Below are 72,089 nucleotides of genomic sequence, written 5' to 3' on the forward strand. Positions count from 1 at the left end.
ACTGACCGAGTTGCCCTCCACTTTTTCCAGATAAATCTGCGAGTGGAGAATCCCGTGAGGGAGCCAGAGGTGTTGGATTTGGGAGGGGAGAAAATGACTCTATTAGAGGTGGCTGAGAGTCAGATTTTCCCTCTGAAGCATGTGACTGCTCTTCTGCCATAACTATGGCAGGCACTGTAACAGACTCAATATGCACTCCTCTCTCTGTGTCCCGAGTGTCATCTATTGGTATGTTTACTTCCATTGTGAGTAATGGAAGGGTGTTTGACTCAGTACAAGATGTAATGGCCCGATGGCGAATTTCAATAGATTCATCCTGTTGAGAGGATGTCTCTAGTAACTGTTCAGTGGCCATTTCAAAGTCCATGTCTTGTTGGGAGGACAAGGATGGGCTTTCAGATGCCTCATTATATGTTCTTCTCTTCTTGGGAGGAGGCAGAGCTGAGGGTTCATCCACATCTAAAAACACACTACTTCCAACTAACCTTATCGGTAACATTTTTGACAGTGGGGGAGAGTTTGAGATAGGTTGTGACTCTGTGTTTGGCTCTATGACCTGGGATTGAAGCTGTGGTTCTACAACTTTATGGTCAGCCCTATCAACCACTGGGGGTCTTACATCAGAAGTAGGAATAGTTTGAGATTCAGGAAGTATTACATGCAGTGGAAGAGCATCTGAAGTCTGTGCCTGGGTGGCTTGTACCACTGGAGGTTGAGGTTGTTGTTCATGACCGAGAAGAGCAAAAACTGGTAAAGGAATGAAGTCGGCCATGAAAGCAGATACAAGTACTGGAACTTACATGAATTTAAAGGTTGTGTCTTGTCTTGTGTAGATCTTTTTTTTACAGGAGGTGGTTCAGCTACTGATGAGTTTGCAAAAAGAGCCTTATGCTCAGGGGTCGGAAGATGTTCTGCTATAAGCATAAGAAATCGAGCGTAGTAGCAAGAAACCCTACGATTCGTAGAATGATCGCGCTTGGCTGAAGTGAGATGTCTCAGAATAATGGGTAAAAGTAATTTGCCAAAATTGATCCTTTGATTGAAAACAACCGCAAGACCAATATACTGCAAAGTGGAAGTGATGTTGTGAAAATTGGATTTAGTGCAGTTGGCAAACACTTTGGAAAATGTATCGAAGAAAATATCCCATTCAGAGACCAAATTGGACTTAGACAACTTAGTCAAATTAATCACCCCCTGATAGTGAATAGCATTGAAAATGTTTGAAATCTCATTATCAGTGGGTAAATTAACAAAATTGTCCATTGGAAAATTTAAAGCTCTATTGATAACTGTTTCATCAACTACATACTGTGTATTTGCCACGGTGAATGAAAAAGAGTTAGAATCAGCGGCCACAGTAGAGGTTGTGCAAATCAGTCTAAGCAAGTCGATATTTAATAGAACATTTGATTTAATAGCGGAGCTAACAATCGAATGATCGTTTAAAAATCGAATCCATGGCTTAAATTTCTCAACATTATAATTTTCTGGATTAAAAAACCCAACATGATTATACGAGATAATATGGAAATTGAGAGCCATTTTAAAACATTCAATAAGACACACACTTTCAGAATTTTAAGAATTAAATTAAGAAAATTCGAATTAAAAAATAATTAATTTGAATTAATTCAATTATATCCAAAAAAAATTTTAAAAAAATGTATCTTGTTGATTTTTATCCCACAAACTCAGTAGAAGAACATATTTTGCAAATCCAAGACACAATATCAGATGGAGTACCAAAAACGAATTGGGGTTTTGAATATAAGAACAAAATGAAAAACACACCCAATTTCAAATGAAAGAACTGATTTATTTATTTTTAAAACAAAATGGGCAGCACTTCTGTATGTATACACGTGTATGTATATACTCAGAAGTAACGATTAAGAGTGCTGAGTAAGAACTCGAGCAAAACAGAGAAAGGAAATGGCGATTTGGTTTTGATACAAGGAAGCAGATGACGGTTTGAGAGAGAAAGATAGAAAAAAAATGAAAGAACAAAACTAAATAGAAAAAAGTTTAAGTAATATAACTGGTATGACAATCCTGGATTGTCATACCGATAGTCATACCAGGAAAAAAGGAATGAATAAGCTAGAAAGACAATCAATAGTCATACCGATTGTCATTCTAGTACAAAATAAAAATAGAAGTATATATAATATAAGTTTTATAACTGGCAAGACAATTGATTGTCATACCGATTGTCTTGCCAGTATAAAACTATACTGAACATTAAAATAAATAAAGTTAAACTGGAATGACTTTCAGCAAGACAATTTCAATAGTCTTGCTGATTGTCATTGCAGTTATATATATAACAAACACAAAAACGCTTAAAAAAATAGAAATGCAAAAAAAACTTTATACAATATAGCATAAATACAGACAATATATACAAATTAAAATATTCAGAAATAACTATATTTTAGTCCAAAAAAAATTCTTTTGAATTTTAGCAAATAAAATTCATAGAAAAATATTTTTAGAGAAAATAAAACATTCTGAGATATTAAAATTGACAAGTTGAATAAATAAATAAGATAAGATAAAAAAAATTACATAGAATAAGCAAGTAATATGGTATAAATGATAAAATAAATTTGCGAATGAATTTTTCAACCATGAAAAAATTCATTTGTAAATTCATTCAAGAACAGATCTCAGATATTAACTAGATTAGTCACTAAAACTATTCAACATACCCAATTTACCAACTAATCTGGTAAATGTGGATTCATCAAGAGATTTAGTGAAAATATCTGCTATTTATTCTTCTGTTGGAACAAAAAATAGTTCAACAGTGCCATTCATAACGTGCTCTCTAATAAAATGATACCTGATGTCGATGTGCTTGGTCCTCGTATGCTGCACAGGGTTGTTGGTGATGGCTATTGCACTTGTATTGTCACATAGAATAAGAATTTTATTTAATACAGAGCCATAGTCCCGTACCTGGTTCCTAATCCACAAGATCTGAGCACAGCAGCTTCCAGCAGCAATATATTCAGCCTCGGCCGTTGAGTTGGAAACTGTTTGTTGTTTCTTGCTGTACCATGAGACTAGCCTGCTACCTAGGAATTGACAACTCCCTGAGGTGCTTTTCCTATCAACAACACTTTCTGCGTAATCTGAATCTGTATATCCAACAAGGTTAAAACCATATTCTTTAGGGTACCAAATACCTAGATTTGGTGTTCCCCTAAGATATCTCAAGATTCGTTTTACAGCAACGAGATGAATATCTCTAGGATCCGCTTGGAACCTTGCACATAAGCATGTAGCATACATAATATCTGGTCTACTTGCAGTAAGATAGAGTAATGAGCCAATCATACCTCTGTAGCTTATGACATCTACCTTAATGGAGTTTTCACATGGTCCAAGCTTGACAGCTGTAGATGACGGAGTCCTTGCTGATGCAGAATCCTCTAGATTGTACTTTTCTAGGAGTTCCTTGAGATACTTGGATTGGCAAATAAATATTCCATCTAACCTTTGATTTACTTGTAATCCGAGAAAGAACTTCAGCTCTCCCATCATGCTCATTTCAAATATGCTGTGCATTAACTTAAAAAATCTCTTACAGAGACTATCATTAGTAGAACCAAATATTATATCATCCACATAGACTTGGACTAATATAGTATCATTCTTATGCTTTTTAGAAAAGAGAGTTTTGTCTATGACACCTCTAGTAAAGTCATTTTCAATAAGAAATTCAGAAAGAGTGTCATACCATTTTCTCGGAGACTGTTTGAGACCATAGATAGCCTTGAAAAGAAAGTAGACAAAATCCAAATGATCTGGATCTTCAAAATCAGGAGGTTGCTCTACATATACCTCTTCATCGAACTTTCCATTCAGAAAGGCACTCTTGACATCCATTTGATAAACTTTAAAGTTCGAGAATGTTGCGAATGCCAGAAATATCCTGATGGCCTCAAGTCTAGCCACCGGAGCATAGGTTTCATCATAATCAATGCCTTCAGCTTGAGAATACCCTTTAGCTACCAGTCTTGCTTTGTTCCTTGTAACCACACCATCTTCATCTAGTTTATTCCTAAATACCCACCAAGTACTAACAACTTTCTTGTGTGTATGTCTAGGTACCAGTTTCCAGACTTGTTGATGTTCAAACTGATTGAGTTCATCTTGCATGGAAATTACCCAATCTGGATCAGTTAGTGCTTCCTCAATCTTCTTAGGTTCCATCTCAGAAAGAAATCCTGAGAACAGACATTCATTTTAAGTAGCACGTCTAGTTCTGACTCCAACATCTGGATCTCCAATAATTAACTCAAAAGGATGAGCTTTATTCCAGACAGTCTGTCTTGGAAGATTTGATCTTGATGATTCGCCTTGAAATATATTGGGATGTTATGTCCTATTAGTTGATCCTTCAGCATCTCCCCCTGAGTTGTTGCCAGGTTGACTTGATGATTCTCCGTCAGTAGCAGTGGTATCTCCATTATTGCCAATATTTCCATCACCGTTACCTTGAGTATCATCATGATTAAAAGGTTCTTCACCTGCAGCAACCTCAGGTTCTTGATCATTTTCTGATTCTGAATCTGACATATCATCAAACTTCAGTTTCTCAGAAGGATCTTCAGTTTGGATACTTGGGAGTTTAGTGTCATCAAATGTAACATTGACACTTTCAGTTACTTTGTGTTGATCAATGATATACACCCTGTATGATCTTCTTCCATAACCAACAAAAATACTCTCATATACCTTTGCCTCGAATTTTCCACGACGATCATCTCCATCCTTGAGCACGAAGCATCTAGCACCAAATACATGAAAGTATTTGATAGAAGGCTTCTGTTCATTCATAATCTCATAAGGAGTCTTCATGAGGTCCTTGTTGATTAGAGTTCGATTCTGAGTATAACATGCAGTATTGACAGCTTCAGCCCAAAAGTACATTGGAAGACCTGATTCACTTAACATAGTTCTTGCAGCTTCAATCAATGTACGATTCTTCATTTCTACCACTCCATTCTGCTGAGGGGTTCTAGGAGCTGAAAATTGTTTGGTAATCCCTTTGTCTGTACAGAAGCCATTGAGAAATGAATTCTTGAATTATGTTCCATTATCTGACCTTATTGCTCTAACAGAGACATTAGAATCTAACTCGATCAACTTGATATGATCAATCACAACTTGTGGTGTTTCATCCTTAGAGTGAAGGAATAAAACCCACGTATACTTGGAATAGTCATCAACTATCACAAGACAGTAACACTTCTTTGACATCGAAAGAACATTAACTGGTCCAAACAAATTCATGTGCAATAACTGAAGAACACCAGTTATGGAGGATGTGTCAGTGCCTTTGTGACTTGCTTTCTTTGACTTTCCTTTCTGGCATGCCTCACACAGTCCTTCTGGGGAGAATTCCAGTTGAGGCAGACCTCTGACCAATTCTCTCTTGATAAGACAATTCATTGGTTTGAAATTGAGATGGGAAAGTCTCTTGTGCCATAGCCAACTCTCATTTGACGATGCCTTTGCATAGAAACAATTGACTTCAGGATTGCTTCCAAAGTTCATGTCAGCTATGAACAGATTTCCTTTCCGGATTCCCATCAAGGTGGGTTGTTCACTTTTCTTATACAGGATTTGACACTTTAGCTTGTCGAATAAAACATAGTAGCCCTTATCACAGAACTGACTGATACTAAGCAGACTGTGTTCAAGTCCTTGCACAATATACACATTATCAATGATAATATTTCCAGCTTGCAAACAGCCATATTCCTCAGTTAAACCTTTGCTGTTATCTCCAAAAGTAACCACTGGGCCAGCTTTCTCAACCATATTTGATAGAAGGGCTCTATCTCCGATCATATGTCTTGACGATCCGCTGTCAAGAATCTACACTACCGGTTCCACCTGTTTAATACCCTGCAATACAAATGGATTAGACCTTTTTCGAAACCCAAACTTGGTTGGGTCCAACATACTTGTAGAATTGGCCTTTATCAGGTAAAACAACATTCTTAACTTTTATGTTCTCAACTTTCTCAACGACTGGACATTTGACCTTGTAAACAGCCTTAACAAATTTCTGTTTAGGCTTAGGCACAAATGTCTCCTTTCTAGCTTTAGGAGAACTACCAGTCTTAGACCTATTATGCTTCCTATTATTCACATGCTGACGAGGAGTAGTCTTATCACTAGAAACATGCTTACCATTAAAATAAGCATACATCAAATTAAAAGTACAAGACATGCAATTAGGAACACCACATACTTTATGAGAGGGATTAACAACAGGCAAATTATGCATGATAGACATGGCATTTTTGTTATCCAGCTCATGTATGTCTGAGTTAGTCTCAGTTGCTTTCACAACTTTGACTGGAACTTTCGACACACTTGGCTTGGAAACAACCTTCTCATTAGCAAGATCTTCAACACGTATTTCTTCTTGAATAATAAAGAAGGTCTCATCAAATGGTTCAACAATTGATTCTTTATAGAGGGATTTATCAACACCCTTAAGCACATGTGGTACTTCCCTACCTTTAGCACATACATGAGGAGGGGAGTTTATGCCTAATTCTCCAATAGCAATATTGTAATCAAAGCCTATTCCAGATGTTTGATTAATAGCTTGCTTATTATAGAACTCTTTAGCCTTCGAACAAGAATTAAAGTAAGGTTTAACCTTACTCTCAAGACCGGTGATCTTGTCTTTGAGAATAGTTTCGAGTTGTCTATAACAGTTAACTCTATTCTCTAGAAAAGATACTTGTTCTTTTAAATTGTCTTGATTAATGTGCACAAGTTTTAATTCATTGACCTCTTTCTCAAGGTCTTTGACCTGTTGAATTAATATTTCATTATCACGACGAGCACAATCTAAGGAACCTTCTAGATGATAAACTAATTCAGCATCAGTAAATTTTACCTCTTTTCTTGATGATGAAGTATTTCCATCAATAGCCATAAGAGCAAGATTCCCAACTTCTTCATCTTCACTATCAGTATCATCCCAGCTTCTTCCCTTTGCCAGGTAAGCCCTTTCAGATTTACTCTTCTGATTTGAATCATAAGAGTTCTTCCTTACTTGCTTTGGCTTCCTGCATTCTGTGGCAAAGTGTCCCAACTCATTGCAGTTAAAGCATCGAATGGTGCTCCAATCAACCATCCCTGTTTTGTATCCACCACTGCTGGTGTTAGAGGATGAAGATCCACCTTTCTGGAATCTATTGTAGTTGGACTTGTACTTGAACTTGGGATTCCTCTTGAATCTGCATTGGAGAATCTCTTGACAATCAGGGCCATTGACTCATCTTCCAATTGCTCCAGCTCTTCCAAGGAGTAAAAATCATCACCGGATTGATTTGTAGTAGGAGGATCAAATTTTGCTACTATCATATTTTCCTCAGCCTTGGAAGACTGTACCATTCTCTCTGACTGTTGAGATTGTTGTTGTTGTTGTGGTTGTTGTTGTTGTTGTTCTTCAGCTACTAGAGCAGTAGACGTGCTAACCACTCTACCTTTCCCGTAGACTTCCTTCTGCTGAATCTGCTCCAACTCATAGGTTTTTAACACACCATAGAGCCTTTCCAAAGAAATCTCACTCAGATCTCTCGCTTCTCTTATGACAGTGATTCTATGTTCAAGATGAGTTGGCAGTGTTAAAAGGAACTTTTTGTTGACCTCCCTGATTGAATAATATTTTCCATTTATGCTCAGGTTGTTGATCAATGCGTTATACCTCTCAAACACTTCAGTAATTCCTTCTCCTGGATTGGATTTAAAATGTTCATACTCGGAGGTTAGGATCTCTAACTTGTTCTCCCTAACTTCCTTTGTGCCTTAATTAATCACCTCAATAGTTTCCCAGATGTGTTTGGAATTTTTACAGTTCATCACATGTCTGTTCATCAAGGGATCAAGGGAATCAACTAAAATTAATTGAAGGCTGGCATCCAAGGAGGCTTCTTCCTTTTCAGCAGGAGAAAAATCATTAGGATCTTTTACATAGTTTCTAGCTTTGGTAATTACAACATCATCTTCTATTACCTCTGGTTCAATAACCATCGGAATTTTTGGACCCTTCTTTAACACGTCCAGATATTTGGGATTTGCAACTTGTAAGAACAAGAGCATCTTCTTCTTCCACATAATATAATTTTCTTTATCGAACAGTGGAATTTTAACGGTTCCAACTTTTTGTGAAGTCATTATGAATTTTTGAATAAATAAAAATTCAAGGAGTTGAAAAATCACAAAAGTCTAGGATCTTGATTTGTTCGTTAATCAGAAAGCTCTGATACCAATTGTTAGGTCCCAATATGTTTGTAGAAGGGGGGGTTGAATACAAACTTTACCGTTTAATCGAATTTAATGCGGAATAAAAAGGTGAAACAAAATTCAAGTTAAATAAAACTATTATTAAACTTGAAAGGTGTTACAACAACGGTATCGTTTACAAGGGATTAATCTCAAATAAATTATCACAAATCTAGAATAAATTCGACATGAACTTTTTCTATTTTTACAATAAAAAGATCAAATGCTAGAAGCAATTTGAGATTAAGTTCTAGGGATTTTGATCCGCTAGATAGTTACACAAGAACAAGAGAATGATTCCTAGTGGTTTGGATTTAACTTTAATGACTAGAAATTAATGAACTTGAAATGCAGTTGAGAGATAAAATATTTTTGCAGCTGCTGCTTCTTTTGTTCTTGAGTTGGTTGAAATGTATTGAATGATGTCTGTTAATGATCTGCTGCTGTTGTCATTTATAATTCACTCAATAGAACTGAATTGAGCTGGCAAGACAATCTGTGAATTGGAAAGACAATCGGTGAGACAATCCGTTGATCTAGCATGACAATCGGCATGATAATTGATTATACTGGTAAGACAATCGACATGACTATTGAATGAACTGGCAAGACAATCGGCATGACAATTGATTAAACTGACATGACTTTCGGTATGACAATTGATTGTCATACCAGTTCAAATGATGGTCTTGTTGAATTAATATTGAATATAAATTCAAAATCAATTCTGAAAATTCATAATATTAATTCAGAATTAATTAATCAATTAATTCAATTAATCAATAAATTAATCTTTGTAGATATAATTTATTTTTTAATTAAATTATATGACTTAATTAATTAATAGAGAATTAATACTACTCTTGAACAACAACCATTCTTCTGAAAATCTTCTGAAAATTATGAATCAATTCCACCACTTCAATATTGACACTCGATGTACTGTCTGGTTCATGAGTGACTAACTTCCGTGACGTTTCTTCATGTCTTGACTTTGATAACTTGATTTTCTTCAGATTAACCCTGTAATTATTTGATACCCTGACAAGATCTCTGACACTTGATTAAATCCACAATCTTGATTTATATCACTGAGGCTTGATCAATTTCTTGAACTTCTTCCAGTGACTTAATTCCTCAAGTCTGTAGATGAACATTGTTTCTGAATCCTTTGACAGATGTTACTTTGTGAGATCTCTTTGACAGTAGATCCACTATTTACTTGTTACATTCTTATTTGAGTTGAGTTAAATCCTCGAATAAACAAATAGGCTATGACATATGCCTTTCAGTTAAGTAAATATGTCAGCTAATTGTTTTTTTGTTGGAACAAAAATGAGCTCAGTGGTACCATTTGCATCATGTTCTCTGATAAAATGATACCTTACATCAATGTGCTTTGTTCTAGAATGATTAAGTGGATTAGCCATAATAGATATAGCACTAGTATTGTCACACATAATTGGGATTCTGTGTAACACTAGGCCATAATCTATTAGCTGATTTCTAATCCAAAGTACTTGAGCACAACAACTTCCAGCAGCTATGTATTCAGCCTCAACTGTGGAAATTGACACTGATTGTTGTTTCTTGCTATATTAGGATACAAGTCTTTATCCAAGAAACTAACAGCTTCCACTAGTTCTTTTCCTGTCAACCCTACATCCAGCAAAATCTACATCTGTGTATCCAACAGCTTCAAAACCAGTTCTCTTAGGATACCATAATCCCAAGTTTGGAGTCCCCTTCAAGTATATGAAAATTCTCTTCACAGCCATCAAATGTGATTCCTTTGGATTGGCTTAAAAACTTGCACACAGACATGTAGCAAAAATGATATCTGGTCTACTAGCAGTTAAGTACAACAAAGATCCAATCATTCCTCTATAGCTTGATATGTCTATACTCTTGCCCTTTTTATCTTTATCCAACTTTGTAGCTGTAGACATAGGTGTAGATGCAGGTGAACAATCAATCATACCAAACTTTTTCAATAGATCTTTGACATACTTAGTTTGGCTGATAAAGATTCCATCACTTCTTTGACTGACTTGAAGTCCAAGATAGTAACTCAAATTCCCCATCATACTCATTTCATATTCACTCTGCATAAGCCTGGAAAATCTTTGACACGACTTTTCATTTGTAGAACCAAAGATAATATCATCCACATAAATCTGAACTAGGATTATATCATCACCATTGTAACGACCGAGGAATTACGCTTGTATTATGTTATAATAATAATAAATTATGTGTATTATTATGTGATTAAATGTGTTAAGTCGTTGAACCCTAACTGCTATGTGTTATGTGTTGGTTGTTTTGATCCAGACGTGTTTTGGATATTTATTGAGCGTTTTATCGTCAATTATATATATTATATCAAAACCCGTACAGCTCAAACAGTATTTTAAAAGCCCATATTTCAAACAAAATCATTGGCTCTGTTTTATTAAAAATGCCCTGTACCGTATTGCTAATTTGAACCCCTAGACGTTTTACCAATTGACCTTTTTCGCGAAAAACGAATTTTTCCGGACCCCTTCGGGTACCAAAAGCCCCACAAAAATCACATTTTTATTTTTATATGATCATGAAATTATTATATATCATTTTTCTTTGTATTTTTGTATTTTTCACAATTTTTGGGAATTTTTAGTATTTATTTTGTAATTATTGGATATTTAAAAATTCAATATTAATACCCAAAAATTATAAAAATTGGGGCCAAATATTTTTATTAGGAGTGTAATTAGCCCCTTAAATTTTATTTAGGGGTATTATTTTCAGTACTATAAATAGCTGTTTTATTATTAATTAATTAGTTATTTATTATTAAAAATCAGAAAATAAAAAAAAAAAAAGAAGAAAATCAGAAAAGGGGGAATTAGGGTTAGGGTTTGTGAAGAACAGCAGGAGGAATCAAAGCCAAGTTTGATCGTGATTCTGTTAACCAAATCAGTCGTGTAAGTATCCGTTGTGAAGCTCTTTCGATTCTCTATCTGATTATGTAACCGTTTTTGTTGTTTGATTTCTGGATTTTTGATTTGTATTTTCGGGTTTAATTCTCAAATTCGGGTTTTGATTTCTGGTAATTGTTTGATGATTTCGTTGTCATGAGGATGTAGATCGTCGAATAGGGAGTCGTTTGGCACCGGTTTCACTCGATTTGGTGTCCGTTTTAGCATCGCCGGAGCTTAGCCGCCGCCGCCGCGTTTCTTCGTTTTCCGGCTGCTGTGTCGATGAACGACGAAGGAGGATTAGAAGGGAACGACGTGTGATTGCTGTGGAACAAGAACGGGGAAGAACGCGCCTGGAATCGAACGTTTTGGCCATGTTTTTCGTCTCGCCAGAATCAGTCCGCCGGCGTCGGATTCTGGGGAAGGGGCCGGTGTTCTTCGTGACCCGATTGGGTCGAAGACGACCCGGTTTCCAACCCGGTTTCGATCCAAAAATCCCCAATTTGATTTCCTGATTTCTGTTTCTGAATTCTTATTATTTAATTATATTTTATAAATCAGAAAATCATTTTAAAAATTCTAATAATTAATTAAAAATTAGTTTTATATTCTGAAAAATAGTATTATTAATTTCTAAATTATTTTATTGATTTATAAATTCGAATTTAATTATTTAATTAATTATTTAATTATTTATCTAATTATTTATTAGTTATCTAATTAATTAATAATTAGGTAATTAATTAATAATTAGGTAATTAATTAATAAATAAAGATTAGAAATAATTAAATAATATGGTTAATAATTCGATAATTAGTTATTATTACGAGTAATGATTCGATAATTGAATTATTATTCGAGCGTTAGTTATTTGAATAATATTGTAATAATTATTCGTATCGTAGTTATCGGTAATTATCTGTTTAACGAATCGTACGAGTGATTAATCGTTAAATGATCTATAATTCGAATAATTCGTATCTATCCGATAAATAGCGTATCAGTTAATTAAGTTGATTGATTATTTGTAAATAATCGATCTAATCGAATAAATACCGATAAGTTATAAATATTTGTAATAAATTGTGATTAATCCTAATAATTAGGGATTAATTATTTTAAATTAGCAAATAATTATCTATTAATTATTTATTAGTTATTTATTTATTAAGTGATTAATTATTTCAATAATTAATCACATAATCTTCAATAAATCGTAACTTCTTCGTTTTAACTCCAAAAATTATAAAAAAATTATTTTTGACTTTGATTTTTCTTAAATAATTATTTAAAAATTATTTTAGGATTTAAAAGGTTGTAATAATTATCTATATTGAATAATAAATTGAATTATCAGTGTTTAATTCATAACAATTTAACCGTTAGTCCGATTTGAGTGAAACGAAGACCCCTAGACTCAGAAAAATGAGACGAATCTAATAAAAATAATTGTAGGTTATAATTTCTTCTGAAAAAGAGTGGTTGGTGATAATTGATAGTTCGAAGGTCCTAGTAGGGATATAATTGAGCCGAATAAATCCCGAAAAATTATAATAAAATCAGATACAACTAGTAATGCAGATATAAGCCTAGAATTGATTCTAAAAATAATTATAAATCTAGAAATTAATTGTGTGCTTTACGTGTTACGTGTTATATGTGATTATGTGTATAAATGTGTTGTGTAAATATATGTAAATATATATGCGAGTCAGATAGAAACGCATGGGTAGACTGATAAGGTTGCGTGATATCAATTCAAGATACACGTATGTAGTAAATTACCTAAACACCTATCTTTCTATAATTTGTTCAGTGTTAGCAAGGCAGAGCAAGCTAGGGTCAGAAGGCAGTAAGTTAAACCAGGTTAAGTACGCGCAAGGCAAGTTTTTCCTCTATTCTAAATTCAGAATAGTGATTTATATTTCCTTTCTATCGTATCAATTCTCTTTGATATTCATTGTTCATATACACTGTTACCCATTTATATCACTTGTTCCATTTCATTTAAATTCCTGATTTACCCAATTTATGGAATTCTTGTTCATATTTCAATTCCTTTACCCTTGTTACATATAGTCTGGTATATCCTGGTGTTAGGATATATCAATAGCATTCCGATTATTCCGGATGCTAAGCCTTGGACTGGATGGTTACTTTTCGAGCTGGGTTTTACCCAGGTCATTAATTAATAGGCCATAGTTGCCTGAGTACTCCTAATGTTGGTTGGGTCTATGCAGTTGGGTATAGATCCGCACCATATTCTGACTGATCAGCAGATTATAGTGCATATGTTGGTTCTTGTTTCCAGTCTTATTCATTTGGTACTCGCCAGTGTTGGCAAATTATTATCATATACAGATACAGATGGTTGTTCAAACCAACAGCTTATTGGTTCATTTATTTCTCTCTTTATATATATATATATTGTTGCAGGCTTGTTGAGCAATTTTGGCTCATCCCTTTTTATTGTTACTCCTATTGTTTTACAGTTAAGGTAGAGAATGAAACCCATCAGGACCCGCGTAGTCAAGAAGCGAGTCAAGCAGCGGGACCCTCTTATACCAAGAGTGTTCCTTCCTATTCCCGAAGAGAGTTTTGAAGTGCCAAATCAGGTGTAGCAGGATAAGTAGTAATGTTGGGTTGAATAAAAGTTTTGTGTAGTTTGAATAAAAGATTGTGTAGGGAAACTGTAGATAGAATAAAGTTTTGTAATAAAGAGAGTTCTTGAGACAGGTTTTATTTAGTTGGGTTTGTAATAAAGTGTAGTGCATGATTCTTGTTTTTCAAACTCAAACCTTAAAAGATCCTGAGTAGTGATAGTTCGGGGTAATTATTATATTTATATTCCGCTTGTGCAGGTATAGTTGGTAATTGTTGTTAATAATGCCCCAAATCTATACCCCGGATTTGGAGGGTGTTATAGTTGGTATCCGAGCTTAGGATTGACCTTGGAAAACAAGAATGTTAGGGTTAAGATAAGATAGGAAAATAAGATAGGATGAGAGTGAGAGTGTTAGGACTGTTTGTCTATGTGATTAGAAGTATGAGTTATAGGATTGTGATTTGATTGTTTTTGTGTTATTATTTTTATGTATATTAGATGGCTTCTTTATCATCATCTACGGAGAGGACCGAGACAGATCCAGTGGATGCACAGGTAGTAGCCCCAGTGTCAGAGCAGATCTTACCTCCATTGCCACCTGAGCCAGCACCAGAGATACCACTTTTCCCGGAGGTACCAGGTTTTGCAGATTATTTTCCATACGTTGAGCCAGAAATACCAGATATTCCACCATTAGAGTTTCCGATGTTCGATATTCCTGATATGGTTGATCTTCCGCAGTGGGAGAATGTAGAGCCTCAGATTCCTATGCCACCAGTCGAGATTCCAGAGCTGCCACATATGGAGCCAGAGGCAGAGCCGCCAGGGTATGTGCCTATGGAGCAGCCTGTCTTATTTCCTGCCCCATTAGCCATTTATGCACCTGTTCCAGGAGTGTATCAGTTTCCTCAGCCGGAGTTTATGGATGAGATCGTGGTAGATGGACCATTACCTTCTCGAGGTTCCAGCACTGATCTTCAGGAGCATCATACCGTGACTTACCAGCGCTTTCAGGCAGAGAGGGAGGAGAGGATTAGATGGCAGAACCAGTGTAGAGAGATTCTTGGATTGTATGAGACACAGACGGATGGTCCTGTCAGAGCATTACGACCGGATTATATACTGAGAGAGAGACTACATCATATTCACCGGGTTAGTTCGCAGCAGCTTACTGAGTTGAGACAGCAGGATCTTAGTGCGGAGACCGCATATCGCAGAGCATTGGGACTTACCGAGGCAGTGCTAGAGGTAGTGCAGGAGGAGTTGAGCCACGTACCACCAGGATTTTGAGACCAGCAGATCGATGAGAGTTGTATTATGTATATTTTGTAGATAGAGGCAGCATAGTATTGTATATTAGTTTGTATGAGTGTAGCTACTGACTCTGACTGATAGTAGTAGCGGTACGACTGTTATATCATAGGGTTTTGTATCAAGCACTGACACCTGTAGCTGGTGTTCTACCTATATATATATATATATGAGATAATCTTTTGCACGTTTTCTTTATTTTATTTCCAGTCATTTAAGCATTTACATTTATTTCAGTACCATTGCATATTTACAAATGTAATTTTATTCATGATCATGTGTTATTAAATAAGATCCATTATTTATTTATCAGAAAAATGGCACCTAAGAGAAAAGCGCAGCCCGACTCATCGAATGAAAACACCGATGGCCAAAACAATAATAGACAGATGGATCAGATGTTTAATCTCATGCAACAGCAGATGTTGATGATGCAACAACAAATGCAGCAGCAGCAACAGCAATTCCAGCAACAGATGTTACAGCAAGCCGCTCATCCAGGACATCAAATACCACCAGCAGCACCTACGACTACTTTCAAGCAATTTCAGTCGGTGAAGCCACCGGAATTTATGGGTTCCACAGATCCTACAAAAGCGAGAGCTTGGCTGAAAGAGATGGAAAAGGCTTTTTCGTTGGCAAAGGTCGAGGAAGAACAGAAGACAGATTTCGCTAGCTATTTCCTAAAAGGCGAAGCTAATTATTGGTGGGAATCAAAGAAAGCTTTGGAAGAAGGTGTGGTGAACTGGAACAGATTCACTGATCTTTTCTTGGAGAAATATTTTCCTCGTTTTATGAAAAACCAGATGGAGATCAAGTTCCTGGAGCTGAAACAAGACAACTTATCGGTTACGGATTATGAAACCAAGTTTACTGAATTGGCAAGGTTTGTTCCAGAGCAGGTGGATACGGACGAGAAGCGGGCCAAGAGATTTCAGCAAGGACTGAAACCATGGATTCGTAGCAGGGTAGCTGTGTTTGAATTGACAACTTATACGGCTGTTGTTCAGAAGGCTATGATTATTGAAGGAGAAAGCGAAGCAGCTCAGAGAGAGAAAGGACCAGGGAATTTTCAGAATCGTTTCAACAAAAGGCCGGGATTTCAAGCTCGGGGAAAAGTAAATTTCAAAAGGCCAGAGCAGAACAATCAGAGGATGGGAAATCGACTACCTGCCCCAACTCAGCAAAGACTTATTCGACTGCCTATACCTGATTGCAGAACGTGTGGTAGAAAGCATACAGGAGTTTGCAACAAGCTAAATGTTACGTGTTTCAAGTGCAAGCAAAGGGGACACTATTCTGGAGAATGTCCAATGGGAAAGGCAGAAGTTACTTGTTTTCAATGTGGGAGAAAAGGGCATATCGCCAAAGACTGCAGAGGAGTTGCAATGGCTGCCAGTATTCCAAGAATTTTAGCATTACCTCCACCTCCACTACCACAGCAAAATCAGCCCAGAGCAAGGACTTTCAACATGTCAATGAAGGAAGCGGTACAGAGTCCGAATGTGGTTGCAGGTACACTTCCTGTAAATTCCATAAATGCTTTGGTATTGATTGATTCAGGAGCTACTAGATCTTTTATTTCTGAAGCCTTTATCTCTAAAATAGATTGTGAGATTCAGTGGTTGGATGAAGTGTTAGTTATAAAATTAGCAAATAATGATCAGGTTGCAGTAGATCGAGTATGTCCAAGCTGTGATATTGAGATAGGGAGATGTCATTTTTCAGTTGATTTGATACCTTTTAGGTTAGGGGAGTTTGATATTATTTTAGGAATGGATTGGCTGTCTAGTAATAATGCTCAAATTGACTGTGCGAATAAGAGAGTGAAATTGCAAACTGAAGAAAATGAAACGGTAATATTTAAAGGTGAGAAGCAAAAACAGAAATTCCTATCAATAATGCAGACGAGAAGATTGCTACGTCAAGGATGTCAAGCTTATTTAGCCTATGTACGAGATGTTGATAAGGGAAATTTGAAGATTGAAGATATTCCTGTAGTTTGTGAATTTCTTGATGTTTTTCCGGACGAATTACCAGGACTTCCACCAGATCGAGAAATTGAGTTTACTATTGACTTGACGCCAGGGACTGAACCAATTTCGAAAACTCCATATCGAATGGCACCTGTTGAAATGAGGGAATTAGCAAAACAGTTGCAAGAACTTCTTGACAAAGGAATTATAAGGCCAAGTGTATCCCCATGGGGTGCGCCAGTATTGTTCGTGAAAAAGAAGGATGGTAGTATGCGACTGTGTATCGATTATCGTGAGTTGAACAAGTTAACTATCAAGAATAAATATCCTTTACCTCGCATTGATGATTTATTTGATCAACTAAAAGGAGCAGCATGGTTTTCGAAAATCGACTTACGATCAGGCTATCATCAGTTAAAGATCAAGGCCGAAGATATTCCAAAGACAGCGTTTAGAACAAGGTACGGACACTATGAATTTCTTGTAATGGCTTTTGGATTGACGAATGCACCTGCAGCGTTTATGGATTTGATGAATCGAATATTCAAGAAGTATTTGGATAAGTTTATCATTATATTTATTGATGACATCTTGATCTATTCAAAGACGGAAGAAGAGCATGCAGAGCATTTAATAACGACATTGGAGATATTACGGAAGGAGCAGCTTTATGCAAAATTTTCCAAATGCGAATTTTGGTTGAAAGAAGTGCAGTTTTTAGGGCACATCATCAGCAGAGAAGGCATTCAAGTTGATCCAACAAAGATTGAAGCTGTGTTGAATTGGGAAAGACCAAAGACGCCGACAGAGGTTCGAAGTTTCTTAGGTTTGGCAGGATATTATCGAAGATTTGTCAAAGATTTTGCGAAGATAGCTACACCGCTGACCAAGTTAACTCGACAAAGTGAAAAGTTCGAATGGAATAGTAAGTGTGAAGAAAGTTTTCAAGAGTTGAAGAATCGGTTGGTGACGGCACCAGTATTAGTATTGCCAGACGAGCAAGGAAATTTTGTTATCTACAGTGACGCTTCATATCGTGGTTTAGGATGTGTATTGATGCAACATGGTAATGTCATTGCATATGCGTCGAGACAACTTAAACCCCATGAACAGAAATATCCTACGCATGATCTGGAACTAGCAGCAATTGTTTTTGCATTGAAGCTTTGGAGACATTATCTGTACGGTGAAAAATGTGAAATCTACACGGATCATAAAAGTCTGAAGTATATTTTCACGCAAAAGGAACTGAACATGCGACAACGTCGATGGCTGGAATTGATTAAAGATTACGATGTTACAATTAGTTATCATCCAGGAAAAGCAAATGTTGTAGCAGATGCGCTAAGCAGAAAAGAAAGATTGAATTGGTTGACTTCGTACGAAGAATTGGTCAAGGAATTCGACAAATTGGAAATCGAAATCCGTATTCCCGATGAATCTGCAGAAACTATCTACGCTATGACTTTTCAACCAGAATTGCTGGAAAAGATTCGCCGTTGTCAAGAAGAAGTGATGAGCCAAGACGACAACTTAACAGGAGAAGAGATTACAACTCAGAAAGATAATGAGGGAATTTTACGTTTTGCGTCAAGAATCTGGATCCCTAACGTGGCAGAATTAAAAGAAGAAGTTATGCGAGATGCGCACAATTCGAAGTATTCCATTCATCCAGGAAGCACGAAAATGTATCGCGATTTGAAGGAAAACTTTTGGTGGCCGAATATGAAGAAGGAGATAGCAGAATGGGTGAGTAAATGCTACACATGCCAGCGAGTTAAAGCAGAACACCAACGTCCGAGTGGGTTATTGCAACCATTAGACATTCCAGAATGGAAATGGGAACATCTAGCGATGGATTTTGTGGTAGGTCTACCGAAGACTAGGGCAAATCATGATGCGATATGGGTAATCATTGACAGACTTACGAAGTCGGCACATTTTCTACCAATTAATGAAAGATTTTCGCTCGACAAATTAGTGCACGTGTATCTCAAAGAAATTGTGATGCGTCATGGAGTACCAGTATCAATTGTATCGGATCGAGATCCTCGTTTCAATTCAAGATTTTGGAGGCAATTTCAAGAATGTCTAGGAACGAAGTTGAATATGAGTACAGCTTATCATCCGCAAACTGACGGTCAAAGTGAAAGGACAATTCAAACGATTGAAGACATGCTACGAGTTTGTGCGATCGATTTTGAAGGCAGTTGGGATGAACATTTACCCCTAGTGGAATTTTCTTATAATAACAGCTATCACGCCAGTATTGGAATGCCACCGTATGAAGCATTATATGGAAGGAAATGCAGATCACCCGTGCACTGGGATGAAGTTGGAGAACGCAAGATTTTGGGTCCAGAATTAATTCAGCAGACAAAAGAAAAGATTGATCTTATTCGAAAACGAATCGAGGCAGCACAAAACAGACAAAGCAGATATGCAAACCAAGCCAGGAAGGATATGGATTATCAGGAAGGAGAACACGTATTGCTCAAAATATCGCCATGGAAAGGATTGACCAGATTTGGCAATAAAGGGAAATTGAAGCCACGATACGTTGGACCATTTGAGATTTTGAAGAAAGTTGGGAAGGTTGCGTACGAGTTAGCTCTACCACCCCATATGCAGCACATTCACAACGTATTTCATGTATCTATGCTTAAGAGGTATAATCCTGATACAAGGCATGTAATAGAGTATGAACCAGTAGAACTTCAGGCAGATTTGTCATATGTAGAACAGCCAATAAGAATTCTAGATAGGCAAGAGAGAGTATTAAGAAATAAGTCTGTGTCATTAGTGAGAGTTTTATGGAGAAACCCAGTGGTTGAAGAATCAACCTGGGAGCTTGAGAGTGAAATGTTAGAAAAGTATCCTCAGTTATTTGTATAATTAGATTCTGAGGACAGAATCTTGTTAAGGGGGGGAGAATGTAACGACCGAGGAATTACGCTTGTATTATGTTATAATAATAATAAATTATGTGTATTATTATGTGATTAAATGTGTTAAGTCGTTGAACCCTAACTGCTATGTGTTATGTGTTGGTTGTTTTGATCCAGACGTGTTTTGGATATTTATTGAGCGTTTTATCGTCAATTATATATATTATATCAAAACCCGTACAGCTCAAACAGTATTTTAAAAGCCCATATTTCAAACAAAATCATTGGCTCTGTTTTATTAAAAATGCCCTGTACCGTATTGCTAATTTGAACCCCTAGACGTTTTACCAATTGACCTTTTTCGCGAAAAACGAATTTTTCCGGACCCCTTCGGGTACCAAAAGCCCCACAAAAATCACATTTTTATTTTTATATGATCATGAAATTATTATATATCATTTTTCTTTGTATTTTTGTATTTTTCACAATTTTTGGGAATTTTTAGTATTTATTTTGTAATTATTGGATATTTAAAAATTCAATATTAATACCCAAAAATTATAAAAATTGGGGCCAAATATTTTTATTAGGAGTGTAATTAGCCCCTTAAATTTTATTTAGGGGTATTATTTTCAGTACTATAAATAGCTGTTTTATTATTAATTAATTAGTTATTTATTATTAAAAATCAGAAAATAAAAAAAAAAAGAAGAAAATCAGAAAAGGGGGAATTAGGGTTAGGGTTTGTGAAGAACAGCAGGAGGAATCAAAGCCAAGTTTGATCGTGATTCTGTTAACCAAATCAGTCGTGTAAGTATCCGTTGTGAAGCTCTTTCGATTCTCTATCTGATTATGTAACCGTTTTTGTTGTTTGATTTCTGGATTTTTGATTTGTATTTTCGGGTTTAATTCTCAAATTCGGGTTTTGATTTCTGGTAATTGTTTGATGATTTCGTTGTCATGAGGATGTAGATCGTCGAATAGGGAGTCGTTTGGCACCGGTTTCACTCGATTTGGTGTCCGTTTTAGCATCGCCGGAGCTTAGCCGCCGCCGCCGCGTTTCTTCGTTTTCCGGCTGCTGTGTCGATGAACGACGAAGGAGGATTAGAAGGGAACGACGTGTGATTGCTGTGGAACAAGAACGGGGAAGAACGCGCCTGGAATCGAACGTTTTGGCCATGTTTTTCGTCTCGCCGGAATCAGTCCGCCGGCGTCGGATTCTGGGGAAGGGGCCGGTGTTCTTCGTGACCCGATTGGGTCGAAGACGACCCGGTTTCCAACCCGGTTTCGATCCAAAAATCCCCAATTTGATTTCCTGATTTCTGTTTCTGAATTCTTATTATTTAATTATATTTTATAAATCAGAAAATCATTTTAAAAATTCTAATAATTAATTAAAAATTAGTTTTATATTCTGAAAAATAGTATTATTAATTTCTAAATTATTTTATTGATTTATAAATTCGAATTTAATTATTTAATTAATTATTTAATTATTTATCTAATTATTTATTAGTTATCTAATTAATTAATAATTAGGTAATTAATTAATAATTAGGTAATTAATTAATAAATAAAGATTAGAAATAATTAAATAATATGGTTAATAATTCGATAATTAGTTATTATTACGAGTAATGATTCGATAATTGAATTATTATTCGAGCGTTAGTTATTTGAATAATATTGTAATAATTATTCGTATCGTAGTTATCGGTAATTATCTGTTTAACGAATCGTACGAGTGATTAATCGTTAAATGATCTATAATTCGAATAATTCGTATCTATCCGATAAATAGCGTATCAGTTAATTAAGTTGATTGATTATTTGTAAATAATCGATCTAATCGAATAAATACCGATAAGTTATAAATATTTGTAATAAATTGTGATTAATCCTAATAATTAGGGATTAATTATTTTAAATTAGCAAATAATTATCTATTAATTATTTATTAGTTATTTATTTATTAAGTGATTAATTATTTCAATAATTAATCACATAATCTTCAATAAATCGTAACTTCTTCGTTTTAACTCCAAAAATTATAAAAAAATTATTTTTGACTTTGATTTTTCTTAAATAATTATTTAAAAATTATTTTAGGATTTAAAAGGTTGTAATAATTATCTATATTGAATAATAAATTGAATTATCAGTGTTTAATTCATAACAATTTAACCGTTAGTCCGATTTGAGTGAAACGAAGACCCCTAGACTCAGAAAAATGAGACGAATCTAATAAAAATAATTGTAGGTTATAATTTCTTCTGAAAAAGAGTGGTTGGTGATAATTGATAGTTCTAAGGTCCTAGTAGGGATATAATTGAGCCGAATAAATCCCGAAAAATTATAATAAAATCAGATACAACTAGTAATGCAGATATAAGCCTAGAATTGATTCTAAAAATAATTATAAATCTAGAAATTAATTGTGTGCTTTACGTGTTACGTGTTATATGTGATTATGTGTATAAATGTGTTGTGTAAATATATGTAAATATATATGCGAGTCAGATAGAAACGCATGGGTAGACTGATAAGGTTGCGTGATATCAATTCAAGATACACGTATGTAGTAAATTACCTAAACACCTATCTTTCTATAATTTGTTCAGTGTTAGCAAGGCAGAGCAAGCTAGGGTCAGAAGGCAGTAAGTTAAACCAGGTTAAGTACGCGCAAGGCAAGTTTTTCCTCTATTCTAAATTCAGAATAGTGATTTATATTTCCTTTCTATCGTATCAATTCTCTTTGATATTCATTGTTCATATACACTGTTACCCATTTATATCACTTGTTCCATTTCATTTAAATTCCTGATTTACCCAATTTATGGAATTCTTGTTCATATTTCAATTCCTTTACCCTTGTTACATATAGTCTGGTATATCCTGGTGTTAGGATATATCAATAGCATTCCGATTATTCCGGATGCTAAGCCTTGGACTGGATGGTTACTTTTCGAGCTGGGTTTTACCCAGGTCATTAATTAATAGGCCATAGTTGCCTGAGTACTCCTAATGTTGGTTGGGTCTATGCAGTTGGGTATAGATCCGCACCATATTCTGACTGATCAGCAGATTATAGTGCATATGTTGGTTCTTGTTTCCAGTCTTATTCATTTGGTACTCGCCAGTGTTGGCAAATTATTATCATATACAGATACAGATGGTTGTTCAAACCAACAGCTTATTGGTTCATTTATTTCTCTCTTTATATATATATATATATTGTTGCAGGCTTGTTGAGCAATTTTGGCTCATCCCTTTTTATTGTTACTCCTATTGTTTTACAGTTAAGGTAGAGAATGAAACCCATCAGGACCCGCGTAGTCAAGAAGCGAGTCAAGCAGCGGGACCCTCTTATACCAAGAGTGTTCCTTCCTATTCCCGAAGAGAGTTTTGAAGTGCCAAATCAGGTGTAGCAGGATAAGTAGTAATGTTGGGTTGAATAAAAGTTTTGTGTAGTTTGAATAAAAGATTGTGTAGGGAAACTGTAGATAGAATAAAGTTTTGTAATAAAGAGAGTTCTTGAGACAGGTTTTATTTAGTTGGGTTTGTAATAAAGTGTAGTGCATGATTCTTGTTTTTCAAACTCAAACCTTAAAAGATCCTGAGTAGTGATAGTTCGGGGTAATTATTATATTTATATTCCGCTTGTGCAGGTATAGTTGGTAATTGTTGTTAATAATGCCCCAAATCTATACCCCGGATTTGGAGGGTGTTATAACCATGCTTCTTGTAGAAGAGAGTCTTGTCTATTGTTCCTCTAGTGAATCCATATTTGATTAAAAATTCTGACAATATTTCATGCCAAGCTCTAGGTGCTTGTTTTAGTCCATAGAGAGCCTTGAGTAACTTGTATACAAAATTTGGAAATTCTGGATCTTCAAAACCAGGTGGCTGTTGCACATAAAATTCTTCTTCCAACTCACCATTAAGGAATGCACTCTTTACATCTATTTAATACACCTTGAAGTTGGAGTGTGCAGCAAATGCAAGAAAGATCCTTATTGCTTCAAGTCTTGCAATTGGAGCAAAGGTCTCATCATAATCAATTCCTTCCTCCTATGAGTAGCCTTTTGCAACCAACCTTGCTTTATTTCTGGTAACAATTCAATTTTCATCCATTTTGTTCCTGAACACCAACTTTGTTCCAATTATACTCTTCTTCCTTGGTGCAGGAACTAATTTCCAAACTTTGTTCCTTTTAAACTGATTTAGCTCTTCTTGCATAGTAGATATCCAATTAGGATCAAGTAGAGCTTCTTCAGTTTTCTTTGGCTCAACTTGTGAAAGAAAACATGCATGAAGACATTCATTTGCAATTGCACTTCTAGTCCTCACTCCAGCATTAGGATGACCAATAATTGCATATGCATTATAACTTCTATCCCATTCCTTGTGTGAGTTTGTTGACTTGTGTTTTCTGCTTCTTCTTCATTATTGGTATGATTTCCAGTGTTTTCTTCTCTTTTTCCCCCCTGAGTTTGTGTTATCAAATTCAGGTGTTTGAGATGAGCTTCCATTCTCATGATTCACTTGATCAGTAGACTCTTCATCAATTCTGTGGTTTGTGTTGACTTCAGTTTCATCATCAGAATCACTATCAATGTTGAGATTTTCAAATTTTAGGGCTTCACCTTCATTTTCACTAAGGCATTCCAAGCCTGGACATTTGTCATCATCAAAAGTAACATTTGTGCTTTCCATAATCTTCTTCTGTTCAATCACATAGACTTTGTATGCAGTTCTTTCCAATGAATATCCCAGAAAAATTGCTTCAAAAACTTTAAAGTCAAATTTTCCCACATATTCAGAGTTGTCCTTCAAAACATAGCACTTGCTTTTAAACACATGAAGATGCTTCACAGTAGGCTTCCTTTTAGACAAGATTGAGTAGGGTGACTCGCCAAGATTCTTGTTAATGAGATATCTATTTTGAGTGTAGCATGCAGTGTTCACAACTTCTTCCCAAAAACTTGTTGGCAACTTTGCATCTTGCAGCATTGTTCAGCAGCCTCTACTAGTGTTCTATTATTTCTCTCAACTACCCCATTTTGCTGAGGTTTTCTAGCAGCTGAGAATTCTTGAACAATGCCCTTGTCTTTGCAGAATTTATTTAAGGTTACATTTCTGAATTTTGTTCCATTATCACTCCTCAATCTTTTCACATAATTATGATCTTCAGTCTGCTTCTCAATCTTCTTGATATGCTCAATTATGATGCGTGAAGTCTCATCTTTGGAGTGTATAAATTCTACCCATGTGTATCTTGAGTAGTCATCCACCATCACAAGTGCATATCTCTTTCTTGAAATTGACAGGACATTAACTGGTCCAAACAAGTCTATGTGAATACGTTGCAAAGGTGCACTTATAGAAATCGCAGTTTTACTCTTGTGACTTGATCTTTTTATTTTTCCTTTTTGACAAGCATCACAGACTTCATCTTGAGCAAACTCCAGATTAGGCATGTCTCTCACTAACTCCTTTTTTACTAGTGTATTAATTGCCTTGAAATTCAAGTGAGATAGCTTCTTATGCCATAACTTGCTTTGATCTACAGATGCCTTGGTGTAGAAGCAACATATTCCATCCTCATGCCTTGGTGGAGTCCAAGTATGCAACAAATAAGCTTCCATTCCTTGCTCCTTTCAGAGCAACTTCACCAGTCTTTTTGCTGATAAAAATGCATTCTCCTTTATCAAATGAGATATTGAATCCCTTGTCTGCAAATTGACTAACACTAAGGAGATTCACTTCAAGACCAGCTACCAGTACTACATCTTCAATGATAATATTTCCAGAAATCAATTTGCCATATCCCATTGTGAACCCTTTGTTGTTGTCTCCAAAAGTCACTAATAAGCCATCCTTCTCCTCAAACTGTGATAGCAAGGCCATATTACCTGTCATATGTCTTGAGCATCCACTGTCTATGATCCATAGGACTCTCTTCTCTTTGCCCTGCACACAATGAGGATTAAGTGTGTTTAGAAACCCATGCAGTGTTGGGTACTTTCTTCTTGTTAACAGAATGAGTAGAACTAGAATGAGTTATTTCGGAAAGAATAGTATTCATTGACTGTTGTGCATTTTCCCTTTTTGATGTAGACCCAATTTTTACTTCTTTGAGATCTACCCTCAGCTTGTGGAAACTTTTCATCACTTTCAAGTTGCAAGAGATGCAATCAAACTTGTCACAGAATGAGTAAGGATCATTTGCATTTGCTTCATTGTACTTGCACTCTCCTTCTACTGGATTGCTAACAACCTTTTTACAAATGTGAGTTAGATGATTTACTGAGCCAAATTTTTTACACTGCTTCCTTGGAGCATCTGCAACAAATTCCAAGTTGTTGCTTTTGTTTATCCCAATTTTCCCATTTCTATTCTTCTTCTTCTTTCTTGCATCTTCAGTCTTTACTTATTTGACAAGTGTCTTGGAATCTTGGTTGAACATGGGCTTCTTCTCAACTTTGGAAGTTGGAGTTGTTTCTACATTTTTCTTTTCATTTTCTTCATCAGCAATTTCTTGCTTTATGATCAACTCTTCTTCACTGAAATCTACTTCACATTCTTTGAACATAGGTGAACCAACCTTTCTCAGCATAGCTAGGACATCTTCATTTTCAGTTGCTTTTCCTTTACCACCTACAACTTTCTTATTGTTATTCAAAGCATCATAATCAAAACCAATAGCTATGTTAGCACATGGATTGTTCTTCTCATGATCCTGACCAACCAACTCAAATGTATTTTTGAAAGACTTCAACTGTACTTCATTATTTTCCATCTTCTCCCTCAACACAGCTTCAATTTCAGCAACACACTTCAGCTTGTTTTTCATATATTCATTTTCTTGCTTGACTGACTCAAGCTCCACAAGCAGTAGATCTAGCTTTTGCTTTTCACTCTCAAGTTTTTCATTGGCATTTATTAGCCTACTAATTTCCTCAGTAGCTGCTACCAAGATAGTGTGTATATGGAACATCTCCACATTCATCTTTTCCACAGTCTCCTTATATTGACTAGCATATAAATCAATAGTGGTTAGAGTTGGTGCCTTTGATTTTGAAGTGGATGCTTCTCCATGATCAAAAGCCATTAGTTCATAGTTTCCAACTTCTTCATCCTCATCATCATCATCATTATCAGTGTCATCCCAACTCTTTCCTTCTGCAATATAGGCTTTTCCAGACTGCTTCTTCAAGAGAGCTTCATACTTTGCTTCCAGTTTCAAGTAAGCTTTATCCTTCTTCACCTTTTTGGGATTTCAGCATTCAGTAACAAAGTGACCCAATTCATCACAATTGAAGCATCTTATCTTTGATTTGTCCACATATCCAGTTTTGTAGCCACCTTTGCTAGCTGAATTGTACTGAGCTTTTGGTTTTCAATTGTTGTTGCTGGAAGATTGTCCCTTGTCTTTGAAAAACCTTTGCTTCTTGACTCTTATGGTGGAAAATTTTCTATCCAAGTAAGCCATTGATTGGTCCATTTCATCTAGCTCATCAAGGTGTAATATTCATCTTCCTCCAGCTCCAATACAACTTGCTTTTGAGGTCCTTTGTTCTTTTGTTCCATAGCTTGAATAACTGGAACTTGATCTTCTTGCTCATCTTCACTTTCTTCTATGTCATTCACAAGCAAAGCACTGGAATCATCAACAACATGTCCATGATATGCTTTCAATGACTTTCTTTACAATATTTTAAGTTCATAAGTTTTCAAGATTTCATATAGAACTTCCAAAGTCATTCTGCTTAAGTCTCTTCCTTCTCTAATAGCTGATATTTTCTGTTCAAGATGGTCAGGAAGAGCTAGCAGGAACTTTAGGTTAACCTCCTCAACTTCATAATATTTATCATGTAGCTGCAAGTCATTTATCAATTTATTGAACCTCTCAAAGACTTCAGTAATTCCTTCTTTTGGTTTAGCCATAAACCCCTCATACCGAGAAACCGGAATCCTCATTTGGTTTGACCTAACCTCCTCTGTTCCTTCACACATGATCTCTATATTCTCCCAAATCTGTTTGGATGTGTCACAGTTGACAATGTTATTGTAAATTACATTGTCAAGTGACTATTAAAATCAGCTGCAAGCCACTATCCAGAGAAACTTTTTTCTTTTCAGGTTCAGTATATTCTAAAGGATCTTTAGGAGCATAATGTGTTGGAATAACCATGTCTCCATCTATAGATTCCTCAACTCTTACCATGGGAGTGAAAGGCCCATTCTTGAGGATCTGAATATATAGAGGGTTGTCCATTCTTATGAACATCGTCATTTTCTTTTTCCATAATGTGTAGTTAGATCTGTCAAAGGTAGGGATTTTAATACTGCCGAGCTTCTGTGTATTCATTCTCCAGAGATCTTTAATCTGTTTGCTTTCAGATTTTGCTCTGATACCACTTGTTAGGTAATGAATACAACACAGGGGGTGAATGTGTTTTTCTTGATTTTAGGCTTTTCTAGAATTATGTTTGGTTTGGTGAACAAAGTAATCTGCTTTGTAGTGAATTGTGTTAACACGAAAATAATGAAATAATAAACAGTGAACACAAATCTTCAAAAGTCACTTAATTTTATATTAAAATCAAGTATGTCTTACTACAAAATTCTCGGGTTCTTTATTGATAAAGAACTCAGCTTCTTCCTTGAGAGATTACAAGATTTTTCAGATCTATTTGTTACAACTAAAACAAATCATTCAGTGTTTACTTTATAGATTAGTAAACACATGTTTTACATAGCATGCAATAACATGTCCTAAACCCTACTTTAAGTCAACTAAAATTTTCTATTTCTGGCTTAGTGTATCTTTGCAAATCGTGCATGTCTGTGACTTTACTTTGTCAGTTAATTTTGTCCTTTGATCTTGTATTCTTTAAGCTTCTTTTTGTAGACTTTTCAAATCAGTGATTGATTTATTTGTTGATGAATAATCTTGAATCTTTAACCGGTCTGCATTTTGTACTTTGACTTTTACATCGAGATCTCCAGTTTGAACTATAGAGAAATGACATCTCGATAAGTATAATGACTTATCAAGGTCTCTGAGTTCTCAAATGTGAACTTGACTTGTCGAGATCTCTGAGTTCTCGAATGAGCTTGACTTGTCGAGATCTCTGAGTTCTCAAATGAGCTTAGCTTGCCGAGGTCTCCAAGTCTTTGCATGTAGAGTTAACTTATCGATATCTCTAATCTTCATCTCTTTAATTTGGCTTATCGACATCTCTGAGTTCTCTAATGTAGAAATGACTTGTCGATATCTCCAATCTTCATATCTTCATTTTGACTTGTCGATATCTCTGAGACTTCTCTATAAGCTATTTTTGACTTGTCGATAAGTCATTCTGGAGTTCTCGAATGACTTCTCTATATGACTTGATATGTGACATATAGATTTCTTGACTTAGAATGTTTTTCTCAAAACAGATTTATTCAACTCCAAGCTTCTTCACAATGTCTCTGAGGCATGATCTTCATAATCTTCTTCCAGAGTTTATTCTTAGGCTTGAGACTGTTTACTAGAAAAATACTCCAGTCTAATCTATTGACAATTTTACAGACTTAAGTAATACAATATAAAGTGCACACTTAGATTATCATACAACTTACTTAGGGTTGTCAATTTGACTTAGTCTTGTTATTGTACAAGCATGTCTTGCACAACATTTTTTATTAAAACGTAATCACCCGCTCTAGTCAAGTTTTTTGTTAAAGCGGAATCAACCGCCCTAGTCGAGATTTTTGTAAAAACGGAATCACCCACTTAGTTTCAAATTACAAATAATTTTTTTTATATGCCACGAACTCTCGCAGTGTTATTCTCGTATGTAGCAACTCTAGCAGGTTTGATTTTTCTTGCAGCCGCAAACTCTTGCAGGGATAACCTAAACTCTTGATACCATGATAAATATGCTTTGAGGTTATACATTCTCTTTTATAATAATTTAGTATATATAGATTACAAAATTGATCACAGATTATAATATCTCGTAACAACGAAAATAAATCATATTAATCATATATTTATAATATTCTAATTTATCTTTAACAATCTCAACATATTTTTCTTATTATAATATATTATTATATCTCTTAACAATGTACCTAGTGGGTAACCATGCTATCTCATTATAGAAGCTGTGGGTTAGCTATTCCCAGACATTCCGGACTCACTGGCAGACTGATTGCCCGGGCACCCTGAAAATTCCCCAATTATCGTATTTTTTTGAATAGAACCCTAAATTCTTTATCGACCTAAATCTAATACAAGCAAGATATTGGTCACAACATTATATAATGTTATTCAATTACTTTAATTTGTATAGAATGTATATGTCATTAAAACGCAAGACAGAAGTATAGAGGACCCAAATTGATTTTCAAAATAGTTACAAAATGAACGTTAAATTGTTAATTGTTAAATAAAAATTGACACTGCTACATTCACATCAGTTACACCAATTAAGGGGTCATTTGGTTCGGACATTTGAGGATTGAGATATGGGGTTTGTTCATTTCAAACTCAAACCTAATGTTTGGTTAAGATATTTCTTCCTCCAAACCCATAACTTAAACTCATTAGGAATGAGTCTTTATATCCAAGTCCGGGTGGTATGAAATATAGGTACGGGGAATCAAATATAATTTTCAGTTTCTATATAATTAAATATTTTTTTAAGAGTAAAAAACGTGAAGGTGGCTAAAATTTTCATAAAGTAGAAAATTTTGGTCCAAGTTTGAAAATGGCATGTTGGTGGCTACACTTATATTCCGTCTTTTAAATAGGTGGCGCCCGTTAAGTACCGTTAACTATGTGTCGTTAACTAAATAAAAATACATTAAATTAGATAATGGTGGCTAAGTTTTAAACCACTTTTCAAATTATTGATCGGGCGGAAAAAATATAGTTTCCATAATCAGTATATTTATATGAATTAAAAAGACAAAGATACGAAGATTAAAATCCTAAAAAGATCCTTATGAAAAAACCTTAAGGTGAAATCCTTTTAAATTAAATAATCAGACTGTCCCTTTTTAATTAAATAAAATTATCCAAATCTTATTGTAATTACAATATATACTTCTACTTTCTATAAGTTTTATATTATTTTTAGTAAAACAAGATTGCTCGTATCATACATACTATAATTACAATCTATCTCTATTTTGCGGAAAATTCTATATCATTTAACAAAATGTGAAAAAGGGGTTGAAGTAAATTTAGAATAATAAAGAGATTACGTTAACTACAATTGAAATAATAAATAAAGAGATTACCCTTAGTGTTTCATTATTAATAAATTTAATAAATTTTCTCGGTCTCATACTTTACACGAGTTATCTTCTAGTAAATTATAATACACTATTCCACATTCATAATTTTTGCTATATAAAATAAGATACAATATCAATTTTTTATTTAAAAAATTTCAAACTCGAATATATTAATATTTAAAAATACATGTAAAATTTAGCCATTATTACGCAAGTTAGACTTTAATTTCTAAAATAACATTTTTTTTAACCTGCATGCCACACCTCTTACATATACTAATCAATGGGACGAAGCTAGTAACAGAGGGAGTAGCTGAATTAGTGGATGCACGAAACAGTGAGACTTACGGTAAGTTTAGCAATCTCCAAAAGTTGCATATGTTCCATAAATTAAATTCCTAAATTAAATCATAATTATCACATGAACTAAAATAAGTATTATTGATATCCAATTTTTACAATTGTACATGTATTTTAGTCATTTTGAAAAGTCAACCATATAACTCAATAGCTTTGCAACTAAGGTTATCATGTCACATAAGATTTAACAATCATTTAGCAATCTTTATTGGGATGCTCTAAAAGAAGTTATATAAGAATAATCGGGGCCGACAAATAGAAAATACGGTACTTCATATTTAAATTATTTATGAGAAAATAATATTATGCGATAAAAATTTAGAAATGCTATTAAAAAATGGTCTAATTGTCAAAATTTGCCTAATATAATAGAAAATATTGAACCCCTTTGACTTGGGTCTTGGATCCGCCACCGTATACACGGGTGGTGTTTGGTTTCACTTCTTAAAGAGGTAAAAATTATTTTCTTCTTGTCGGAGGTTATAGAAGTAAAACCAAACAGGCATATAATGAGTAAAACCCCCTGCCTCAACTGTTTGGTGACGCATGCTCTTCATTCCATTGGGCAACAAGAAATTGCTAGAATGCATGATCTTGCTCTTAAGAAAGATCATGACTTCTAGCATTTCTTTGCCTTGAAAGTTATCATTAGGCAGAAGCTTTATAGTGATTTGTGATCATGCATTCTAGTATTTCCTTGCCCTGAAAGTTATTATCAGGCAGAAACTTTATAGTAACAAAATATTTTTAAAAAAGAAGAAAAGAACAGAGGTCTCAGACTTCTCTTGGTTCAGTAACTTCTACTAATGTCCAGTTATTCCTGAATGTGGTTTGGTGCTTAATTGCTAATGAGTTATGTATCCAGGATGATCTAAAAATTGTATTTTCAGAATTCAGAATGGTTATAAACTCTACTTAAAGGGCTGGCTATGAGTACATGTTGTTTCTGGCTGTCTTATTCTTTCTTCCCGGAAATTGACAGCGTTCAGCGGCAACTATAGCCATGCTTGCTGTGATATGAGAAACTGTCAAAACATGATCATATCTACTGAATTATAAAGATGAACAAGAAGAAGAGTTTATATTGATATAAAAATATGAAGTAACAGTTGTACAAAATGAGAACATTACAAATGTATTTATAATGAATGTGAAATATAACTAACTCTAACAAACTTGGTCAGACTTGGTCAAGTCTTCTATATTGGTGACTTTAGAATCACTACTAGTATCTGTAACAGCCCCGTTCAATTTGGAAGGCTGAAATAGATCACAGACGTTCAACTTGGAACTGAGAGTATGCAAAGTAGTAGTTCCAACAGCTTTGGTAAAGATGTCAGCTGGTTGAGTGATAGTGGAGACATGAACCGGAATAAGTAAGCCTTTGTCAAAATTCTCACGCACCAGGTAACAATCTATCTCAATGTGCTTGGTGCGTTCATGATAGACTGAATTAGAAGCAATGTAGATGGCAGACTTGGAATCACAGTAAAATGGAATAGGTAAAGCAGGAGCAACCAGGAAGTCTTTGAGCACAACAACCAGCCAGATAACCTCACAACAAGTATCAGCCATAGCTCGATATTCAGTTTCAGTTGAAGAGCGAACACAGTAATTTGTTTCTTGCACTTCCATGAAATCAGAGAATTGCCAAGCATTATGCAATAACCAGTCAAGGAGTGTCTGCTATTATCCCCCCAGTCTGAATCAAAATAGGCAACAAGATTCAAGGTAGAATTAGCAGACAACAATAAACCCCTACCAGGAGACTGTTTAAGATACCTCAGAACTCTAAAAACAGCCAACATATGATCAATCCTGGGAGAATTCATAAACTGAGATAAAATATGCACAACATATACCAAGTCGGGATGGGTAATGGTCAGATAAATCAAACGACCAACCAATTTTCGATATGTAGAAGCATCTGCAAGAGATAACAAAGAAGAGGTACTCGCAAGTAAATGATGATTCTGCTCAATGGGTACAACATATGATCTAGCTGCAGTAAGCCCAGTATCATGAAGCAGATCTAACACATATTTACGCTGATTGAGATAAAACCCTTGAGAAGAACGAGCAACTTCAATCCCAAGAAAATACTTAACAGGGCCAAGATCTTTTATCTTGAACTGTGAATTGAGATAAAGTTTATATCCCTGATTAGAGCTTCAGAAGAACCAGTGAACAAAATGTCATCCACATACACTAAAATAGCAACAAAGGCTCCAGAAGCACGAAAAGTAAAGAGGCTATTGTCACTATGGGACTGATGAAACCCATACTTCTTGAAAGCAGTTGAAAATTTAACAAACCAGCATCGAGGGGCCTGCTTGAGGCCATAGATAGATTTGCACAATTTGCAAACATAATCTTGAAAATTGACAGGACAACGAGATGACAAGAGAGAGTATCCTGGTGGCAAATGCATGTATACAGTCTCGAGCAGATCACCATTTAGAAACGCATTATGAACATCAAGTTGATAAACATTCCAGTTTCGAGAAGCAGCCACAGAGAGCAACAATCGAACAGTAACCATTTTGGCCACTGGGGCAAATGTATCATAGTAATCAATGCCAAAAGATTGAGTGAAACCATGAGCTACCAAACGAGCCTTATACCGTTCCACACTGCCATCAACATTATATTTAATCTTGAATAACCATTTACAATCAACAATGTGATGATTGGGAGGTTTTAAAACCAAATTCCAGGTGTGATTATCCTCCAAGGCTTGAATTTCAGATTTCATAGCTTGAAACCAGTGAGAATTAGGAGTTGCTTGATGAAAAGTGCGAGGTATAGGAGAAGTTGAGATAGAAGTCAAGTAAGCTCTGTACTTAGGACTGAACTTGTCATACGAAAGATGAGTTTGAATAGGATAATAAACAGAGGCCATACCTGCAGGAGAAGTAGAGGGAGATGTAGTAACTGCATTGGTAGATGGAAGACCCAAAAAATCTTTAAACTTGGAAGGAACCTGTTTATTGCGAACAGGACGAGAAGAAATGACAGGAGCATGTGACTCATGCGGAGTATGTGTCGATGAGGTGGGATTATTGCTAGAAGAAGTAGGTGAAGACGGTGATAAATGAATATCACAGATAACATCAGGTTGAGAGTCATTATCAATTATACAAGGGATGGGAAATAACGGAGTATTGACATCAAAACTCTGAGGATTAGAATTCAGAGATGAAGTAGAGAAAGGAAAAATTGATTCAACAAACCTGACATCCCTGAAGTAAACACATTTCCTGGTTTGCAAATCCAGAATTTTATACCCCTTCTTACCAAATGGATACCCTATAAACACTCCTTTGACAACCCTGGACTCTAGTTTATCATGCATAACAAGACTTTTAGCATAACAAAGGCAACCAAATGCACGAAGATGTAAATAATTTGGTGCAGTTTTGTACAGTAATTTAAATGGTGTTTGATAATGCAAACTCTGTACTGGCAATAGGTTTATAAGATGAGTAGCAGTAAGAATGAAGTCCCCCCAAAATGAGTTAGGCAAACATGATTGAAACTTCAAGGCACGAGCAACATTGAGTAAATGTTGATGCTTACGCTCAACATGACCATTTTGTTGTGGTGTAGTAGGGCAAGAGGTATGATGAACAATTCCAAGAGAATTAAAATGTGTTTGTAAATCAACATTGGTAAATTCTGTTCCATTATCAGAATGAACAATTTTGACAGTATGCCCAAACTGAGTATGAACATACTTAAGAAAATTTTTAATCATGGAGGGCACCTGAGTTTTAACAGAGAAGAGAAAAACCCAAGTGGCCTTGCAATAATCATCCACAATCGTTAAGAAATATCAAAAATTATTATGAGTAGGTTGTTTGTACGGACCCCATACATCTAAATGTATAAGATCAAAAAGAGCAGTATTGTGAGAGTCACTAACTGGGAAAGGTAATCGATGTTGTTTAGAGTAATAACAAATGTCACATTCCTGAAAATTACATGAATGCTTAGGAATTACAGAGATTTTATTAAGAATGACACTAGATGGATGACCCAACCTAGAATGCCATAACTGAGCGTTAGGTTCAGGAGAATCAATCACAGAATTACACACTGTGGAGGAAAACAGAGTACTGTTTAAGACATATTTACAAGCACTACTACAGGTTTGAGACTGAGACTGAAACAAATTTGGAACATGAAACTTGTAAAGACCATCCTGCAGATTACCAATCTCGCTCTCCTTCTTCAAAGTATGGTCCTGTAGAACACAAGTATTGGCAGAGAAAACAATAGCAAAAGAAGGATGTGAGAGTAATTTGGAAACAAATATAAGGTTGCAGTTAAAGTCAGGAACGCATAACACATCAACCAGAGAAATATCTTTGGTAAGCTGAATTTTTCCAGAATGAGTAATGGCAACAGTTTTGCCATCGGGTAAATATAATTCATCTTTTTAAGGAATTAAATCATGTAAAATAGATTTATGACAAGTAATATGGTTGGTAGCTCCAGAGTCCAATATCCAAGTGTGATATTGATCATTATCATGACATAAAACTGAATTCACCGACACAATTGAACATGAAAAAGATGAAGTACCAGACATCTGAGAATTGGAAGGAGCATTCCAGGCATTTGTTTGTCTCATAGAGTCCTAAATCATCTTAGCCAACTGTTGACACTGAGCATCTGTGAATAACAACGAGTCTTTGTTGCTGCCTTCATTTTTCACCTCAGTAGAACCAGAAGTAGCAGAATGAGTAGTGGATATTTGAGAAGCTGACTTGACATTTGTGCCAAAGGAATTAATGCCCTGAGCTCTCCTTGGCTTAGGCTTTGGTTTACCATAAAGTTTGTGACAATCTAGATACCCGTGTAAACAAAAGCATTTGTCACGTGTATGTCCAACTGAATTGCAATAATCACAGAAAGAATCATTGACTTTCTTTCCAGTCGAGCCTGCTGAAGTAGAACTGACATTACCAGCATTCTTGAATTTAGACAGGTTATTGTATTTCACATTCAAGGCCATAGTATCAGTTAATGGCAAAGCACTAGTTCTGGCAAAATCACGTTGAGATTCTTCTTGTAGTAACAAAGAGAAAGCCTGATTGATAGTAGGCAAAGGTTGTAACATGAGCAATTGTCCTCTAACAGCAGTGTATTGATCACTAAGCCCCATAAGAAATTGACTGAGATTGATCATATCCTTATATGCTTCCAGTTTCTTAACATGATCACAATTGCAGCCAGTTGTTATACATGAACAGTTAGGCATTGGATTTAGATTATCAATCTCAACAAGAAGAGTGCGAAATTTAGTAAAATAAGCAGTGATACTCAGAGTTCCTTGAGTGAATGAGCATAATTCCTTGCGTAACTGAAAAACTCTAGGCATATTAGTCTGAGAAAAGCGAATTGCTAGATCATCCCAAATTTCTTTAGCAGTAGAAAAATATGCCACACTATTTCTAATTTCTACAGACATGGAGTTTAAAAGCCAGGACAACACCATATCATTACAGCGTGACTACACAGCATACTGAGGAGATGTAACAAGAGGTTGAGGTAACGTTCCATCAATCATACCTAACTTCATCTTAGCAGATAGTGCAATGGAGACAACACGAATCCATTGATAATAATTCTGCTCATTAAGTAATTGAGTAACCAGTGGAATACCTGGATTATCAGAAGATTGTAGAAAATACGGATGATTAGCATCTATTACTATAGAAACGGTACCGAAAGTTCCAGTTGCAGCTGCAGCATAACTAGCATACGTCGTCATAACTATGTTGAAGCACTGATGGATCGAAATCAGAGATCGAGAGATCGAGAGAGATCGAAGAATTGAGTAAGATGAACACAAAATGCGCACAAGGTGTTTGATGAAAAGCTCAAACAAACTATAAAGTGAAGATCTGGAACCACATACAAAAGATTAGAATACAGCGGATTAAATGATGATAAAGATGATAAAGATCGAAATTAGCTTTGATACCATGTCAAAACATGATCATATCTACTGAATTATAAAGATGAACAAGAAGAGTTTATATTGATATGAAAATATGAAGTAACAGTTGTACAGAATGAGAACATTACAAATGTATTTATAATGAATGTGAAATATAACTAACTCTAACAAACTTGGTCATGGTATATTGGTGATTTTAGAATCACGACCGGTATCTGTAACAGAAACCTTTTTCTCTTTTCATTGATCCCCAACGTGTTCTCGTATTTCCTTTCTTGTTCATATAATTCACTACATCGCAATAAAAATAAAAAAACATGTGATTCTCTAATCTTCAGCCTTTGTAAATCACCTCTTAAGTTTACATTCATATTAGCAACACCGGTACTTTTGTGTTGTAACATCATGTACACCATGGTTCCGAGAGTTACAGTAGCACATAAATCTTAAGCAATTTTACGGTCATACTATAACTGAAGACTTCATAAATAGAGGATTTTAAGTGAGATGGAGTTACAAGGATACCCGGTACAATTAACTATTTTACGAGGTTGCTTTCTGAGACAGAATCTGAACATTACATAAACCGGACAATAGGCAGACGAAGTGATCTAAAAGTGCTTGTATAAATGCAATGCTAATTTGATAACTGGTGATCACCTTCTCCCGGTTTATTGCTGAGTTAAGATTTTATAACGACTGATCTAGCAATCAGCAATTGATCTGCTCACAAACCAATTATAGCGCGGAGGAGGTGAAGTTGGTGGAGCTCATTGGTGTTACCGAAGGTGTCGCCGCATATGGCGATGGAGGAGGCGGTGCAGCATCTTTTCCATCTACGTAACTGCTCATCATGCTTATTAGTATCTGGTCTGCAACCAAACTAATCGACTTCTTTTCTACGTTATAGTTGACGCTGCTCATTCTGAGTATGACATGATCTCCTGCATCATAATTATACAAGTAGCAGCTTAGTTGATGACTTGAAAATCTAATAACCATTTATATAGTATAATGCTAGCTAATTAACTAGTTTAAATTTCTCGACAGAAGGTGGACTAATGAATGTGGTTAATTACCTGGTAACATTCGAGCTTGAGATCCCAACTGAGTAAAGAGAGATAAAAGAAAGATAACAGTCTTCATTCTGATAATGGATTTCTTCATTTCTATACACAGTAGTGGCACAATGAGGAGCATAACAGTTGAATTAATCTCCTAATTTATAGCCATATCAAGTAGTTAGCGTGAGATTAAATAATGATGTACCCAAAAATTGACCAAGTCATTTAAAAAATACAAATCACAAAGTATCGTAACATGAACATGAGTCACAAGCATGATGAAATAACTCAAGTGGTTAATAACTTATCTCTTGTCATCCCATATTCTGATTTTGATTCTCGCTCACCCCGAGATTAGTGAACACCGAGTTAACTTCAAGTTCAATGCTCGTAAAAACGGGTTATATTCCACTACAAATACAAACTATTTTACGAGACGGAATTCATAAAATCGGCACTTAAGATAATACAGTACATACATTATGTTCTTGATTGCTTCAGCCAAGTGTTTATCATTGATGATAAAACAAAAGGGGTTAGGTATACTGCACCATCTTAGTTACGACTTAGTAGTTCCCGCTAGTGGTACACTTGACACTATTACTAGTTTAACAGTCTTTGCCTCATTTGATTTGTTGTTGAACTTTTTTGAAGTGTCATCACAATTTTATATAACACATTTTTTAGAAAAACAAGTTAGCTACCTACCCAGCACCAGCAGCAACTAACTTTTTTTGTTGTTGACTTGGGCTTAATCGTCTCTAATCGATTATAGTTTGAATCCAGAAAATAATTTATTTTTTCCTAAAATTTATAAATTATATCCTATATATAATTTATACCTCTTAATCGATTACGTTTATATCCTCTAACATAATGGAGTTATTGTGGTACAGTTGCAGGGATGAAGTTGTCATTTATGGGCATTATTAAGCGAATAAATCAAGGTTCGATTCTTGATGAGTATAAACATTAAATCAATATAAATGTTAAAGAATACAAATATGATTTGATACTCAAATAATAATAAATATTGACATTTTAGAAAAAAGAAGGTAAAAATTTTAAAAAATAAATGAAATGAGAAAATAAAGATTCTCTCCGTCCCTCGGGTTCTTTATATTGGGGAACGAAAGATCGACACGCATTTTAAGACTATCGTAAAGTATGGTTCCCTAAATAATTTTAAATATTTTTTTTGAATAAAAATATAATGGTTAAATTTTTATACAGAAAAAGAAAATTTTAAAAATAAATTGTAAAACTATACATTAATCGGTCTTAAAATGCGTGTCAACTATGAGGAAAAAAATATGTAAAGAAAATGAGTGAAACGGAAGGAGTATAGATCAGTGTTCCAGAAATCACTAGGCGTCACAGGACAGTGAGGGTACCTTTGACAGATTAATCGGCAAGTCGGAGATTAATCGGACCGATTAATCGGAACATTAATCGGAAGAATATAAATATTATTTTTAATTTTTTATAATTTTATAATGATCAATATGTCAAATAATTGTTTAACAAAAGAAATTAGAATAATATTAAACAATATTTACACATTTATCATTCGTTATGTACTAATTATTGAGTTTACAATATTAACTATATTTTAATTTACACTTGTAAACTAATTACAATATGTCATTTTTATTTTTGAAGTGAGAAAATAAATATATTATATTACTTGTTAATTCTTACCAATACTTTATATTTAGAAATTGGCATGATATTTTGTGAAATTATGAAATTAATGAATTAAAATCATAAAAATGTAAAAAAAAATATTTTTTTTAATTATTTTCAATCTAGACCGTCTATGACGATTTTTGACTGTCTAGCCCGCTTATTCCTGATTTTGACACGATTTCGAAAAACGCCAAAATCACCGTTTGAGTCCAAGTCAGGACGTTTTATCACCGCTAGGCACCCCCTGCGGCCGATTTTTAGAACACCTGTATAGATGCTATATGGATAAAAAAGTCCAGTGTATTCCCGGGTACAAAAGTCGCATGTTCCTAAAAGATCTATTGGTCCATGTGGCCGGTCAGGGGGAGAGATGGAGAAGATAGATGGGGGAACTAAGTTACAGAGGTCAAATTTATAGGCTTAGAAAACTGACATATAGAGTGATAATGCAATGCAATGTACATTTGTTGGATCTTCCAACACGACAAATAATTGTGCAAGCCACTTCCGTTTCCAACTCTATGAAAAATAAGATCAACACAAGTAATAAGGGATACCTGAGTTTGATGTATACTTCAAATTTCTTTACTCGATTGCACGACCAATATTTGGGTTATTGCAATTTTGGCAGAATTAACCGTAAATCGTGCCATAAGGTGCGAACCCGAATTCACAGAACACTGGTAATAATATCCCTGCCTGTGTGCTGAGTATGAGATGAACCAAACTTTCGTTTGGTACCATAATATACAAAAACTGCAGGATATACCATCTAAATTTCGATAGACTCACTTGTAACAAATTAAAAAATCGGAGATGCTCTCTAAACATGATTTGCAATATAGAAATAAGTATCCCAACAGGAACCTTTAACTCAGTCAGACTGTATATTAGTCTTTTCCAATTTTATACCCACGGGTACATTAATAATTTAAAACTTCCATAACTAAGTATCCCAGAATCAATTAAATGTCATATACTTGATCAAATTATGCCTCCCAACCCCTTAACATGGTAGCACGAGCAACCCGATTCACGCCAAGTGTGAATGCACCCATTCGAAGGTCGCAATTATGTGTCTGGCACATGTTCTTGATATTATTGAAAGCTCTTGTCATGTACCTTTTGAGTTCCTTATTCACCTGTTCTTCAGCCCACGCAAACCCTTGTATGTTCTGCAATAACAAGAATTATTGACAATTGTAACAAACTTTTTTTAGCTCTGCTGTTAAATATTAACTTTTCCTCGCAGCATCCATTTGATAACAAAACACAGCATCAAGGTAAAACTCTAAGAAGTGTTATATAGTTTGTTCTAGAAGGGTTGTTTTCTTTTCCTATAAGTGTCTGAAAGGGAAGGGTTTGCATATTAATTTCCAAGAATCACGTATAAGATTTAAGGGTATAAGATTTAAGGGAGTAGAGAAACCAAAAGATAAAATGTGCTTAGCTGCTTTAGTAATTAATGTTACCTGAACCCACTCAAAATAACTGACAGTCACACCTCCAGCATTTGCATAGATATCTGGTAGGACTACAACTCCTTTCTTTGCAAGAATCTGCAGCATTAATGAATTTTTGTTAATATGTATCATGTATGTCATTTTCGATAAATAAGTACAAAAAAGATATAGAGATATAAGCCTACCTCATCAGCTTCAGGATCAGTAGGATGATTGGCTGCTTCAATTATAAATTTAGCCCTCACATCACCTGCATTTTCTCTTTTATAAAGAGGATAAGAAAATGGAGCAAATTCAGTCAGGTAACTATATTATGCTGAGAAGATCTTTCACTCTGGTATAATATAGATTATCTCATAAAGACATCCTATACAAATGAAACAATAGTTTCCAAACCCACACACATGAAGCTGCATACTACCAAAAATTTTTAGCCACCATTCACCAAAAAATTCATTTTGTAATGTATAATCCTTTCAGAAAGTTACAACAAAAATACTGTTTTCGAATTATAAAACACAACATTAACCAATTTTACTTTTGCAAACATTTGATGTTGCACTTGTTTTTGCTTACAATATTACTTGCTAAATTAAAGAAAGTAATTGGTTAGTTTTGCAGAGACTATGATTCAAGCACTTGCTTCGGATTTCTAATGTTAATAACTGAATCAAAGAAAACAATTGGTTTTACACATTCAAATCACTGCATTTTCCTATAATTCAAATGTGTAAGGCTGACGTGCTTTCTTTCCGATGCATTACATTCCTTTCAATCAGGCAATACTATGCATGAAAATACAATAAATTTTACTCCATATTGCATTGTATTTTACGAGTTGAGAAACATATTCCTGCCATATGCATACATCGGCATACAGAAATGCATCAACTGAAATCAGAGTTCCCTTTTATGGCTAAAGTTAAAGATATTTAAAATATACAGTTGAGATTTATCTTGCTAAAGATCCGCGAAGGATCATAAACACAACCCATTAACAAAAAAGATGCATGCATATTATGCTTCTATACGGCTTTTAATAAGTGAGGGTATGATAGTATATCATACTTGTTATAGCTTGGTGTGGCATTTGCCTTGCTATATTAATACAGAATTTTTCTTGGAAAAGGCATAAAAACAAGATATTCCGGTAGAAGAAAAAAATACCTGTTTAAAACACCACCCAAAGCACATGGTATAAGAACATCACAGTCATGCACAAGCAAGTGTTCAGCGCTCATCGCGTCTCCACCAGTGAAACCTTTTAAGCTGCCTGTCTCATCTTTATGCCATTGCAGAGCGGGTATATCAAGCCCTTCTGGGTTTGTGACTGCTCCAGTAATATCGCTCACTGCGACAACCTTTCCACCTCTCTCGTGAATGAGCCTTGCTGCCCATGATCCCACGTTCCCGAAACCCTAGAAAAAACCAACGCATTACAAAACGAGTCATGCATATATATATGCATAACACTGCATACAGATACTATTTAGGATAAGGTACCTGAATAGCAAACTTCTTATTCTCAATTGACTTCTTATGTTCTTTTAGTAAAGCTTGTGTGGCATAAACAACACCACGCCCAGTTGCTGCATCCCTACCCAACGAACCACCAAGATCCTATAATTCCATTATATATGCATACCATTTCTCAAATTAGATAGGTTATATATGTAAAAACTATAATGGGTGCCAACGAAGTGTTGGTGGAGGTCAGGAGTTCGATTTCTGGCGTGTGTGCGTGTGTAATCAATTAGCAAAAAAAACTATAATGGGGGATCACATCTTAATTATCCAAACAAAAAGTTCCAATGGTTTCAACTGAATGTAATACATACAATAGGTTTTCCTGTCACAATAGCTGGCGAATGCCCATGGAATTTTGAGTACTCGTCCAAAATCCAAGCCATGGTCTGCCATGTTCACATACAAATACATTAGTTTCATTACATTAGATTTTTTATATGTATACGGGGAGAGGATGCAGGGATTCAAATGATGACCTTGTCACAACTCAAGGGGGAAAGGGTTTTTGCAATAAACATTATTTTGGATATAGCAATATATACTTAATAACTCTGCTCTAGAGGTAATTTTATATTTAAAAAATATAAATTCAATAGGCCGAGATGCAAAACCTGAGCATTGGTGCCCATATCTGGTGCAGGAACGTCAGTTTGAACACCAATTAGATCATGAATTTTCTGAGTGAAGACACGCGTAAGACGTTCTAGTTCACTGATACTTAAATCCTTAGGTGAGCATCCTATCCCGCCCTTTGCACCACCATAAGGAATGTCCACTACAGCTGTTTTCCAAGTCATTAGTTGAGCCAGGGCATTTACTTCATCAGGATCAACCTTGATAAGACCATTAAAGAGCATCCGTTAGAGCAATAAACGTATTAATAAAAAAGAAATAAGTTAAGACTGTAATGCGCAAAGATTCCGACAAAAGTAAATACAGTTAAACCAAAACCATATCAGGCATAAAAATCCAAAAATATTAATGATACCAACAAAAATCCCGCAACCAGAAACGACAGAAAACCTTTCTTGCGACAAGATATAATCGAAATCAAACACTTCATGGCGGCAACGTTAAATAACAGCATCGAATGTAAAAAAAATCATATTTAAACTACTGAACAAACACCCACACACATAAAAAAAAATTCAGTGCAGGGTCTTTTCTACTGCTAAAAAACAAATCAAATCCATCACAAACAATCAAACAGTAAACTTAAAACAGTTTCCCATTTCCGATCACAACCATCAAGTTCTATTGGAATCCCATTTATCAAACAGTACTATAAGATTAAAAAATTGCATCCCAATTACATATTAAACCAAATCATACATGTATTCATATACAATGCATATAAAACAAGATTTCCACAAACCGAGAACAAAGGGGCCTAAAACCCAAAACCCCAAACATCATGATCTTTAACCCAAAATCAATAAAGATCAGATCTTTATCCATGGCCACAACAACAAATTACAAATTAAGCCTAAACATTTATACCAAAACCATGAAAATCAATAAAAATTTATATAAACAAAAATATAGAAATATAAAAAATACCTCAGGGTGGTATCTGATGCCCCCTTTCATGGGTCCACGAGCATTATCATGCTGGACCCTAAATCCAACATAAGACACTAGTTCTCCATCATCTTTCGGAATTGTACATTCAACCTGATCAATCAAAACAAAACCCCATTAGAAAAACACACATATAAAATAAAAGGGCTCATGTAAAAACACTAAATATATTAAAAAAACAAACCTTGATTTCTCTGATCAATTCTAGCAAAACCCCATTAAAAACACACATAAAAACTAAAAGGGCTAATGCAAAACCACAAAATTTATATAAAAAACCAAACTTTAATTTTTCTACTCAATTATAACAAAACCCCATTAACAAAAACACAAATAAACTAAAAGGGCTCAAGTAAAAACACAAAATTTACAAAAAACATAAACCTTGATTACTCTGATCAACTATAGCAAAACTCCATTAACAAAAACACATATAAACCAAAAGGGCTAGTGTAAAAACACAAAAATCATAAAAAAAAAACCTTGATTTCTCTGAAGGGGATCAAAAGACTCTTCTCAAGTTTAGAATCCAAGTTGAGAATGCGAGAGGCAAGCCGAAAATTACGGTTGGTAGCGGCTAAAGCATTCATTTTTTGTATGTATAAACACAAAACGGTTGTATTTGTATGTATATATTGAGAGCCTTTCAAGCAAAACTTGTCCAAATAGTTAGGGTTTAAAATGAGTTTTATAACACGTCTGCTGATGCTTACCCAGACAGCCCCACTGCCTGATCTTTCGCAAGACAAGATTTTACGTTAGAACCTCCTTGTTCAAATATGTTTCTTATGCGACTGATTGATTTTATTATGTTATTTCTTTTTTTTTCTTGTGTTTCAAATAAAAAGTATGTTTCTTTTTTATTGTTAGTTGGGGAATATAATAATTATGGGACGAGTTTAATATGCTAAACGGAAATAAATCGCATATATGGTTTAAGATAGGATCGAATAATTGATGATTAGCCGATAGGACACGGAAACTTAGGCTGTAATTCGGTCTGGACGAGTCTAATTTGGAGCCGAATATATTTTGAAACGAGTTTAATTGAGTCAAGTTTAGTTGGCTTATTTAAATAATCGAGTTTAAATTTTTATCGATACTCAATTCATTTATTTTTACGAGTCAAGTCAAGCCGGTTTGTTTAACTAAACGAGCCAATTTTATCGGGTCATCTATAATGTTTCATTTTAGAGTAAATTGAACCTAAACGCTATTCAAACTCGACTTTATTAATTTCACGTGTCTAGTCAAATTGGTCCGGCTAATTAAATAAATTGAAATCTTTTTTCAAACTAAGTCAGTAAAACGAATTCGAGTAAAATTATATTTAATTAACAAATATGGTAATGGGTGAGAATCGAAGTTGACAAGAAAAAAGCTAACAAGAAATAATTAACAAATATCGTAATTTCAATTTTGGGTTTTACATTAGCGTAAAAGTTTTTCCTTGCCGAATTTCCGCGTGTAAGGTGTTGCAAAAAGTTATTACTCCATGACCAATAATCATGTTCACGTGTGTAAATACCACTTGACTTGACTGACGTGTCTCCTCTATCCATTTCATACTATTTTTTCATTGGAAAAGAAGCCCATGAATAAGCCCAAAAAATCGAACTGATATCCAAATCAAATAACCCAGCTGGAATAGTCCTTCATTGTTTTTGTTTGTTTGCAATTCCAAATTGGGTTTTTTAATGTGATTGCACCAATTTTACAATTTTATTTTTAAAATAATTAATTATATTCTTACTAAACTCCCTTAAGTATGTACTTACAATATTTTTCTCTTACAAATTAAGTTTTATGAATTATAACACATCCCAAGATTATAAAAAACACATATGTTAATTGTTCAGGTCAGGAACTAAGAAAATGTAAATATAAATCATTAATATCCATTTAAAAGAAAAAGAGAAATTTACAGTTTGTTCCCAAAGATTTAGGTAACATTTCTTTTTAGCACAGTACTTGAGATTGTGACAATTTGCATCTCATACTTTCCTGTAACATGCATTTTGCTACATTTTCGCAATTTTTCTGTCCAAAATAATTTACAGAGTTATTCAATACATGTTGCAACATTTTCGTAGTTTCATGTCGAAAGTGTGTGTGACGGATCTAAAGCTTTGTAGGAAAAATATATTGAATTGAAAAAATGACATTTAGTACTACTGGAGCCATGCCATTTTCCATATGCAGGGATAGCTTAGTGGAACTCATGGATATGACACTGCTAGATGAGAAAATGTTGCTTCAGGCGCGTAAGCATATTGTTGCCTGGTGGACTCATGCTGTTGCTCCTGTATATTGGTCCTGAACTATAGCAGGATACAGCATGTGCGAAGGAGGCTTGGCTTCTACATGTGCCAACGACGCCTCACAGACGTAAAAGCTGCATTAAAAGATGATATGTTGTGCGTTTGTCAAACGGGATGCCTTGGCCGGAGGCACGGGACCTCCATTATTGGTTCTTGTTTACTTGTTTGCAGGTTTTGTTGGAAAATGTGGATATTAAGCCCCACGTTGTCAAGTCATTTTGAGTCATTCTTAGTGAGTGACGCTTGGAGTATATTTTCTTCCGTGATAGTTTTACGAGACACTTTGAAACACTCAAAATAGTTAAAGGATGAATGAGATGTAATTATCTAAAGTTGGTTCCTTAAAGGTGGAAATGTAGAAAGAAAAACTTGTATCCCACGTTGAAATGGAAAAGGGGTTTCCATTCCTTTATATAGCACAACATTTTAGTAGTGTCTAAAAGTGTTAGCAAGTTGTTGCTCCATCTTCTACGTGCGCGCGCAGGAGGTGCAAATTATGGGATTTCGAGATATGTATCAGAAAATTGGCCCGAATAATCACGGACTAGTTTTGCTAATTTAATTTCCACTGGGCTTGGGCTCTTAAATAAATATTCATTATTCGGTATAATTCGATTCAATTACGAGTAATAATTGACTCTCGTATTAAATTTAATTAACACGTTTAATTAAATAAGAGAAGTAGTGCACACGTTTCTCTAAACCTATATATTTTCGTTATAGGGTTTACGGTTCACTCACTCAAAATAAACAGTCGTCCTCCTAAATACAAACCCTACCTCTCTCTCTGTCGGTGATAATTCCGTTCGTTTTATCTTGGGAGACTATCGACTCGCACATACGGTGAGAGGCGAAATAACTTTAACGAGACAGTTTCAACTGTACTCGAGGATCTCTCTTCCGTTTATACCTTTTCTTTCTCTGTTTGATTTCGTTTACTCACGCAGAAACTTGTTTGATTTATATGTATTAATCGCAGATTGTTTTAACAATCTTAAAGCTAATTATTTTATACATCTGCGACTGATACATTTGTATCTGCTTGTATTGTTGAGTAACAGATCTATGGAGAACCGAACTGTGATTGACGCTGGAAACATGACGGCTGATCCCAACACACAGATCGCTGGATCTGATGGGGTTCACCAGCAGGCTATTAACCCTAACGCACAGATCGTAGGATCTGATGGGGTCAAACGTCAGTTGGGCATGTGACTTCTGTCCCACATGCGATGCCTGTTGCACCTGTTATGCCAACTGTGTCTGCTGCACACGCTGAAAAACCTGAGAAGTTCAACGGAACGAACTTCAAACGTTGGCAGCAAAAGATGCACTTCTATCTGACCACATTGCATCTGGATCGCTTCTTGAAGGAAGAGGTACCATTGCTCACTGGCGAGAGCAACACACAGACTTTGTATGTTGTGAATGCTTGGAAGCACTCCGACTACATATGTCGGAATCACTTGACCATAAGTATAAAACCGAGGACGCTGGGGCAAAAAAGTGGATTGTAGCCGTTTTCTTGACTATTAGATGATGGATCTCTCTTCCGTTTATACCTTTTCTTTCTCTATTTGATTTCGTTTACTCACGCACATACTTGTTTTATTTATATGTATTAATCGAAGATTGTTTTAACTGGACTTCTCTTTTTGTATATCTTCGTTTTCTCCAACTGCTCAAGGAGTTTCTTCAGGTTTTCTGGTGAGGATTTAAGCTCTAAATTGTACGCTTCAATGCACTCGAAAAACATCCCCTAATGCTGATTGTTCTGTCCATGATGCTAGTTGCTGCAAAAAACACCCCTAAAATAAATAAAAGGAGCGAGAAAAACATAAGGAAAAGAGGGCAAAACTATCAATTGGAATCTGAATTTTCCAAATCCCCAATTAACTACAGATAGTTTAACAATCTCTAATGCTATATCTAGTTCCATTTCATGAGCCTTTAGTGTCAACATGGTAAAGGCAATTGGTACATGAAAAGAAAAATCAAATGCTACAGTTTTCACAGATTTCTGCATATTATATGTCATACAGCAGCACTTGTTTAAAACGTGCTCTCAGAAACACTACATTGCTATTAGTTCGACATGACAGGCGGACACTGTGGTATAGTCTCGTTAAGACAGGTTTCTTAAGCAATCAAGCACCAACAACTAAGAATGAAACATAAATTTCAACCAGAGCAAAAAAAACAAATACTGGCTTCCCCACAAAACTGCACAAGAGCCAGTACAACTGAAGTCTAGGGGAAAGCCATTATCTACAGAATGGTCTTTTAAGAAAAAGGAAACATATATATATTAATATCAAGTTGATAAAGAACCACAATAGAGCATGCATAAAGGTTTACAAAAGATATACATAATGCAGCTTAACGAAACTAGTAGGTTGATTTAAGAGAGAAGATGCGCACTGCTGCGGCCTTTTTAGCATTATTAAGGAAGGCTTTTAGCAGTGGAATAGTTTGGAAAATGTTCACAAGTCAGACTTTGTAAATGAAATGCACAGAATAAACCAGTTGGCATCTACTAATTACTTCTTCAATCATATGCGTGCACAAGAAAATTGCAGCTGCTCTAAACAGCTAGTAAACTGAAACATGTCAAATCATTATCAACCGTAAGAGCGTCAATAGCAAGGTGTGCAACTTGGCAAAATCAAGATAAAATAATAATAATCTGTGCAGGAAAAATCTACAAAAGGTACTCAGAGTTCAATCGTTTCTTTAAGTTCCCTATAAAACATTATAGAGAGTATAGACTATATGTAATACGTTCTCGGTCACATCCTTTTAAATTTATATCATAAATTTTTATCATAATTCTGCGACGATGCCACGAAAAATAATGTTAGAATAGCAATTGTCTTATTTTTAACATATATAGCATCCAGGAAATTGCATACTTCTGTATTGAACTAATAATTATTCCAGCAACAATTATACATCTAGCAAAGACATTCGAAATTCTAACCTGCACATTTCAGGTCAATATAAAGTGCATTCCAACAAATAACTTTGCAAGTATCTTCCTAAAGGAATAACTATATCAACCACTAGAATGATAGTACAATATTTTTATGAAAATTATAGATGACGGGATACTGAATCAGTGTTAAAGTTCTTAGTTGTAGGTGTAGGTGTAAGTTGTCACACCAGATTTCTATTTTCTTGAACTTTCTTTGTTTATTTTTCTTCTTTGCATTTTAACATAAAATCTATCCTTAATAAACAGCTCGAGCACAATAAGAACTTTACCTTCCAACTTCTCTACTCTCCTTGGTGTATAGACCACATTGTGTATCTTCTCAGCTAAGGCTCTTCGAGCTAAGACTTTGCTCAAAGCCGCACAAGCAGCTACATACCTTCGTGACCCCAAGTCAAATTTCATGTCCTTGGAGATTGAATGTGTGACAGCAACAACGTTGATAGTGTCTCGCTGTACAAGGCATTAACGTAGAGAAGCCTATAGACTGAACATTCAGCATTGAAAAATTAAATGAGACAAAAATATGGGGCGTAGGAGAATCTTCATTATTCAAAGATAATATCACCGCTTTCATTTAACATTAGCAGCTGCATGACTGAACATATTAAAAAGGGTTTCGATTGCAGTGAACAAGAAAGTTTGAGGTGCAACGTGTCACGATCTCAAGTGTTCCAACCAAAGGAGGACGAGACCTAAAAGTTATGGGATGCGAACTGCAATCTACTTAAAGTAACAGTGGTCCAGCCACTTAATCTAAAAGGTAAAGGATGGAACACATAAATTAAACAGCAACTTTATTTGCACTTCACTCTATAGTCCCTGTTTCAACTATACGAGTTTGCATTACTTGCATGCTTCTGTCATTATGCAATAGCTGCAGATTTTAGTAATGGAATTATATTCTCTATAAAACAACACAGCAGAAAATAAATACAGATAATACGTTGAATATTATGATGCCGACTCTTTTTAACTATTAATTATCATTTTTCCAAGTGGTTACGTATTCATCCTCTAGAGCCTAGACTTTAAGGAACACCAAAACAAAGCAAAACTCAAAACCCACTGCAACAAAACAAACCCTGAGTAACATTTTAAGTGCATATACTAGGAAACCTTGCCATGGTAACAATAGTAACAATATATGTTAAATTAAGTCTATTAAAGACCATGGTAAAAAAACATTATCTGAAATTGAAAGAAGTATTTATCAAATAAAGCAGGGTCTGCAACTTCTTCAAATAAAAGTCGCATGGCAGAAATTAAAACAAGGAAGATGTTACCATCTGTAGGGCATGTTCCTCTGCCCCATAACAAAGTTGTGCATGAGTAGACAAGTGGTCATCCATCTTTCCTATAGATAACAAAAGGGAGTGTTATCAGCTGTTTGCATTGTTAATATATACTTTTTGTATTATTATTGTTTAACACTTTACGATTTTACAACAATGGTTCATTATACTTACCTCCTCTTCTGATCGATACAAAATTTTAGAGTTTGAATCAAAAAGGATTTGCTTCGCTAATAATGTGAAAGTCTATTTGGTGAACACTACTAAAAAACATCGATATCCCTGCAAGTTTTTTTTACTGCGATAGTTTAGTTAACTATCTTACCCTGGCTGAGCTGGAAGTGCCTAACATAAGTTAGTAACATTAATACGTGTTCAAATGCTGAAGTCAGCAATTTTTTTGTAAATTTAATGCTTTTTTTGCCTAACAATAGGTGTCCATTGTTCATACCCATATTTGATCATACACATATTTGAGTAACGAGTGTCCAACCCGAGTAATTAAGCAAAATAAAGATTTAAGGTAACATAGCTAGGAACAGACCTACATGACACTACTAGTAGAAAAGAGCTATATTTAACATATGAAAGTTTGCCTGTAATCGGTATATATTATATCATAATTTTACATCAAAAATCAAATCGAAGAAACTGGTCAACTGTCAAAAGAAAACTTACTTTCGCTTTCTTTGATCTACACCGTCATGCCTAGGATCATTCTTTGCAAGATAAGATCCAGACAGAATAGCAAATTGCACAGGAGAAGGTTTGGCTCTTGCAGCTGAAGTAGGAACCAGAGAAGAAGCAGAAGTAACTACCAATGTAGGCAGCGCTGGAGGGTGAGCAGTAGCTTAAGATTGCTGATATGTATACACGTAAGACACAACTGAGAACAAACTTGCGGAAATTAAGAAGGAAAAGATTCCATATAGGTGACTTTGAAACGGGTACCTTGTTGGCAGGATGTGCATTGCTTTTGAAAATTTCATTTAGGGGAAGCTCAAGAAAGAAGATGCTATGTGGATACCTGTATAGTGTATACCTGCCAAATAATACTAGTAGTTAGCAGAAACATGAATGATGAGGTGATCAGAAAGGAACTAAAAAAATATAAATCACATTTAAATCTTATAAATTCTGGCCTTTTCCAATACTGAAGGTATTTTAGATAGCCAATAAAAGCTTCGTCTTCAAAATACCGGTTTTGAGGCGAATCTGGGGTCAGAGTTTTCATATCAAATTAGCAATAAACTAAAATGGGAATCAAGGAAAACGAACAGATACTCAAGTCATCCAAATTACAAAGCTGAAAGATCTAAAATGACATCCTTGTAAATGAACTCGATATTCTAGTCTTCTATGACTGACAGACTAAAATAGATTCCTTCTACTGTTGACATGATGTAATAAGCTATACAAGGTAGGGTAACCTGACAGAATCACTATTGAACTGAAAGAGTATAACAATAATACTACATTTCCATATTATCTTAACAAGAACAGATATCTTAAGGCATAAAATTTTGATATGATTATCCTACTCTGTTCTGAACTAGGCTCTTGACTGAAATGTTTTTTAGTAATATATACGGAGCTAGATGACTCGAGTAATTATTCACATTTACCAATAACAAAAAGATCGTCATTCTTAAACGAGGCAGTAACAACTTCTTTCATCCTTTACCCAATTACTCTGGCTTCATCACAGAAATTAATGATCTCAATATTCTTATCTGAACAGTAAAGAAAAATCATAAATGACACAAACATAACAAAACAATAATTTTTTAAAACCTACAGTAAAAATAAATTGGATTTGCGAAACAAATTCCTATTTCAGGAAGAGCTGTTGGCAACCGTCATATGCATCCCTGGACATGTTCATTGGCCTGAAATAATTGCTTCAGAGATTCATTTAATAAATTTATGTTTCACCGAGACTTGCAAAAGAGAGGAATAACGGATAGAACCGGTAAAGCTCAAGATGATGGTATACTACTCTTTCTATCAATACTTGAGTTCATCACAACAAAAGTCCATATCGAAAAACAAGAAACATGCAAACTGAGGATTACTGAAGGTCCTGTTTTAAACACCCCTTCTCAACAAGATATAGCTTTTATCTTGAAAGCTACAATTGCATCCATGCCGATTATAGTTTAGTTTATTTCTAAAAAATATTGTGGTTCATGCAAGTCAGTTTAGTTCATTGTTTCATTCATTTTTAAAGATTCCCTCTTGAACCCAAGCCTATATATCTCATGTCTATTTTGCAACTCCTTTATGCTGATAGTAAAGGTGTTTCTACTTCGTAAGCAGGCAGTTCCACAGCTTTCCATCTAGATAGAAAGTTTGCAATACACGGAAAGTGTAACGTGTGCATCTCTTCAATTTTAGTTCTTTAAAATTTTCTTTGAATAACACTTGGACTTCATGTCCCTTGTTCTGTTTAAATTATGTCAGTATAATTAATAATATGTTCAAATTAACGAAAATATGATACAAAAACGCATAAAAACAACATAAACTGTTTATATATATGAGAAGAAAACAGAAAACAGCATGCTACAGAAATATACAAGTATACAGATTTAGGCCAGAGTTTCCTCTTGATTTATAAATTCACTTGCTACATGTACATTCAATTCCTAACCCTGTCCCATTTTCGACTGGGTATGGAGGCGGTATAGAAGGCCAAGACGGTAACTGAACTCACAGATTCTGGGAAGGATAACCTGTCTAATGGAATTGCATAATCTTCGTCCAGTTGAATATGTACCAAAAACAGGATACTAGATTCCAGGATTTTTAATCTAGGCAAGATTCTTAAGGGAAGCTCTAGGAAGGGGTAGTAACTCCAAATAGTTCTCTGATACTTGGCATTCACCAAGAGATGGAGCAAATTTGGGAAGTTGCCCCGGAGAAGGGGATCTTCGACAAGGTCACCGGAGTAAATGTGGGCAATGCACATTACAAGAGATAGAATTACAATAAAGCCAGTCATCCATTTGCCATGGTTAAAGGATGCAATTCCGAGAGGACCATTTGTGAGCACGTTTACAACTCAAACATGAGGTTGGTAAAGCACAACAAGTCCTGCCTTTACTCTGTATTGAAGGATGCACTTGATCAACTTGAGAGTAGCAAAGTTGAAAACATTGTTGGAATAGATCTGTATTGATAGGTTAAAATAGGATGCAAAGACATATCTTCTCATGTTTTCCATGTATCTTCAACTTACCGCATCACAACATAGACCCAGTTAGCAACAGGCCGGTACCTTACAAATTGGAAGATCAAGAAACATTCTAAGGTTAAATTTATGTACTTGTCTTCACTTGGAGTTAAGAATGATGAATTTCCGGACAATATCAGAGAAGTAGCGAGATCCATAGCTCTGCTATTGCAATTCTATCGCGTCCATGTGCATTGTGAGACCTTATCCCAGATCTCCTTCTCCATGTCTTCGTCCCAACTCCCGGGTTTCCATAAATGCCAAGCATTAGAGAACTATATTTAGTTACCGCCGCTTCCCACAGCTCCCATTAAGCATCTTGTCTAGATCAAAAATCCTGGTATCCAGAACCAGTTTCTACCACATCTTCAACTGGATGAAGATCTACAACTTCATGGAGTAACGAGTACTCGGACGGAGTACTCCCCGAGGACTCCGAGTACTAAATGGCAAGTGACAATTCAAAAATCAAATTACAAGGGTGTCTAACATACGAAACATAAATCAAAATGAGACTAACTAAAAACTGATTCAAAGCCTATTACAAACTATCCAATTACGAGTACATGGTACCAAAAAAACTTAAAAAACAAAAAAAAAATACAAAGAGGATATATACATACAGTACAACAATATTTTTTGAAATAAGGACCTGGTTATCACTTGAGATGTAGAAGTGTACACCAAGCTAGGCGGCGTTTGTTTGACCTAAAGTCACTTGTAACTCACGAGTTGAGTAGGGTTTCCTCTTTTTTCATCTGTTTATGTATCTATTGATGGAATAAATTAGGTCGAAAATATAAGTGTTTTTCGGGGTTTCAGCCTTTGACCAATTGACATGGTCTAATAATTCTACAAACACGTAATTTTCTAAAATAAAAATAAGCGCCGTAATTATCATATTTAATTATTGAGATTAATCGAAATGCGAAAATATACCTGAATTCATAAGACAATAATTGTTATGGTATTTGAATCTCTATTGTTCTTGATTATGATCTTCCTCAACCAAGTACTCCTTACATACTTAATATATTCCGGACTATAACCTTATTTATATACAATCTAATTAAATCTCTCATTATAATTTAATTGGTTCTGATATAAGGTATCCATTTATTAGACTCATACAATACATTAAAATCTAATTGGGTTTCTTCTTTGATCATTTGATTTAACCCAATATAATAAATAGCAAATATAATTTATATATTTATATGTAGCCCATAAAATAATAATAATTATTAAAATAATAATAACAATCTCCCACTTGGGCTTCATATGAATCCATAATCAATTATACAAAAATTGAGTGCGTAACTTTATGCTATTTATCATCCTTAGATTTTACCAAAATAATTCGGTCCGTCTACTATATACACATTAAATTCTAGTGGCATTCGTCACAAACTTTACGTGACTAAACCTTCCATGGTCACCACACAAATATATTCAACGACATGAATCAATGCATAGATAAGTGGCATGAAAATTACATATAATGTGATCTATATAATGTCTATTTCTAACTAGTGCTTAGTCAATCTCTAACGAGATTGATTCCAATTTTCTCAACTCAATGTTAAACCATAATAAGAAAATTGAACAAAAATAGAGTGACATTAAAATAAAAGTCCATTAACTGCATTCTGCAGAACATAAACAACTCAATATTTATTACATAAAACACCAAAATACAAACTCCCACTAAATCAAAGTATCACGTAAGGTAACACCCATATGAGCAGTATGCTCGTGAAAAACCTTGGGTGTTAACGCCTTAGTGAGTAGACCCGCAATCATGGAGTTAGTGCCAATGTGTTCTATCGAAATATGTCCACTCTGAATCTTTTCTTTAACTACTAGGAACTTAATATCTATATGTTTTGCTTCAATAGTGCTCCTATTGTTGTTTAAATACTCCACTGCTGATTTATTATCACAAAATATCTTTAATGGTCTTTCAACACCATCAAGGATGCGCAAATTAGTGATAAAGTTTCGCAGCCATAAAGCTTGATTGGATGCCATAAAACATGATATATATTCTGCAGCCAGGTGGATGAAGCTATGAGCGTCTGTTTGGCAGACCTCCATGAAATCGCTCCACCAGCCAGTAGATAAACATAGTCCGAAGTAGATTTTCTTTCATCTTTGCATCCTCCAAAGTCAGAATATGAATATCCTATGATTTCTAGATGATCAGATTTTTTGTATGTGAGCATATAGTCTTTTGTTTTCTTCAAATATTGTAAGACTCGTTTCACTGCTTTCCATTGCTCCATTCACAGAGTACTCAAATATCTTCCCAACATTCCAACAATGAATGTTATGTCAGGACGAGTACAAACTTGAGCATACATTAGGCTTCCCACTCCCGATGCATATGGTATCATTTGCATTTCCCTTATCTCAAGTTCATTCTTGAGACACTGTTTGAGACTAAATTTGTCTCCCTAGACACTGGTGTATCCATTGGTGCACAATCTTTCATGCCATACCTTTCCAAGATCTTTTTGATATAGCTCTTTTGTGACAATCCAAAAATACCTCGAGAGCGATCTCGATGTATCTGAATTCCTATAACAAAAGACGTGTTACCAAGGTCCTTCATCTCAAATTGACTAGTGAGAAATTTCTTGGTATCGTGCAATAAGCATGTATCATTAGTAGCAAGTAAGATGTCATCAACGTATAAGAGAAGAAAGATAAATTTGCTCCCACTGAACTTGTGATATACACAATGTTCCACCAAGTTCACTTCGAAACTATATGAAGTGATTATATGATGAAATTTGTGATACCATTCACGAGAAGCCTGCTTGTTAGGTCCCAATTTGTTTGTAGAAGGGGGGGTTGAATGCAAACAAGACCGTTTAGTCGAATAAAATGCGGAATAAAATTGTGAAACAAAATTCAAGTTAAATAAAACTTTTATTAAACTTGAAAGGTGTTACAACTACGGTATCGGTTACAAGGGATTAATCTCAAATCAATTATTACAAATCTAGAATAAATTCGACATGAACTTTTTCTATTTTTGTAATTAAAAGATCAAATGCTAAATGCGATTTGAGATTAAGTTCTAGGGATTTTAATCCGCTAGATTGATACACAAGAACAAGAGAGTGATTTCTAGTTGATTGGATTTAACTTTACAAGCTAGAAATTGTAATCTTGAATTAGCAGATAAGATGAAATATTTGGCTGCTTGTTCTCTTTTTGTTCTTGGCTTCTGTTTGATTGCTCTCTGTATGTGTGTAAGTTAATTGGATGCTTCTGCTGCTTTTTAATCAACACAGCCGAGATTAATGAACTGGTATGACAATCCTTTGTCCAATAATACTTTCGGTGTGACAATTTTTAGAGCTAGCAAGACAATTAAAATGAACTAGCAAGACTTTCGGTATGACTATTGATTGTCATACCGATTGTCATATTAGTTCAAATGAAATTGTTTTACTGAATTAATAAGTGATTTTAATCTAAATAATAATTCTATCAAGACAATCAACTGAATTAGCATGACTTTCGGTATGACTATCAATTGTCATACCGATTGTCATACTAGTACAATCAGTTGTCTTTTTAGAATTAAAACAGATTTTAACCAATTAAAATTCTGTAAATCCTTAATATTAATTCTAAATTAATTAATCAATTTAATTCAATTAATCAATAAATTAATCCTTGCAGATATAATTTATTCTCTTAATTAAATTATATGACTTAATTAATTAATAGAGAATTAATACTAACCCTGAGCAGCATCCATTCTTCTGACAATCTTCTGAAAGTCACTGAGACTTATGAATCAATTCCGCCACTTCAATGCTGACACTCGATGTACTGTCTGGTTCATGAGTGACTAACTTTCTTGACGTTTCTTCATGTCTTGACTTTGATGTTCTGATTGAATCCTTGTAATAAATGATACATTGACGAGATCTCTGTCATTTGATTAAATCCACGATCTTGATTTATATCACTGAGGCATGATCAAATTCTTGAACTTCTTCCAGTGAATCTTCAAGTCTGCAGATGAACAATGTTTCTTTATTCTTTGACAGATGTTACTTTGTGAGATCTCTCTGATGATAGATCCACTATTTACTTATTACATTCTTATTTGAGTTGAGTTAAATACTCGAATAAACGAGTAGGCTATGACATATGCCTTTCAATCTCCCCCTATTTGCTTGTTAGACAATAACAACAAATACCTAGAGGATAACTCAACTAACAAATAAGAAAAAGATATAAACAGTAATGTAAAGTAAATAGCAGAAAAGTTCTGGATTATATTTAACATTTTCCAGATTCCAAATGAAATTTACAAGTGAATACAAGATAGATGTTCCTCTAGCCTGAACATATAACTACATTAGACTATCTTGATTCATAACGCTCTAATCATATTACATTGAGTTTTGAGCTAATTGACTTCAGTTGTCTTCTCTCCTGACTTCACCTTCTTCTAAATCTTGAAGCAATTCCTTGTCAAAGACACGATCCTTTTCTGAAGTGAAGCTTGCAGGTCTGACTGGTTGAACTCCAACTGACTTCAGCTTATTCTTGAGTTGATTGTACCTTTTAACATTCTTTTCACAATAAGCTTGAATCAAGTCAGCAGCTTGAGTCTTCAACATGGATGAATATCCAGCAGTTCTCAAATGATGTTCCATCCAGACCAGATGCTTAGCTGAGTAGTCTTTAAGAGATTGTACATCTAGCTGACAGATTTGAAGACAATCAGACTTAAAGAATCTCACCTGACGAGGATTGTTGACCACTTGAGGACTAGCCCTGCTGGCAAACTCTTTAAGCCTTTCTCGAAGAACTTCATTCAATTCTGAGCTTCTTTTGACTTTGTTTAAAAGAACCCAAATCTCTGACAAAGAACGATTCTCAAATAGATGAAGTGACACCTTGAAAGATCCTTCACTCTGACAATATACAAAAATGCTCATCTCATTTAGGGATCTATCAAAAGCAGCTGTGATCCTTGAGACTTCAGTCTTGATAGCATTCATGTACATGTCATTGTTAGGATTTGAGATTTCCAGCTTGTCAAGAAGATGTAAGAACTGCCTATCATTGTTAGTGCTCAGCTGAGGCATATCGAGTACTCTCCTAGCTTCATCCCATTTTTCACCAATCTTTAGTCTGACATCTCTTCTCCTTTCTTGAGCCTTAATGTCATGAAGACGTTGCTTTTGAAGAGTTTCTGTTCTTTGTATGTCTTTCCTCCTGTCAATGATCTGAGAGACCTTCTTGAGTTCAGCTTCTTTTCTTTTCATCTCTGACTGCTCCTTCTGAAATTCTTTCTCAAACATAGGATCCACTGTATCTTCCTCTTCCCAATCTTCAAAATCACTTTCCTCTTCAGCTTCAAATAACCCATCTTTATCTTCCTGAACTGGTTCAGTGGGAATGTCAAAAATGTCAAAGTCATCCTGTTCTCCACTGTAGTAGACATCATCAGCCTTTCCTTTCTTTCCAGCAGAGGTATCTTTTTCTTTCCCTTTGGCACTACTCCCTTTCTTCTCCCCCTTAGTTGAGGGATCCTCTACTGACTTTCCTTTGGAACCTCCATCACCTCCAGAGCCTGATCCTCCACCAGACGGTCCTTCAAAATAAGCTCTTTGTTCTTCATTAGGGCAATGAGAATTCTTGATCATGTAATATAGGTGCTTCATCCCTTCATTGAGATGTTCCATGCCCGTCTCTATCTTTAGAAATCTTGAGGAGTCCAGTGAATGATTCATCTCAACGAGGTCTTCAAGAGAAGTCATTCTTGTGTGTAGAGAGCAGAAGTTGGATATGTCATCAGCTGATAAATTTGGAGTGTCCTGAATAGAATTGAGCTTTGGTATTACAGTGGTCTTTAGATCTGAGATGTCATTCCTTATGATTGCAAGCTGATTGTTGACAGAGGTGGAAGAAGAAGACCGTTCAACCACTTGTGCTTTGAATGCTTGAGCTTCAGCTTGGCTTTTAGCAAGTTCTTCTTTTAGGGCAGCAATCTGAGCTAACAGGTTTACAGTATCAGTGTCTGTGTGTGCTCTCACCTGAATTTCACTCGTGTTTGGTTCACTCATCTCACGTGCATGTGTTTCTCTCAATATGATTGCTCGTGAGGAGTCTTCCAGTTGCTGTTCTTGTGTACCTGCATTAAAAATCACCCTAGCCTCTTCAAGAGAGGTCAGTGGTGGTGCAATGGGAATTCGCGAGTCCCGATCCTCAGTCAAACCTATCAAATCTTTTGGAATAGATGTCTGAATTGCTTCAGGGATAGATTGACCGAGTTGCCCTCCACTTTCTCCAGATAAATCTGCGAGTGGAGAATCCCATAAGGGAGCCAGAGGTGTTGGATCTGGGAGGGGAGAAAATAACTCTATTAAAGATGGCGGAGAGTCAGATTTTCCCTCTGAAGCATGTGACTGCTCTTCTGCCGTAACTATGGCAGGCACTGTAACCGACTCTACGTGCACTCCTCGTTGTGTGTCCTGAGTATGAGCTGGGGAAGTGTATGGTTCCATTGTGAGTAATGGAATTGTGCTTGACTCAGTACAAGATGCCATGGCCCTATGGCGAATTTCAATAGATGCATCCTGTTGAGAGAATGCCTCTAGTAACTGTTCATTGGCCATTTCAAAGTCCATGTCCTGTTGGGAGGACAAGGATGGGCTTTCAGATGCCTCAGAATATGTTCTTCTTTTCTTAGGAGGAGGCAGAGCTGAGGGTTCACTCATATTTAACAATGTACTACTTCCTAGTAATCTTCTGGGTAACATTTTAGACAGTGGGGGAGAGGTTGAGATAGAATGAGACTCTGTGTTTGGCTCTATGACCTGGGATTGAAGCTGTGGTTCTACAACTTCATGGTCAGCCCTATCAACCACTGGGGGTCTTTCAACAGAAGTAGGAAGAGAGTGAGAGTGAGGAATTACTACCTGTAATGGAAGAGCCTGGGTGGCTTGAACCACTGGAGGTTGAGGTTGCTGTTCATGGCCAGGAAGATTGAAAATAGGTAAAGGAATATAAGTGGCCATGAAAGCAGATACAAGTACTGGAACTTGCATGAATTTGAAGGTTGTGTCTTGGCGAGTGTAAATCTTTTTGCTAACTGGAGGGGGTTCGGTTACTGCAAAGTTAGCAAAAAGGGCTTTGTGTTCAGGGGTGAGTAGATGATCTGCTATAAGCATGAGAAAACGAGCATAGTAACATGATACCCTACGATTTGTAGAATGATCACGTAAAGCAGAAGTTAGACGTCTCAAGAGAATGGGAAAAAGTAGTTTGCCAAAATTGATCCTTTGATTGAAAACAACCGCAAGACCAATATACTGCAGAGTGGAAGTGATGTTATGAAAATTGGATTTTGTGCAGTTGGCAAACACTTTGGAAAGTGTATCGAAGAAAATATCCCATTCAGACACCAAATTTGATTTAGAAAGTTTGGTTAAATTGATCACCCCCTGATAGTGAATAGCATTGAAAAAATTTGTGATATCATTTTCAGAGGGTAAATTACAGAAATTGTCTAGTGGAAAATTTAACGCACGATTGACGACTGTTTCATCAACTACATACTGTGTGTTTGCGACGGTGAATGAAAAAGATTTTGAATCATCGGCCACAGTAGAAGTTGTGCAAATCAGTCTAAGTAGATCGACGTTTAAAATCACATTTGATTTAATAGCAGAGCTAACAATCGAATGGTCATTTAAAAATCTAATCCATGGCTTAAATTTTTCAACATCACATTTTTCCGGATTAAAATAACCAACCTGATTATGCGCGACAATTTGGAAATTGAGAGCCATTTAAAATAATAATAAGACACACGCTTTTCAGAATTTTAAGAATAATATTAAGAAAATTCGAATTAATTAAATTAATTTAATAATTCGAATTAAATTAATTATAATCGAAAAATTTAGACAGAAATGTATCTCGTTAAAATTCCTAACTCACAAACACAGTTTTGACAAACCAAAAGACACAAATCAGAAATTGAAAATAAAAATAAAAAGTTCAAAATCAACAAACACAAATTGAATTTGAAGGGGCAAACTAATTTTTTATTTGTTTTTGTTTTTATTTAAGAAAAATCCAACAGCACCTCTGTATATATATACTTGTATGTATATATCACAAAGTGATGAATTAGTTTGCTGAGTAAAAACTCGAGCAAGGAAATAGCAGATTGTTGGTTTTAGTTCGAAGAGAGAGAAGAGAGAAAATTAAGAGAGAAAAACTGTTCGATTTTTTTTTTTTGAAATGAACTGAACTGTTGAAATGGTTTAAAAACAATACAAACACATGCCTTTATATTACAGCTGGTATGACAATCCGGGATTGTCATACCGATTGTCATACCAGGCAAAAGAAGGAGAAAGAAAAACAATAGAATAAATATTAAAATTATAACTGGTATGACAATCTGATAGTCATACCGATTGTCATACCAGTATAATAATAAAATGAAACTAATTATATATATGGTTTAAAACTGGCAAGACAATTGATAGTCATACCGATTGTCTTGCCAGTATAAACTATACCGACATATACAACCATATGCAAACATATACTGAAATGACTTTCAGCAAGACAATTCAATTATCTTGCCGATTGTCATTGCAGTAGAAAACAAAATAAAATAAAAGGAACAGACTTCTATATATGTACTGAAACTATATTACAAAATAGTAAAACTGAAATAAAAACTTATAATTTTTACAGAAACAAAGACAATATTTCAGAATTAATTATTTTTATTCCAAAAATAGATTTCTGTTGAATTTTAGCAAATAAAATTCATAGAAAAACATTTTTAGAGGAAATAAGATATTCTGAGATATTTTAAATTAACAAGTAGGGAAAATAAAAATAGATAAGATAATATATATTACATAGAAATAAGCAAGAAATATGATAAAATGATAAAATAAATTTGCAAATGAATTTTTCATCATTCAAGAACAGATCCCAGATATTAACTAAATTAATCACTAAAACTATTCAACATGCCCAATTTACCAACTAATCCGGTAAATGTGGATTCGTCAAGTGGTTTAGTGAAAATATCTGCTATTTGTTCTTCTGTTGGAACAAAAAATAGTTCAACAGTACCATTCATGACGTGCTCTCTAATAAAATGATACCTGATGTCAATGTGCTTTGTCCTCGAGTGCTGCACAGGGTTGTTGGTGATGGCTATTGCACTTGTGTTGTCACATAAAATAGGAATCTTGTTCAATACAGAGCCATAGTCTCGTAGTTGGTTCCTAATCCATAAGATCTGAGCACAGCAGCTTCCAGCAGCAATATATTCAGCCTCGGCCGTTGAGTTGGAAACTGTTTTCTGTTTCTTGCTGTACCATGAGACTAGCCTGCTTCCTAGGAATTGACAACTTCCTGAGGTGCTTTTCCTATCAACAACACTTCCTGCATAATCTGAATCTGTATATCCGACAAGGTTAAAACCAGATTCTTTAGGGTACCAAATACCTAGATTTGGTGTTCCCTTAAGATATCTTAAGATTCGTTTAACAGCAACGAGATGAATATCTCTAGGATCCGCTTGGAACCTTGCACATAAACATGTAGCATACATAATATCTGGTCTACTTGCAGTAAGATAGAGTAACGAGCCAATCATACCTCTGTAGCTTGTGACATCTACCTTAATGGAGTTTTCACATGGTCCAAGCTTGACAGCTGTAGTTGATGGAGTCCTTGCTGATGCAGAATCCTCTAGATTGTACTTTTTGAGGAGTTCCTTGAGATACTTGGATTGACAAATAAATGTTCCATCTAACCTTTGATTTACTTGTAATCCAAGAAAGAACTTCAGCTCTCCCATCATGCTCATTTCAAACTTGCTGTGCATTAACTTAGCAAATCTCTTACAGAGATTATCATTAGTAGACCCAAATATTATATCATCCACATAGACTTGGACTAATATAGTATCATTCTTATGTTTTTTAGAAAAGAGAGTTTTGTCTATGACACCTCTAATAAAGCTATTTTCAATAAGAAATTCAGAGAGAGTGTCATACCATTTTCTTGGAGACTGTTTTAGCCCATAGATAGCCTTGAAAAGAAAGAAGACAAAATCCATATGATCTGGATCTTCAAAACCAGGAGGTTGCTCTACATATACCTCTTCATCCAGCTTTCCATTCAGAAAGGCGCTCTTGACATCCATTTGATAAACTTTAAAGTTAGAAAATGCTGCGAATGCCAGAAATATTCTGATGGCCTCAAGTCTAGCCACTGGAGCATAGGTTTCATCATAATCAATGCCTTCAGCTTGAGAATACCCTTTAGCTACCAGTCTTGCCTTGTTTCTTGTAACCACACCATCTTCATCTAGTTTATTCCTGAATACCCACCTAGTACCAACAGCTTTCTTGTGTACAGGCCTAGGTACCAGTTTCCAGACTTGTTGACTTTCAAACTGATTGAGTTCATCTTGCATAGCAATCACCCAATCTGGATCAGACAGTGCTTCTTCAATTTTCTTAGGTTCCATCTCAGAAAGAAATCCTGAGAACAGACACTCATTTTGAGTAGCACGTCTAGTTCTGACTCCAACATCTGGATCACCAATAATCAACTCAAAAGGGTGAGCTTTATTCCAGACTGTCTGTCTTGGAAGATGTGATCTTGATGATTCGCCTTGAAATTCATTGTGATGTTGTGTCCTACTAGATGATCCTTCAGCATCTCCCCCTGAGTTGTTGCCATGTTGACTTGAAGATTCTCCGTCAGTAGCAGTGGTATCTCCATTGTTGCCAAAGTTTCCATCACTATTACCTTGAGTATCATCAGGATTAACAGGTTCTTCACCAGCAACAACCTCAGGTTCTTGACCATGTTCTGATTCTGAATCTGACGTATCATCAAACTTCAGTTTCTCAGAAGGATCTTCAGTTTGGATACTAGGGAGTTTAGTGTCATCAAATGTAACATTGACACTTTCAGTTACTTTGTGTTGATCAATGATATACACTCTATATGATCTTCTTCCATATCCAACAAAAATACCCTCATATGCCTTTGCCTCGAACTTACCACGACGATCATCTCCATCCTTGAGCACGAAGCATCTGGCACCAAATACATGAAAGTATTTGATAGAAGGTTTCTGTTCATTCAAAATCTCATAAGGAGTTTTCATGAAGTCTTTGTTGATTAGAGTTCGATTCTGAGTATAACATGCAGTATTGAGAGCTTCAGCCCAAAAGTACATTGGAAGACCTGATTCATTTAACATTGTTCTTGCAGCTTCAATCAATGTATGATTCTTCCTTTCTACCACTCCATTTTGCTGAGGGGTTCTAGGAGCTGAAAATTGTCTGGTAATCCCTTTGTCTGTACAGAATCCATTGAGAAGTGTATTCTTGAATTCTGTCCCATTATCTGACCTTATTGCTCTAACAGGGACGTTAGAATCTAACTCAATCATCTTGATATGATCAATCACAACTTGTGGTGTTTCATCCTTAGAGTGAAGAAATAAAACCCACGTATACTTGGAATAGTCATCAACTATCACAAGACAGTAACACTTCTTTGACATAGAAAGGATATTAACTGGACCAAATAAATCCATGTGCAATAATTGCAGAACACCAGTTATGGAAGATGTGTCAGTGCCTTTGTGACTTGCTTTCTTTGACTTTCCTTTCTGGCAAGCCTCACATAGTCCTTCTGGAGAGAATTCCAGCTGAGGCAGACCTCTTACCAATTCTCTTTTGACAAGAGAATTCATTGTTTTGAAATTTAGATGGGAAAGTCTCTTGTGCCATAGCCAACTCTCATCTGACGATGCCTTTGCATAGAAACAATTGACTTCAAGATTGCTTCCAGAGTTCAAGTCAGCTACGAACAGATTTCCTTTCCGGATTCCCATTAAGGAGGGTTTTTCACTTTTCTTGTGCAGAATCTGACACTTCAGCTTGTCGAATAAAACATTGTAGCCGTTGTCACAGAACTGACTAATGCTAAGCAGATTGTGTTCAAGTCCTTGCACAACATATACATTTTCAATGATAACATTTCCAGCTTGCAAACAGCCATATCCCTCCGTTAAACCTTTGCTGTTATCTCCAAAGGTAACCACTGGGCCAGCTTTCTCAACCACATTTGATAGCAGGGCTCTATCTCCGGTCATATGTCTTGACGATCCGCTGTCAAGAATCCACACTACCGGTTGTACCTGTTTAATGCCCTCTTTTCTTGACGATGAGGTGCTTGCATTACTAGCCATGAGAGCAAGATTCCCAACTTCTTCATCTTCACTGTCAGTATCATCCCAGCTTCTTCCCTTTGCCAGGTACGCCCTTTCAGATTTACTCTTCTGATTAGAATCGTAAGAGTTCTTCCTAGCTTGTTTTGGCTTCCTGCATTCTGTGGCAAAGTGTCCCAACTCATTACAGTTGAAGCATCGAATGGTGCTTCGATCAACCATCCCTGTTTTATACCCACCACTGCTGGTGTTAGAGGATGAAGATCCACCTTTCTGGAATCTGTTGTAGTTGGACTTGTACTTGAACTTGGGATTCCTTTTGAATCTGACATTTGAGAATCTCTTGACAATCAGGGCCATTGACTCATCCTCCAATTGCTCCAGTTCTTCCAAGGAATAATAATCATCTCCTGATTGATTTGTAGTAGGAGAATCAAATTCTGCTACTATCACATTATCTTCAACCTTGGAAGACTGTACCATTCTATCTGACTGTTGAGATTGTTGTTGATATTGTGGTTGTTGTTGTTGTTCATCAGCTACTAGAGCAGTAGACGTGCTGACCACTCTTCCTTTCCCGTAAACTTCCTTCTGCTGAATCTGCTCCAGCTCATAAGTCTTTAACACACCATAGAGCCTTTCCAAAGAAATCTCACTCAGATCTCTTGCTTCTCTTATGGCAGTGATTCTATGTTCGAGATGAGTTGGCAGTGTTAAAAGGAACTTTTTGTTGACCTCCCTGATGGAATAGTATTTACCATTAATGTTCAGGTTGTTGATCAATGCATTGTACCTATCAAACACTTCAGTGATTCCTTCTCCTGGATTTGATTTGAAATATTCATATTCAGAGGTTAGGATTTCTAGTTTGTTCTCCCTAACTTCCTCTGTGCCTTCATTAATAATCTCAATAGTTTCCCAGATATGTTTGGAATCTTTACAATTCATCACATGTCTATTCATCAGGGGATTAAGGGAATCTACTAAGATTAATTGAAGGCTAGCATCCAGGGAAGCTTCTTCTATTTCAGCAGGAGAGAAGTCCTCAGGATCCTTCACATAAGTTCTCTCTTTGGTGATCACCACATCATTTTCTATTACCTCTGGTTCCATAACCATAGGAATTTTTGGACCCTTCTTCAACACTTGCAAATATTTGGGATTAGCAACCTGTAAAAACAGTAGCATCTTCTTCTTCCACATAACATAATTTTCTTTATCGAAAAGTGGAATTTTAACGGTTCCAACTTTTTGTGTAGTCATTATGAATTTTTTGAGTGAATAAAAAATTCAAGAAGTGAAAGAAACACAAAAGTCTAGGATCTAGATTTGTACGTTAATCAGAAGGCTCTGATACCAATTGTTAGGTCCCAATTTGTTTGTAGAAGGGGGGGTTGAATGCAAACAATACCGTTTAGTCGAATAAAATGCGGAATAAAATTGTGAAACAAAATTCAAGTTAAATAAAACTTTTATTAAACTTGAAAGGTGTTACAACTACGGTATCGGTTACAAGGGATTAATCTCAAATCAATTATTACAAATCTAGAATAAATTCGACATGAACTTTTTCTATTTTTGTAATTAAAAGATCAAATGCTAAATGCGATTTGAGATTAAGTTCTAGGGATTTTAATCCGCTAGATTGATACACAAGAACAAGAGAGTGATTTCTAGTTGATTGGATTTAACTTTACAAGCTAGAAATTGTAATCTTGAATTAGCAGATAAGATGAAATATTTGGCTGCTTGTTCTCTTTTTGTTCTTGGCTTCTGTTTGATTGCTCTCTGTATGTGTGTAAGTTAATTGGATGCTTCTGCTGCTTTTTAATCAACACAGCCGAGATTAATGAACTGGTATGACAATCCTTTGTCCAATAATACTTTCGGTGTGACAATTTTTAGAGCTAGCAAGACAATTAAAATGAACTAGCAAGACTTTCGGTATGACTATTGATTGTCATACCGATTGTCATATTAGTTCAAATGAAATTGTTTTACTGAATTAATAAGTGATTTTAATCTAAATAATAATTCTATCAAGACAATCAACTGAATTAGCATGACTTTCGGTATGACTATCAATTGTCATACCGATTGTCATACTAGTACAATCAGTTGTCTTTTTAGAATTAAAACAGATTTTAACCAATTAAAATTCTGTAAATCCTTAATATTAATTCTAAATTAATTAATCAATTTAATTCAATTAATCAATAAATTAATCCTTGCAGATATAATTTATTCTCTTAATTAAATTATATGACTTAATTAATTAATAGAGAATTAATACTAACCCTGAGCAGCATCCATTCTTCTGACAATCTTCTGAAAGTCACTGAGACTTATGAATCAATTCCGCCACTTCAATGCTGACACTCGATGTACTGTCTGGTTCATGAGTGACTAACTTTCTTGACGTTTCTTCATGTCTTGACTTTGATGTTCTGATTGAATCCTTGTAATAAATGATACCTTGACGAGATCTCTGTCATTTGATTAAATCCACGATCTTGATTTATATCACTGAGGCATGATCAAATTCTTGAACTTCTTCCAGTGAATCTTCAAGTCTGCAGATGAACAATGTTTCTTTATTCTTTGACAGATGTTACTTTGTGAGATCTCTCTGATGATAGATCCACTATTTACTTATTACATTCTTATTTGAGTTGAGTTAAATACTCGAATAAACGAGTAGGCTATGACATATGCCTTTCACTGCTTGAGACCATATATGGACTTCTTTAATTTGCAAACTATAGTCTTTGGATCTCCAATGACAAAAATTTCTGGTTGCACCATATAAATTGTCTCGCCAATATTTCCATTGAGAAACGCCATTTTTACGTCCATCTGATGTAGCTCTAGATCATAATAAGCCACAAGTGCCATAAAAATTTTAAATGAGTCTTTCGTGAAAACCGGAGAGAAAGTCTCGTTGTAGTTGATACCTTTCTTTTGAGTGAATCCTTTAGCGACTAGATGAGCCTTATATCTTTCGATGTTACCACTCGAATCCCTTTTGGTTTTAAATACCCATTTGCGACCAATAGGTTTTGAGACTTTAGGCAACTCGATAAGATCTCAAACATCATTGTCTTTTATATATTGCATCTCTTCATTCATGGCATCAATACACTTTTGACATTTAGGACTCTTCATGGCTTGTTAAAAATTTACAGGATCATCTTCCCCAATGCCAATTCCATCTTCATATTCTTGTAGAAAAACAACATAATCATCTGGAATTGCACTCTTTCGCTCTCTAGTGGATCTCCTTCGTGGCACTTCTTGTGATTCATGAGGTTGTTGAGTTTGCTCAATTGGTTCCTCATGGGGAATTTCGGTATTGTCTTGAATCGGAGGGCCTTGAACAATGATAGGTACCATGATTTGATCATTGCTCTCGACAGAGTCATAAATAGGATCATGATTATCTTCTTCAAAGAAAATACTTTTACATATATCTTCCCTCCAAAAATTAACATCCTTAAAAAATCTTGGATTATCAGTCTCAAAGAAGGATCTAGTAGCGGGATCATAAAGTTTAAATCCGCGAGTACGTTTCGGATACCCAAAAAAATAACAACTGACTGTCCTAGAGTCTAGTTTCTTTTCATTTGGCCTATATAGCCTTGCCTGAGCTGGACAACCCCAAACATGTAAATGCTTAATACTAAATATTTTCTTAGTACAAAGTTTGTAAAGAGTTTGGGCCACTGCTTTAGTTGGAACCCGATTAAGGATATAAATTGCAGTCTCTAGTGCATCTCCCCAAAGTGACTCAGGCAAGGAAGAATGACTTATCATACTTCTCAACATATATTTAAGAGTACAGTTTCGCCTCTCTGCAACACCATTCATATGTGGTTTTCCTGGCATAGTGTACTGAGAGACAATTCCACACTCATTTAGGAAGTTAGCAAAGGGTCCTGGACGTTGCTCACCTGATCCATCTTATCTAGCATAATATTCACCACCACGATCAGATCTGATAGCTTTAATACTATTGTTTAGCTGAAGTTCAACTTCAGCTTTATACTCTTTAAATACATCTAGAGGTTGTAACTTCTCATGTATCAAGTATAGGTAACCATACCCAGAGTAATGATCTATGAACGTGATAAAATACATGTGAGGAATATGTCATAGGCTTGATGATAAGTTCACCAAAATACCTTAGTAGATTTAATTTAGTGTTTTTGTAGCTCTCAACGGACGATCACTTTAACATCCGTAGAGAGTGTAGCTTATATATTAAGTTTTGTAACACATTACTGCATACTACAATAGCTTAGATATCTAGAAGTTGTAGGATATTTAAAGTCATGTTGACTACTAGTTTGATATGCAAAATAGGTTGGCTAATTGTACATATTAGATGCCTTGTAATTTTGCACAAGTGAAATGGAGTTAACTTCTATGGAATACTTTCAACGGATGATTCCACAAGGTTTCAACGGATGATCCAAGTCACATTCAACGGATGATCTAATGAAGTTTCGACATATGATCCAACACAGTCTCAACGGATGATCCAGTGAAGTTTCAATAGATGTTCTAATTCAAATTACAGTTGATAGTGACTTGACAGTCACATAGGTTGATTAGATGCAAATGGAATGTGAAAGCCTATTTACAGGTTTTAGAGAACAAAGAAGCATTTCCATTTTCATGCTTACTTGAAGAAAATCAAAGATACTGGATGGAGAAATAAAGAAGCATGTAATTATACAAAGACAAATTATGTTTTATTAGTTTGTCTTATTCACTTATATCTTGGTAATATATAAACCAAAAGTAGCTAATAGTATTTTAAGAACTTGAATTAGAGAAATAGAAAAAGTTGTACTTGTAAAGAATCTCTTTGTTCTTGTAAGCAACTGTGTGCAAACCTTGCATCACAGAGTTCTCGATCTTAAATTTATCTCTGGTGGAAAAGTTCAATCCACCAGA

General features: G+C 35.2%; 1 protein-coding gene and 1 long non-coding RNA gene across 3 annotated transcripts; both read right to left on the bottom strand.

Annotated features, from left to right (window-relative positions):
- Nucleotides 1-41,265: 41,265 nt before the first annotated feature.
- Nucleotides 41,266-45,804, bottom strand: LOC141708695 (glutamate dehydrogenase 2). The gene is made up of 9 exons (XM_074512446.1): nucleotides 45,502-45,804; nucleotides 44,999-45,112; nucleotides 44,050-44,271; nucleotides 43,750-43,824; nucleotides 43,415-43,531; nucleotides 43,079-43,329; nucleotides 42,097-42,172; nucleotides 41,921-42,007; nucleotides 41,266-41,623 (listed from the first exon to the last, which is right to left on the bottom strand). Exons 1-9 carry the CDS (start codon nucleotides 45,607-45,609, stop codon nucleotides 41,438-41,440), a joined length of 1,236 nt encoding a protein of 411 aa, XP_074368547.1. The 5' UTR covers nucleotides 45,610-45,804; the 3' UTR covers nucleotides 41,266-41,437.
- Nucleotides 45,805-48,482: 2,678 nt separating this feature from the next.
- Nucleotides 48,483-55,655, bottom strand: LOC141708696 (uncharacterized). Of its 2 annotated transcripts, XR_012569594.1 has the most exons (6): nucleotides 55,515-55,655; nucleotides 52,579-52,669; nucleotides 52,306-52,487; nucleotides 51,619-51,689; nucleotides 50,605-50,819; nucleotides 48,483-49,133 (listed from the first exon to the last, which is right to left on the bottom strand). It is a non-coding gene; the product is annotated as an uncharacterized LOC141708696 (long non-coding RNA). The 2 variants fall into 2 exon arrangements; XR_012569593.1 differs by lacking the exons at nucleotides 48,483-49,133; nucleotides 50,605-50,819; nucleotides 51,619-51,689; nucleotides 52,306-52,487; nucleotides 52,579-52,669 and adding an exon at nucleotides 54,140-55,304.
- Between the last annotated feature and the right edge of the window lie 16,434 nt (nucleotides 55,656-72,089).

The sequence above is a fragment of the Apium graveolens genome, chromosome 2 (assembly GCF_009905375.1).
Source record: "Apium graveolens cultivar Ventura chromosome 2, ASM990537v1, whole genome shotgun sequence".
NCBI classification, from domain to species: Eukaryota; Viridiplantae; Streptophyta; class Magnoliopsida; order Apiales; family Apiaceae; genus Apium; species Apium graveolens.

Coding starts and splice junctions, on each gene's coding strand:
- LOC141708695 (XM_074512446.1), bottom strand. CDS start 45,609: ATGAATGCTTTAGCCGCTACCAACCGTAATTTTCGGCTTGCCTCTCGC. Junction 42,008..42,096: donor CTGATCCTGAAGCTGATGAG/GTAGGCTTATAT, acceptor TTAATGCTGCAG/ATTCTTGCAAAGAAAGGAGT. Junction 41,624..41,920: donor GTTATTTTGAGTGGGTTCAG/GTAACATTAATT, acceptor TTGTTATTGCAG/AACATACAAGGGTTTGCGTG.